This window comes from Pelobates fuscus, chromosome 1, assembly GCF_036172605.1.
Source record: "Pelobates fuscus isolate aPelFus1 chromosome 1, aPelFus1.pri, whole genome shotgun sequence".
NCBI classification, from domain to species: domain Eukaryota; kingdom Metazoa; phylum Chordata; class Amphibia; order Anura; family Pelobatidae; genus Pelobates; species Pelobates fuscus.
Window position 1 is genome coordinate 389,915,919 of NC_086317.1, and position 72,089 is coordinate 389,988,007.

Below are 72,089 nucleotides of genomic sequence, written 5' to 3' on the forward strand. Positions count from 1 at the left end.
ATCATTGGGACATTGCCATTCCACATGTCCCTGTTACCAAGTTAAAGACAAGATCATGGAATGATCTTGGGCCCATGGCAAAATTTTGGGCCACCATGAATGAATCACAGCTACAGGAAAAAGGCGTTGTCAAATACCCAGCAACTGACCATCTAGAGGCATGGCCACGCCACTTCCTGGAAAATGAATTTCAAGATCTGGTCATAGTAAATGACTATGACCCAGAGACACCTCATGACTGTTTTGAACAGATGAAAATGGAGACAACACATCTACCAACCGTGCATGAGGATCCACTAGTAGATCCTGATCTCACTCTGTTTGTGGATGGTTCAAGGTATGCTGATGAAGAAGGAAAATACCACACAGGATATGCCGTAACCACAACAGATGAAATTATCAAGTCATCATCTTTACCACCAACAATGTCTGCACAAGAAGCCGAATTGCAAGCCCTGACTTCAGCGTGCAAGATCTCTGAAGGAAAGCGTGCAAACATCTACACTGATTCAAGATATGCACTGGGCGTGGCACATGACTTCGGATTAATTTGGAAAACAAGAGGATTTCTTACCACTGCCGGTACGCCAGTCAAACACAGTTCTGCAATCAAAGAACTAATGGATGCCCTCCTACTCCCAGAAGAAGTGGCCATTTTGAAAGTGAAGGCACACGGGAAATTTGATACAGATGAAGCAAAGGGTAACCATTTAGCTGATCAGGCTGCTAAGCAAGCGGCAAGAGAATTGCAGGAAGTGGATGAAGGAGTGTCCGGACACAAAGAAATTCCTATTTTTACCTTGCAGACTCTTCCTACTGACCTAAGAATCCTACGGGAACAGCAAGCTGCAATTGCCCCTGAGGAAATACAGAAATGGAAGAAGAAAGGAGCAGTCCTAGAAGATGGAGTATACTACAACAATCTTAGATTTTGCCTCCCTAAGAATTTATACCCAGCAGTCGTCCAATGGGCACATGGACCTGCACATCTGTCAAAAGACCTAATGGCTGCTCTCATACAGAAGTATTATGAAGCACCTGGAATTACTACACTGGTCAACAACTTTTGCAAGGCCTGTGTTATTTGCGCAAAGTGCAACCCAGGAAAACCAACCAAAGTGCCCTTGAAACACCTGGCTAAGCCTATGTACCCATTCCAGAGAATTCAGATTGACCACATACAAATGCCAAAGAGTGGTCCCCATGAATATGCACTAGTGATAGTGGATATGTTTTCAGGCTGGCCAGAAGCCTACCCAGTAACCAATATCACTGCCAAAACAACAGCAAGACGTCTGCTCACAGATATTGTATGTAGATTTGGACTACCAGAAGTTATTGAGAGTGACCACGGCCCAGCTTTTACAGCAACAGTGACTAAAGAAATTTGGACCATGGTAGATCCCTCCTCCAAAGAATGACTTTGAGGAAGCCTGGAGGAGGTACACCCATAAAATTAATCCTAAACATAGAGCATCCCAGCCCAACGGATGCAGACCAGTATGTAATGGGAATGTATTGGAAGAAAGGTTCCTATAACAAATTGGGGCACTTCTACCTAAAAGATATGTGCCACTCTCCAGAGTGGCAAGGGGCTACCCACATGGTCCCAAACCCATTAAAACCACACATCCAGTCCTTTAAAGACATGATGGCCATTGCTAACCCCACCTTTGAAGATACTATGGCTGCTGAAACAGGTTTTAATGTTAATTTATGGTTGGAATGGATGAAATATAATGCCAACAAACATAACAGAACCGCATGCTATGTGTGTGGTGGTGCCCGGCCTCACCTCGGCACCGTACCCTTGACTCTGCCATTAGAAATAGAAAATTGCATCTTAAGTCTTTTTGCCTACCATTACAATTTTAACAGGTCCCTCTGCAAAGCATGGACAGTAGAGTATCCCCACCTAACCAAGGATGTCAAACCCCCAGATGGTGTTACGATCTATAAGGGAAACTACACCTGTTATGCCAATTATGACGGAATTGGTAAGTTCATGGGTAACTTTTCAGAAGGATATTGTGCCACCTACAGAACTGTCCCTATGTACCTATTACAATTCCATACCAGGTCATTAGGAGATATTTACTGGTTGTGTGGGGATTTACAGTTAAGATCCAGAATGGACAAGGAATGGTGGGGTGAGTGTACTCTGGCTAAAGCCATCATGCCCATACATATTATCTCTGACACACACCCTGGCATACATGAGTCCATACACACACCAGCCAAGGTTAAGCGTGAAGCCCCAGTAAGAGGCAGTTTGGACCCCCACATTTATATTGATGCCATTGGGGTGCCTAGGGGGGTACCTAATGAATTTAAAGCAAGAGATGAAGTTGCTGCGGGGTTTGAGTCACTTTTTACCATAGTTACTGCAAACAAGAATTTAAATTGGATTAATTACATTTATTACAACCAACAACGCTTTGTCAACTACACCAGAGATGCCCTCCAGGGTTTAGCCGAACAATTGCAGGCCACATCCCAAATGTCCTTCCAGAACAGAATGGCCCTAGATATGATTCTAGCTGAGAAGGGGGGCGTATGTAAAATATTGCCCGACACCATGACCTGTTGTACCTACATCCCAGAAAACACAGGTCCTAATGGAAAGTCACCATGGCCATAGAGAAATTAAATAAGCTCTCTGAAGAGTTAAAAAGGAATTCTGGGGTGAAAGATCCCTGGGAAAGGTGGTTTGGTTGGATGACAGGGTGGCAAAAAGCTTTAATTCACATTGGTATGGCATTACTAATTTTTCTTTTTATTCTCGCTCTTCTCGTTTGTTGTGTCCTCCCCTGTCTGAGAAAATTCCTACAGAAGACTGCAGACCAAGCGGCACCAACTTTTGCACATCTGACAGTTGATGACCAAGATTTCACTTCACCCTGTATACCACTGCAAACTATCCCTTTAACTGATAAAGTGCAAGAGTTTTAGGTAGGGAACCAGCTTAGGGACAGCGTCCGTCTCTATGGATAGACTGCCGTGCGGAGATGTGGTGGGCAAGCCACTGCGGGATACCAGCGGAGTGAAGAAAGTTCCTGACCGTATTGACGGATGAGCTGCAGCCTATTAGGGACAGGAAGGGACAGAATTGCACTTTGCAATAACACCTAGCTAGCGGTCATGGGGTTTCTGTGCCTTTGGGCTAACACGTCTTCTGGTATTAACAAATAAAGTTTATCTTTTTAGTGCCTAACATTTCCTAGGGGGGACTGTTATAGAATTATTAAAACCTTTATTAAATTTCCCCATTAACTCCATTATATGACAGATTTTCCTAACAGCATTTAGAATATTAGAAAGAGAATATATTTTCTAGAAGGATATGAGTAACACCGGAATTGTCAAGTTCCTGTAATATGAAACATTGTATGCCATAGTTAGATCATGAGAACTGTACTAATGAAATGTCCATTCACTAAAAAGCCTTGAACCTGACCTCACTAACTACTCAAAATGGCGCCTAAAGCTCCCTCCCATCGAGTAAAGCCTTGTGCTATCAAGATGGCGTCTGAGCCATCGTGTCCACACCCGTGTCCAAGATGACGCCACCTCTCGGTGGGAGGACATTTAGCCAGCCACTTAGTACTTAAGCCAATTAATAATATTGATGGGTGGGTATTGACATAGCCACTTAACACCTAACCCAATTAATGATGTTTATTTGTTGTTATCTTGATATTCTATGATGATGTAATATTGCTCTTATAAGGGTCTGCGAGCCTGCTTTTTAACCAGATGCCATTAAATTTTCTCGAAGTTCTTTTAACCTGAACTCCGTGTGTCAGTGTGAATTTACTTCTGCGTATACGCAATTTAATCATCTCAAATTTGGACAGGAACAGATAGACATTCAAACTTATTTGTTTGCTTAAAAGAATCTATATCAGTTACATAGCTGAAAAAAGACTTGCGTCCATCAAGTTCAGCCTTCCTCACATATGCTTTTGCTGTTGATCCAAAAGAAGGCAAAAAACCCAGTCTGAAGCGCTTCCAATTTTGCATCAAACTAGGAAAAAATTCCTTCTTGACCCCAAAATAGCAGTCAGATGTCTCCTTGGATCAAGCAGCTATTACCCCACTCATTAGAAATTATATCCCTGTATGTTATGTTTTTGCAAGTATTTATCCAATTGCCGTTTAAACATCTGTATAGACTCTGACAAAACCACCTCTTCAGGCAATGAATTCCATACCCTTATTGCTCTTACTGTAAAAAAAAACCTTTTCTTTGCCTTAGATGAAATCTCCTTACTTCAAGCCTAAATGTGTGACCTCGTGTCCTATGTATAGCCCTGTTTATGAATAGATTTCCAGATAATGGTTTGTACTGGCCCTGAATATATTTGTATAATGTTATCATATCCCCTCTCAGGCGCCGTTTTTCCAAACTGAAGAGATTTAAATTTTTTTAACCTTTCTTCATAACTAAAATGCTCCATTCCTTTTATCAATTTTGTAGCTCGTCTCTGCACTTTTTCTAGTGCCATGAGATCTTTCTTTAGAACAGGTGCCCAAAATTGCACAGCATATTCAAGGTGTGGTCTTACCAGCGATTTATAAAGAGGCAAAATTACATTTTCATCTCGAGAATTTATGCCCCTATTTATACATTACAAAACCTTACTGGCCTTAGCAACGGCAGATTGACATTACATATTGCTACCTAATTTGTTGTCTATAACAATTCCCAAATCCTTCTCGTGTGTGGTTATCCCTAGTTCACTACCATTTAGAGCAGTGTTTCCCAACCCAGTCCTCAAGGCACACCTACCAGTCCAGGATTTCAGGATTACCCAGTTTTGTCTACGGTGTTTTTAGAAAAAAAAAAAGAAAAAACACCTTAGACAAAACTGGGTAATCCTTAAATCCTGGACTGGTAGGTGTGCCTTGAGGACTGGGCTGGGAAACACTGATTTAGAGTGTAAATTGCTTGTGCATTCTTAACCCCGAAGTGCATAACTTTGCATTTTTCTACGTTAAATTTCATCTGCCATTTTAGTGCCCAGTCCCCCCAATCTATCCAAATCCCTCTGCAGCAAGGCAATATCCTGCTCACATTTTACTTTACAAAGTTTTGGGTCATCTGCAAACACTGATACATGGCTTTCAATGCCCATTTCAAGATCATTTATAAATATGTTAAATAGAAGCGGTCCCAAAACAGAACCCTGAGGGACACCACTTACCACTTTTGTCCAGCTTGAAAATGTACCATTTATGACAACTCGCTGTACTCTATCCTTAAACCAATGTTCTACCCAAGAACAAGAGTATTCATCTAGACCAATTTCTTTTAGTTTGAAGACTAACCTATTGTGAACCGTATCAAATGCCTTGGCAAAATCCAAGTAGATCACATCCACTGCAACACCCTGATCTATATTTCTACTTCTTCGTAGAATGCAATTAGGTTAGTTTGACATGACGTATGTTTCATAAAACCATGCTGATTATTGCTAATAACACAGTTCTTCCCAATGAATTCCTGAATATTATCCCTTAATAGCCGTTCAAATAATGTCCCAGTCACAGAAGTTAAGCTCACAGGTCTATAATTTCCAGGCAAGGATTTTGAACCCTTTTTAAATATAGGAACAACATCTGCCTTCCTCCAATCCTCCGGTACAATACCTGAAACAAAAGAATCTTGAAAAATTAAATACAGAGGTTCACTTATTTCCCCACTTAGCTCCTTAAGTACTCGTGGGTGGATACCGTCAGGCCCCAGAGCTTTATTTACATTAATTTTCTTTAATAGCTGTAACACCTTGTCTCGAGTTATCCAATCACAAGTTATCTGCAAGTTTGTTGCAGCAATCATATGCATATCTCTTGCCATAGGATCCTCATTAATATATACTGAAGAAAAATATAGTTATTTAAAATGTCTGCCTTTTCCTGGTCTTCATTGACTAACAGACCCATCTGTTTTCAGTGTACCTACACTTTAATTTTTTTTGGCTTTTTAGAACCAATGGTTGGTTTTGCATTCTTTGGCCATCAATTTCTCATTTTCTAGTTTAGCCACATTAATTGCCTTTTTGCAAGTATTATTGGCTTCCTTATATCTTATATAGGATGCCTCTGATTTGTCCGATTTAAATGCTTTAAAAGCCCTTTTCTTATTTTTAATCTCTTGTTTTACTTTTCTACTAAGCCACATTGGTTTTAATTTGTTTCTTTTATATTTATTACCCAATGGTACATACTGTGAATTGTACCTTTCTAATATTTGTTTTAATAGTTTCAATTTTTCCTCAGTGTTTTTATCACTAAGGAGTTTATGCCAGTCGATATGTTGTAGAGCTGCCCTAATCTTATTAAAATTGGCTTTTTTTAAATTATACATTTTAATATACCCCACATGCTTTTGCTTTTTTGAGTTTATTTCAAAAGTTACAAAATTGTGATCACTATTTCCCAAATGCACCCCTACTTGAATGTTGGTTAAAAGATCAACATTGTTTGTTATGACGAGATCCAGACAAGCATTCTGTCTAGTTGGTGCTTGTACCAGTTGTGACATAAAGGTGTCATTTAACACATTCAAAAAACTGATTCCCCTAGCTGCAAAGATGAATGACTAGGGCTGCATAAAGTGATATAATTCTCAAATGGCAGAGAATTGAGCAGTGAGACTGTACGATCTATACACCAAAACTGCTTCATTAAAGGACCACTAGAGGCACCCAGACCACTTCAGCTCAATAAAGTGGTCTGGGTGCCAGGTCCCTCTAGTTTTAACACTGCAGCTGAAAACATAGTTTCAGAGAAACTGCTGTTTCACTGAGGGTTAATCAAACCTCTAGTGGCAGTCTCAGACAGCCGCTAGAGGCGATTCTCACTGAAAATCACAATGAGAAGACGCTGGACGTCCATAGGAAAAAATTAAGTAATGCTTTCATATGGACTGTTTGAATGCACGCACAGGAACGCCGTTTCCGTTAGTAGTCCTGCAGGACAAATGCGGCTCTTTAATTAGGCGATTTAGGCAGTGTGAGACGTCGGGTCAGAGAGAGGGCATGTCCTTTATGCCACTGGGTGCGAGGCCCCTCCACATCGCCTGCCCTGGTGGAGAACCAGCCTCCTGTCTGCAGCTCGGCTGAGTGCAGACTGAGGTGTCTCGCGATCTCTAGCCAATAAGAGCGTTGCCATGTGTTACCAAGACAATGCTCTGACAAGAGATTGCGAGACTTGCCACGTAGTCTGCAGCTCTGCACTTGGCGGAGCTGCAGACCGGAGAACCAGACCACCAGGAAATTACAGAAAACTAGAAGTAGTTCACCTTTTCACAGCCACCCTACCCACCTCACAGCCACTCCCACACACCAACACCTCCTCCATACAGTATCACAATCCCCAATAACTTTCAGCCCCCACACACTGTCATCCCTTCACCCAGATATATATACACACACACACAATGTATTTTTTTGGGGGGGGGGGGGGGGGAGAGGCGGGAGGGGGGGGAATCTTGGGTGAGTTCCCACACTTCCCCCCAGGACTTGACCCCTGCCACCCGCCACATCAGAATGCTGTTGTAAGCTGGCACATGCTAGTCAACCCATGGTGCAAGGGATGCAGGCAGTCTGCACCCAGTAAATGCAGTGGTCCATGTTGGTTTTCTGCTGCCTTAGACTAGACATTCCTCTCATCTAAATGTGCCTCACCCCTTTCTGTATAGACCAATACACCCTCACTGATACATACACCTTTGGGAGAGCTGGAGTGGTTTCTTACAGTGAGGTTACCATGATCACCATTTAGTGACATCATACTCCTGCTCCTGACATAACTGCAGGGTATGCAAGGGAACAGAGCAAGAGTAGCACAGATGACAGCACTTGGGCATCACGAGACTTACAAGGCATCTTCTAAAATTGGGCAGTTTGAGGCTGAACATTTTTTTCTCCCTTTGCAACCCAAAGCAAATCCTTGTTAGCCTTGTGGTAAATGCAGTGCTGAGAATGGCATGTACTGAGCTATTGCTAGATGGCTTTACAATGCAGTCTTGCAAAACTTCTTGACTGGACCCTGGGTGCCAGCCAACTATTGAGGCATACCATTGCTGTGACTAGGTGGCAGAACTAGTGCAGTTAAGGCCCCGGTGCAAGAAATTTTGCCCCCGACATTAACTGCCAGCATTCCTCACAGTATCACCAGTACTGCAGGAGTCCAATCAGACTCTTACTGGGCCTTTGTTTTGTTGTAATACCCATCGGGTGGACCTTACTGCATGGGCACACCCAAGACATCCGGCCCCCGGTGCAGCTGCACTGGCAGTAGATCTGCCACTGAAGTGACTGACTCAGATAAACGAGAACACAGCCTGGGGCCAAATCCATTTGAACCAATCTAGCCAACACAAAGTAATGTCAGTAAGGTGACTGACTTCTACAGGAAATTTGGACGTTGGATAAATGACCTGTGAAAAAAAAAAAATCACTTTTAAAGCACCACTGCCTGGGAACTTTGCAGGTGACAAGTGGTGGTCCAAGGGCAGCAGGAAAAGCAAGATTCTTACCTGAACCTGTCCCAAGTGAGTGCTGCCATCTGCTTATGGGCATTCTTCTTGAGCTTCAGCAGCAGAAGTCACCACTAAGCACAGCATTGAGTTCTTTGGAGGATCCTAGAAGATCTCTCTCCTCTCCCCCCCCCCCTCCCCCTAAAATTTTCAGATAACTTACACACAAGAGGCTCCTGCAGGGTCTTGCAGCAGATAAATTATACATGAAATCTGAATTTGCAATAAAGGAGGTGTAAACTTTAGATGACTAAAGTCTATAGGAAGGCTGTGCAAGTCACATGCAGGGAGGTGTGACTAGGGCTGCATGAACAAAGTTATCCAACTCCTAAATGGCAGTGAATCTGCCGAGGCATAATCTATACTCCAAGAAGATTAAGTGCAAGTTTGTGACTATAGTGTCCCTATAATCATATATATATATATATATATATATTTGTGTACGGGATTATGGAAGGGGCGCACATTAAAACTGTGTGTAATTTTAATATATGAGAGTCGGTTGAGGTGTGCCGAAACCGACGTGAGGTTAGGCCTGCAAAAGAGGGCCCACCCAGGTATAAAGATATATGAAAAGGGTGTGGTGGGAGGGAATTTCCGAAATCGTCGCAGACAGGTGAGTGGGGGGGAACGCGGGTTTAAATAGGCATTAAATCCCTCCCACAATTTCAGGCATAACGCCTTCTATTTGTGTACGGGATTATGGAAGGGGCGCACATTAAAACTGTGTGTAATTTTAATATATGAGAGTCGGTTGAGGTGTGCCGAAACCGACGTGAGGTTAGGCCTGCAAAAGAGGGCCAAAAAATGTGTGACATTTATTAGACGTAACAAATCACTTAGACATATTATAGAAAGCGAGCCTGATTTCTTTCTGGATTTGGAATGAACCGGTTGTATGCCGAGGACTACCAGCGTCCCATCTTCTCTACAAGATGAGTTGGAACTGGATGACTTGAGGCTACTGAGGCGGGCCTAACACGGAATGAATGTACCGAGAAGGAACTTTGGATTGAGGCCAAGACTAACAAACAAGGAGCGAATGTATAGCATGAACTGTTTGAGAGATGTGCAAAATTTGTACGTGCAACCGTTATAATCGGAACGTATTTAGCATCTTGAAACCACATACAATACTTACACATATCGAAAGCCGTAGAGTACGTTTGCTTAGTATTAGTGGACAAATCTTACCTGCGTAGTCTAACTACAGGCATGATTGATACCTTTTTTGAGCTGCAGAGGAAATCTGGACTGCGTGTTCTTTTATCTCAACCGTTACGTTTAAGCAAGGTCCGACGTCAGGACTTCGGAAGTGGCTAAAGTGGAGGAAACTGCAGGGGAACTTGAGACGTCAGGGTTAGTGTTTATTAAAGATAATACGATACCTGGAGCTATTTCTTGTAGCGTGCTGTGAGGAGGAAGGAAATGTAATAGGTTTAAATTATGCAAAACTCAGAAGCTCATTGAGCTTTCTCGTGTAGTTGAGCTGCTAGGTAATGGGAACCAATAGGTGAAGATAAGGACTATCCCGTAAGAGTTGAGGCCGTGCCAGTAGCCCTGTGTTTGAGAGAAGTCCTACCTACGATTTAGGCCATGTGGACTTGTACCATCTAAGCGTGGCAGGGTATAACCTCTTGTGGAAAAGTGATTAACCTGACCGAACACGTGCGATTACCTGCATTAAACCATAGCGAAAAAGGACTATAACAGGCGCCTGAAGAAACTGCCGTGACGTGAAACGAAGCATAGAATGCCAAACCGTGACCCACCGTAGGGAAGTGTTTGCACAAGAGAGGAACCTGAAGAGGAGCTTTGACAAAATTTGAAGACGATATGTGTTCGTATAGCAAGTACCCTATAGCGGTTATTTGATAGGCATGAGAACGTAAAGGATTGAACTACAGGATGCATGAGGTGATACGCCTTGAATCTGAACATCCAGCATGACCGAAAGTAACTCCCGATGAGCTACTTAAGCTTACATAAAGAGAAGCGTGAACGACAACAAATGCGTGACGAATGAATTGTCAGTGCATGGAGGACCCCGTGAATGTCGGGCGTGCAGACAAGTCCCTAATTAGCAGATAAGGATTCGAATAATATTAGTTTGGCCAAAAATGGAGGCGGAGTGATGCCTCGGTGTACGATATGAAACAGGTGGGAATTCCGTTCACCTGGACCGAACAGATCGCTAAAGCTTGTCCTGCACAGCTCGTATAAGCGACGCCGACGTGAAAACTGGGTGATAGTATGAGTCGATAAACGGTAATTGAGAACACAGCGTACCAAAGTGCCGCCAAAACGTTGCGAATAAACGGTATATCCGTGATACCTGAGTCCAGAAGCGGTCACTGAACGTCACGTCAGCGCCTGGAGGACCCGACGATGGTCCGATACGAGGCCAAAACTGTGCGACGTGCAATGCGGAGGGCAACGTGAGACCCAACACACCAATTTGACGGAATATAAGCAAGAGATGCCCGAAACACGTTGTTGGAGGAACCGCTGGTCTTGGAGTCTCCAAGCTTGGACTGGGCACGTAGTGTACATGGTACCTAAGGATCGCCAGCGAGCGACAGGTTGGGGTAACATATATATGTATATATAAATATATACAACCATATATACATGGGTATCCTCGAACAGCTTAGCACTAAGCGTCTAGCAGACCCATTGCCCATAAGAGATAACGTATAGAAAGCACCGGAGTAGCCGAGTACGATAGTTCTTAAACACCGTTTTGCCTCAAAGTAGGAGTATGTAATGCACGATCGAATCAAAAGGCGGGAAATAAAGCGCCAGGATACCTGAAGCGGTTAAGGGGTCGAAAACATAGTGACTATGCTGGACAGGTCTGGGGATGTGCCGCCCCCCCCCCAGCTTACTAGGAGCGCGAGCGTGAGTGCGTGCGTGCTGGCTGACTAGCTAGTGCCGCGATGCAGCGAAACGATTACACTAGGTCGGTGACAGGTGAGGCCCTGCTAGTTGCCAAGCGGCATGAGAGGCTCTATCTATGCGTTGGCGTGAGGGGGCAGCGTGGCCACTGAATGAGGTGGCGGGGTGTCGGCCTCTCGGTGACAGTTAAACATAAGATAGAATGGGAGTGACGGATGAGGCCCTCTCTATGCCACAATGCGAGGCGACTAACTATGATTTGGCCCGAGGGGCATAGTACCTCCGAGTATGAGGATGGGTGTTGGCCTCGCGGGACCACTAACCTATGGCGAAGAAGCCAGGGGAAATAACAACTAGTGGACACCTAGGAACCTAACAGCCAGCAGTTGCTAACTAAGATGGAAGGTCGGGTAGTGAAAGAGGACATGCTACAGAGCGAGACGTGGGTAGCGATGAGGTAGGATCGCACGGTCTGAGCGAAACTGGAGTGCCCAGCGAGCATGTGGGGTCCGGATGGTCGGGACGTAAGAACTAGAATGCGTGTATGATCGTATGTATGGCCCTCGGGGCTCGTGGTGCCAGACCGTGGCCTTGAGTCGAAATGCAATGCGAATAAACGTGTATATCAGTTGTCGTAATACATATATGTTCGTAGTATCGTTAAAAGCGTACGTGCCTTAGCCGAGGCCCGCTCCCCAGAACTGCAATATGAAAGTAGACGCATTTGTCCAATAACGCAAGTGCTGGTCTGCGTAGGAGTACGCCGGGTTTTACACGTAACGCAAATCGCCGCGCTGACTGAGGATGAATTAGGGCTGGTAGAGACGACGCACCGCGTGCTGTGTACCCACATTGCTTAGAAGACCCTCACAACGATGAGCAGGCGAAAGAAAGTCAGAATAGCCAATTAACCAAAAATTTAGCCATAAGCAAACGAGCAGGCAAATGTCCGAAACCGCCAATGCGTGTCCCTGTATGTCCGTATGTCAGTGTGCGTATCTGCGTATGAATGCGTACGTGAATGTCCGGGATAATGTATTAATATAAACACGGAATCATGATATCATTATAGTTTTTTTTTTTTTTTTTTTTTTTTTTTTTTTAAAGCTATAGAAGCTGTGACCTACAATCATAGGGCATGCATTCTAAACGAACCAGAGCGTAAAACCACCCACAGCTGTGCTCAGTATACCGCCGGCGTGCTGGAGGTACCGCGGGAGTGCTAAGTGACGGCTCCCCTACTCCCTGAAAATTAACGGCTGCGGTCCATAGACACGTAAAAACAATGCCGGTGGTATAGATACATTCGAATAAGATGCAAGACAGGCACAGGAGATAGGGAAAGTTTAAAACACAACCATTATGACAGCGAGCTAATAATGAAGTGTTTAGGAGACAGAGGTTTAAATGGAGTCACAAATTACGAAGGGTCAGTTCACCACCCGCTGATAATCCACGTGCAAGACAAAGGGGGAAATGCCTACTTCAAATATTCACCCCCTTAGCTACCTGTCTGCGCTACTGAACTTCGAATTGAGCAAACAGCTTGTCACATCACTAAACTCACTACTTAGTTGATAAACCCCGTACGACTGCCTTCCGTAACACGATCCCCCCAAACAGTGATAAACTATAGCCCCCAGAAACCCTATCCGCAATGGTTGAGAGTAAAGGGAGTTGTAGATTGCATTAGGTGTGAGTAGAAATTAGCTGTGTTCGAGATAGCATAAAGTGAATATAAATAAAACAAACTACACAGCCGGTTAGCGCCAGCAAGCCTACCTCTCCCTAATTAACTCCGTAACATAAGAAACCTATTTATTTACATATTATGTAATTATTAAATGATTAGTGTGTACATATATAAATTTGTGTACGGGAGGCATGACCAGGTACAGGAAGGACCCCCCGCCGGCGAGACGGCCATCGGTTCCCATCGGAGAAACGCGACAAACAGCTGTGGCTGCGAGAAACGAGGAGGCCGACGGGGTGAATCTGGCAGGAAATACCGTGGGTCAGCGGAGCAGGTAAGTGAAACCATTCACTCCCCTACAAAGCCCTGCCCGAGGATAGTACGAAAAGCGGTTGTAGCAGCTAGCTAGAGAAACGTAGCGGGAAGCCATACAGAGCGTTTGGTGTAGTATGAAAGGCAATGCGAACGGAATGTATGCGTGAAGGAAGGTAATTTGAAATAGACTCACGGTTTGTACGAGATCGATGGATGGCTTCCGCGCGTGAAAAATACTCACGAAACCGGCGGGCAGTGTATGAGCGTCGCGGGAGACTGACGTCGGAGGTCTGTGAAAACGGAAACGAATTTCCGAAATCGTCGCAGACAGGTGAGTGGGGGGGAACGCGGGTTTAAATAGGCATTAAATCCCTCCCACAATTTCAGGCATAACGCCTTCTATATATATATATATATATATATATATATAGTCTTTGTCCTATAAAAACTGAAATCCTAGAAAAGGTCTAAGAAATCAGGACCAATAAGTGATTCTTTAAGATGGTGCTTTCCCCAGTTAGTGCACCCAAATCTAAAGTAACACGGGTGAAGAATGGAAAAAACCCACAAAGTTAAATCTCCATTTTCCACATGCGGTTTGCCTCTGAGCAGGCTGCTTACCCTGGTTCCTTTGCCAATTTTACAATAGGCGATACTACGAGAACTCAGTGGAGTCGCCATACTCATTCAGCCCATCAATAATTTGATCCAATCCTTTACTTACATGGCGATTATAAAAGAGAAAATAAAAATAGAAAGTATATAGTGATTACACTTGCCTCTTTCCCTCAACTCTGTTTTGCGGCCCCCTGCTCTCAGCTTGATATGGCCCTTGCACCAGCTTAATTTCTACCAAGGGTGCACAGGACTATGACCTTTTCTTCAACACGGATGGTGTGGCAGAGTCCAGTGTGCCGTGTAATTAAATATGTTAAGGAATAGTACAATATGTAAAAGTTCATATTGTTGAACTACATTAGTACAGCCAATAAGCAAGTGAGGAAAAGAAACCCCACTGCCATATTTTGCAGAGAATGCTAGACATTCACCCTTTATACACCCAAGATATTTCTAGGGCCCCCCACCCAAAAAAAAAAAAAAAATATATATATATATATATATATATATATACACACAAACACTCCTACAATCCACGTCATGTCCTTTAGCAATATTGTTTTTAATAGTGTTAACAAGGTTACTTGCCATCTCCAATCAATATGTGAAGGGTGGCCTTTACCATAAGCCCACATTATTTTAGTAATGGCTAAATGTAACAAACCAATCACCTACAGCCCAGATTGAGAAGTTTGCCAAATACATAGCCTGCAAAGTACTCTACAAAGCACATCCTTTCATTTAAGGAGGTTTTAACTTCTAGAAAGCTAGCCAGACAACTTGGTGGGTTTCAAAATTATGGGTTAAGTTGCAGAATTTCAGTTTCTATGAACAAAGTGATTCAACTCAGATACTGTTCCATCTTTTCTTTATTACACAACATGACCATTTAAGAGGGGACTACTCTCGCCATTTATGGAACGTCCAAGGGCATTTTGAAAGAAGAGGCGTAGAGATGAGCGGTCAGGGAACCAGTTGATTGAAGCATTCTCTGTACGTAGGGGCGTGTAAGACTTTGTACGTCTGGGGTGACCAGAGAAGGAAGAGAGGTTAAAAAACAAAGCCAAACACATTTTTACAAGTGTGCATGCATAGTAGGCTTTAGTCCATGACTTTGTTAGTGGTACCTGGTTCAAGTTACAGATTTTATAAATTAAATAAAAAAAAAAAAGTGGTGCAATTGGCAGGGGAAATATATCTCCATATTTGGTCTATTAGAGGTCCTCCTAAAGCTTCATGACTTACACTAGAGAATCTCTGCATGTGTCAAATCACTAATAGCATTTGACAGATTTGTAAATATATGCTCAGATTTTTACTAGGGAGTACCCCTACTAGAGAAGATTTTACCTGTATGTATACGCAACAGCAGCCACAGCCAGGGCAACCAGAAGAATGCCAACAGTTACGACTATACCGTTTGTTGAGGATACTGGACCTTAAATAGACAGAGGTCAGAACATTGTTATGAAGACAACCCCACCTTTCAAGAAATATTTGCAGTTCCACCTTCACATTTGAATTGTATGAGATCTTTCCATTTTACATAACTAACGGCATTACATTCCAATGAGTAGTCTTCTGAATGACTAATAATGGACAAGGGATGTCAATACTAACCTCCTGACACTGTTACTTGTGTACTAGCAACAGCCAAGCTAACGTTGTCCGTTAAGGACACATTGACACAGAAGGTACCGGTCCCGTTGAACACTTGCCGTAGAACCATCTGGCAGTCAGATGAGGGCTCCACTGGGTTACACAGTGTCTCTTGAGGAATTTGACAGTTTGAGTCAGATATGACTGTGCACACCTGGCTAGGAAGACTGGACAGACAAGACACAATCTTAGAAACCCATTTCAAGTATTAGATATACAGAGACTACATACTGCAAGATTGTTTAATTTCATATAGCTTCACTTACCCCCCTTGACAGGTTATAGTGAGATCCACAGCGTTCTCCACACCGACAGCCGCTATGGAGTCTACTTGCACAATCTCGACACTCTCAATTCCCTCTAGATTAAAGGAAATTAAGAGGTTTGTAGCAAGGTCACATTTGTAAATCAATGCAAGTGTTTTAAACACGACAAATCTGTATAGACTTACGAACAACATCCAGTTCAGTTGCAAATGTTCCATAACGATATAGGAGGCAGCCTACAAGAGGATCCTCGGGAGCCTGTCTCTTTGCAAGTAGTAACACATCTTCCTGTCCAGTGGCAGCCACAGTCTGAGCTGCTGATGCGACCTCAACTAGACAAGAGAATGTTAGCTTAGTTTTATTGGTTTTGAAGAGAATAGGTTAAGCTTCTCAAACTTCTCTAGCTTAACAGCATATACCCCTTCACCAATATACAGGAGGTGTGTCTTTAGCATACAAACCTTCTAATGCAACGGCAGCAGCCTCCCCCTCGACAGGGACAACCTCAGGAACGGCAGCAGCCTCCCCCTCGACAGGGACAACCTCAGGAACGGCAGCAGCCTCCCCCTCGACAGGGACAACCTCAGGAACGGCAGCAGCCTCCCCCTCGGCAGGGACAACCTCAGGAACGGCAGCAGCCTCCCCCTCGGCAGGGACAACCTCAGGAACGGCAGCAGCCTCCCCCTCGGCAGGGACAACCTCAGGAACGGCAGCAGCCTCCCCCTCGGCAGGGACAACCTCAGGAACGGCAGCAGCCTCCCCCTCGGCAGGGACAACCTCAGGAACGGCAGCAGCCTCCCCCTCGGCAGGGACAACCTCAGGAACGGCAGCAGCCTCCCCCTCGGCAGGGACAACCTCAGGAACGGCAGCAGCCTCCCCCTCGGCAGGGACAACCTCAGGAACGGCAGCAGCCTCCCCCTCGGCAGGGACAACCTCAGGAACGGCAGCAGCCTCCCCCTCGGCAGGGACAACCTCAGGAACGGCAGCAGCCTCCCCCTCGGCAGGGACAACCTCAGGAACGGCAGCAGCCTCCCCCTCGGCAGGGACAACCTCAGGAACGGCAGCAGCCTCCCCCTCGGCAGGGACAACCTCAGGAACGGCAGCAGCCTCCCCCTCGGCAGGGACAACCTCAGGAACGGCAGCAGCCTCCCCCTCGGCAGGGACAACCTCAGGAACGGCAGCAGCCTCCCCCTCGGCAGGGACAACCTCAGGAACGGCAGCAGCCTCCCCCTCGGCAGGGACAACCTCAGGAACGGCAGCAGCCTCCCCCTCGGCAGGGACAACCTCAGGAACGGCAGCAGGGACAACCTCAGGATCGACAGCAGCCTCCCCCTCAGCAGGGACAACCTCAGGATCGACAGCAGCCTCCCCCTCAGCAGGGACAACCTCAGGATCGACAGCAGCCTCCCCCTCAGCAGGGACAACCTCAGGATCGACAGCAGCCTCCCCCTCAGCATCGACAGCAGCCTCCCCCTCAGCATCGACAGCAGCCTCCCCCTCAGCAGGGACAACCTCAGCATCGGTAGCAGCCTCCCCCTCGGCAGGGACAACCTCAGGATCGACAGCAGCCTCCCCCTCGGCAGGGACAACCTCAGCATCGGTAGCAGCCTCCCCCTCGGCAGGGACAACCTCAGCATCGGTAGCAGCCTCCCCCTCGGCAGGGACAACCTCAGCATCGGTAGCAGCCTCCCCCTCAGCAGGGACAACCTCAGGATCGGTAGCAGCCTCCCCCTCAGCAGGGACAACCTCTGGCACAGTAACAACCTCCATGTTTAACTCGGATTCTGCAGTGATCAGCTCTGCTTCAACAGGCAAAGTGGTATTACTTGGAGATTCGGTTTCAGTGGGCAAAACTGAAATTTAAGAAACAATATTAGTGCATTCAAGGGGGTATACCCAACAGAGGACTGTATTGTGCTCCCCATTTAAATCTACCAGACTGGATTATATGGGGTTATGTTTATACACACTGAGAACATTTGCCTTTTAGTGTATATGTGAAGTGTTTTTCCTCATTTGAAATGTGCAGGGTACTATGAATACATATACAGCTTTACTAGGCAACATGACTGCATTTACTGTGATGGCCATTTGCTGCCAGAACCAACTCCACCTTTGGCAGAGTTATTAGCCAGCCCAGAACAAGCATTCCATGCTGGCCTATTCAGTTCTGTGCATATTGGATGACTGTCAAATCAGGACTTATTATGCTGCTGGGAGAACATTGCCACAGGACAGTTTGTTGTGTTACTTTAAGGGATGGAACAGGGGTGCAAGACCAAGACAATGTTGATTATGCCAACTCAGTGTTCCATTAAACATTTTTGGTAGGAGAAATCCTGTAAATAATGCTCTTTAAAGGATAGACGCAAAGTACCTGCTTGGCACGCCTGGTTTCCTATAAAGAGTTAAGCATTCCACGGATTAAAGGAACAATCTGTGCTCTATAAACAACTATTAAAATGATGGTGCCAGGTCTTTTGAGAATGGGTTAAACCAGCCAAAGGTTGCTCTCCAGTGCTGCACGTTACTTTCCCCAGAAGCATCCAGCCTCAACTGAGTTTCAGGAATTGTTTAGTGCCCCCACTGATTTGGCTAGAACAGTCATCTGATCAGCCAAGCCAGTTAGAACCCCATTCATATAAAAATTGAAACAAAAACCCAAATAGATCTTAAGCCACGCAGAGCAAGCCGCATGCATCCAAGACAAGGGTAATATGTTGAGCTACAAGTTAGACAGTCATTCTTCTAGAGATCGGTTTGACAGTAGCTTGTTACATTAGTCTAAAATGTGGCATTCCAGGCATAATTTTGGATATATCCGCAACAATGATTTTCTTGTTAAAGGTTATAGGATGGAAATGCAGTTTTAGAGCTATACCTGGAACACCTGTAGTAGAAGCCTCTGCTTCAGTTGTAGGCTCAGGAGGCACATTGGTGGTATCTGTCCCCTCTGTTATGGAGGCAGCAGTACTGCCACATGGAGATATAGGGATAGCAGCTTGCATGGTTAATTTTGGTCTGAACACGCCAGAAGAGATATATGTATGAGTGACATCTGTATTCCTTGTGATGAGTGTACCACTCTGATCACCAAAGTCCCAAGAGAAAGATATGTCTGCAGCCTGGAGGTAGTGGCTGGGATCATGGACTGCTACTGAGAAGGACACAGCTCTGTTCTGAATGAAACGCTGGTCTGCCTCGTTCAGATCCTGGAGTTGGGAAATTGATACAGAGACGGGAATCTGATCTGTGGGTAGAAAAGCCAAGTATTACTCCATATGTAAATTGTGATGGTTTCTACAATAAATTAAAGGCATCCTATAGTGCCAGGAAAACAAACCTGTTTTATAGGCTCTGAGTGTCCTGCTCCCTGAATGTGTGAATGCCCCTTCAGCCACTTGCCTCAATCCAGCGCTGTGAGGTCTCCTCCCCTGCCGACGTCAGCTTGTGAGTGGAGCTGAATGTGCATGCATTCAAACCTGCCCATATGAAAGCATTACTCAATGCTTTCCTATGTGAATCTTTTGATGCTGGAGGTCTGTGAGTATGTCCAATAAGTGCCATTTACTCAGTGTAATTAGCGGAAGTGCCTTTAGTGGCCGTCAGGGAGACAGCCACTAGAGGCTGGATTAACCTTGTAATGTTAACAGCAGTTTCTCTGAAACTGCTATGTTTACATTTGAAGGGTTAAAGCCAGGAAGACCTGGCACCCACACCACTTTATTGAGCTGAAGTGGTCTGATACAAAAGACAACTATAGGCTAAGCACAACACATTAGATTCAAGTTACATTTCATCTTCAGTTAGACTGGCTATTTTAGCCTCAATTTGAGGCTACAATTAGTTCAGTAAATAGCCCTGTGCTTTGGGATCAAGCAACAAAAAATATTTTACAGAATTTTTTAACATGACACTGTAGGCATCCAGACCACTTCAGCTCATTGAAGTGGTGTGGGTGCAAACTCCCATCACCCTTAACCCTAGAGTGGCAATTATTGCAGTTTTTTTTATAGACTGCAATAATTACCTGCTAGGGTTAATGCCTCCTCAAGTGGCTGTTTACCAGACAACCACTAGAGGGACTTCAGCATTTAGGCAACAAAGTCACCTTAAAGCTCGGGATGTCCTCACATGATGCATTAGGACTTTGTGTTACCAGAATCCCCATAGGAAAGCATTAAATAATGCTTTCCTGTGGGGAAATTCTAACAAGTGCAGCCATAGCAGGGAAGAAGCGTGGGCAAAGCTGAGCCAGTGCTGGGGGACACTGGTGCTGTACCCAGGAGAGTGACAGAAGGAGTTATTAACCCCTTCTGCACCATGATGTTGGGCTTGAAAAAAGGGGAAGCTATAGTGACAGGAAAATTAGCATTCCCTGGCAATATAGTTTCCATTTAAGTTTAAATATAAGGAAAGAGTTGTCAGCTACCAAAAAGATGGCACCAACCAGTATGTATTACTGTTATGCTTTAATTCAGAGGAGTTTTGCTAGAGATCTGTGATCAGTAAACTTCCTCCTAGATCAGCAACAATTGAGAGCTCGATGTTCAATTGTGATAGTTGCAGGCTTTACAGCTGCCCATTTCACAAGACTGCCACTTCTGACATTGAGCACCTTACCAGTTATGGCATATTGGGATGAGGTACTGCCAATAGGGATGAATTTCTGGCGTCCACGATAGTGGTATACGACAACTTCCATATTATACGAGCCAAGGGGTACGTCATCTGTGTCCACAGTCAGATTAGAGACAGGCCCATCCACCACTTGCCAATATTTTCCTATTAACAAACAAAGACAGACTTTAGTAGGTCTTTACTAGCCACACAGATTGTGAATAAATAGTGACACCACTAACCCCATGTCTGCCAAACGTAGACAAACTTGCTGCGTCTCTTCTCAGCACCAAGTGGGAAAGGGCGACCATCGGGAAAGGAACAGTCAGCTCCTTCAGTGGTTTCATCAGGATAAACTGGCTCTCCAGAAGATACCCAGGTACCTGCAAAATATCACCAGGTTAGCAAATGCCAAGTAGATTCAAGTTCCACCAAGCAGTGAGAATGTTAAATATATAAATAACTATTCTTTATTTGGGAATATCCAGGTTAAGGCTAAAATTTTAAAGTATAGAACATCCCACCATCAAGTGTCAGCTGTATGATTTGCATATCTGTATACAACTGGGGGACCCACACCCACCTAGAACTTTGACCATACATATAAAGTTGCATATTCCTCCAATACTCCAGTATTTGGTAATTTGAGCAGCACCTGTAGAGTGTCTGCCTACAGGGTCCATCATAAAGGCCTGTAATAACTCCTTTCCATGGGGATTGTTTTAGTAAACCCATAGCCAAGGTTAAGAAAGTAAAGCACTTTAACAAACCATTTTCAGTGCAGTTCTGGTTCCAGATGACCTGTCCATCAGGCAGCACAGTCTGATTTTTGGGAAAGTTGAGCTTGATAGAGAATGTAGTCTTTGCACCAGTCAATGTGGGCGAATCATTTACAATATCAAATGTCACTTCACCTCCTGCATAGAGAGATGTATTGGAATATATTCCATTTCATGGGAGTCAACTGTGATCTACTGATCACAAAACATTAAATGATTTCCACCTATGGACGGTGGTAGTGTGCACTTTTATTCAGAAGATCTGAGAGCAAGATGTACAGTGACAAAATATAGCTAGTCCAACCCAGTTCACAATGTTATTTTAACTCCGCTTCCTTTAGAGAAGGGGTTCCCAACCCAGTCCTCAAGTACCCCCTACTAGTCCAGGATTTAGGAATTACCCTGTTGTGTCTAAAGTTTTCCCTAAAAATACCTTAGACACAATTGGGTAATCACTAAATCCTGGACTGGTAGGGGGTACTTTAGTAGTGGGTTGGGAACCACCGCTTTAGAGGATTCCTGCCAACAAAACCAAGCCACTTTATCTTGCTCTAGTGATGTGTGAAGAATGATTTCACTTTACAAGAAGTGCAATACAAATTGGCACCATTAACCTGTCAGACCGATCCAGGTATTTCTTGGTTTGCTCAGTGGAGCTAAACACAAGATAGTCAATTGCAAACACTTCTCGTTGAGCTACGTTAGGAAGTTTATAATTCAAAATTCACTGGCTGCTTCTTTAATAATGCTTTACCCATATTTGTTATCTGCTGACTTATTAGGGGCCACAGGTGATACCAAGAGGTTAGAGGGGGGCTGTCTAAGCGCAATAAGGAAACTGAGGGCGAGGCCAGATCTAGGATCTGCACTGGCATCAAGCTACTTGCAGTCAAAAAAACCAAAAAAAAACCTAGTTTGCAAATATTGAGAGAATCAGCTATTGCACTCTGTGCATATTTCTATACATTCATTGGCAGAGTTGACATTAGCAGCCTGGATCTCTTGTTCAATTATGTTGCTAACCCAAGAGTAATTAAACCTTTGCAGTGATTAGGGCATGTCATATGGCTTTGTCTTTTTTTGCCGAGGACTAGCAAAAGACTAAGAACTGCAACAATATCTATTCTTTGCTACAAAAACCTGTTTAGAACAGAATCATGGCAAGCATCCCTCCACCTCGAGCCTTCCTCAGTTATGGTTTATGGAGTTTTATTGTACCTTTCCAGCAATCTCTCTTCTGGTCCTTTCCTCCATTCCAGATGGGATACATTTGGCTGTTCCATGATTTGAAAGGTCCACGTTTATTACTTTGTACTGGTTGCTTGCTCTGCTGCACTCTATTACGAGACCCTAAAGAAATTACAGGATATAAACTAAAGTATGCATTCTGAACCACAATTTATAGCAAGAGTGACGGGCATTCCACTCCAATTACATGTATTGCAAATATTACTTGCATCATAACCACGGTTGTAGTATAAACCCAGCTTGTTCTGTCTGCACTATTAATAGATTGTTATAGGGTTTGACAGCATCAACAAAACGCAGATCTAGATTTCAAGGTTGGACCTTCAAAAAGGTTATTTTACATAAACTGGATTAGGAGATAGCCTACCAGCCTTGTATGACAGCAGCCTATGGTGTCATGGTCCCCTTTCCCAGACATCCCCTGATAATGTAGGGTTATACATGGCTAAATTAGACCGCTTCATGTTAAAGTGGTCATACAGGTGGTAATTTCCTGTTGTGGGAGAGAGTTCAAGGCATGCAAAGGGGTACAGTAGGATAAAGATGCTCAGGAGGGCAGCCAAGGAATAGCATAGTACCATTTTTAGTGTCCAGAGGCTAAATATTGTATTTATATAGTTCAGCTTTCTCCAGATTGTGGAGCTGTGGTTTCTTATACAAGGGCAGAGTCAGACAGCCAGTCAACATGTAGCAGATTGCTGGGTAGCATGATAGACCATAGGTGTACCTCACTGCACGTTTCAGATAGGATAATCCAAGGGTGGAACATTCCACAAAGTCCGATAAACCAAAACTATTGCCCTGATACAAAGCATAGTAAGAGGATTAGCAAAAAAAGTCAATTTCTAGACAGAAATCTCAATGACCCCTGCCCTTCCAAGTTGGCTGCTTCACCAGAAACCCTTGGATCCAACATGTGATGTTCACAATGGAGTAGTGCGGAGCGGCTCCAGGCAAAGACTGTCACATGAGCCACCAATCCTTTTTGGAGTCCCCATGTGACTCAGCTGAGGTATGTCTGACCCGATAGCCTTTGAGAAGCAAAGTCGTACCACAGAGTCATTTACCATAAAAAAAAAAAAAAAAAAAAATATATCCCAAGAGACTGCTTACAGGAAAGAATGATAACTGCAGACATTTTAGAGTGAGCTTTAAACAGTGTTATTTACAATAAGTTAGGGTGTCTGGAATTCAAAGTGAATTACAAAGTTAAGGTGAGTACCTTGAGAAACGCGTCAAAATTTAAGACTAAAATTAAACAGCAGAATTCACCAAGGGAATGAGTTTTCTGGTTTCCATAGGATTGCCCATTTTGATAAATGCCCTATCAAGACTTACACAAAGCAGATCGCTAATGGAGACAGTTAAATACGAAAAATAAAAAAAAATTAAAGTGGCCATTAGACAGCCAATTGTCAAGGGGGTGATCATCAGAGTATTATGTTGGTAACTTTTGGAACGATGGGTACATTAATGGTAGTTACCATTGAAACCCCCAAATAATCACCTGGTATTCCACTGGCAATTACTGCGTTACAGGTTTGCACCACAATGTAAAATAAAAGTTTTATTCAAACAGCAGTCACTGGAGTTTCATGACTTGCTCACATTGAGAAGTGTTATTTCAGACTGGCTGATCACCCAAAATACACAAGTCTAGTTTATGAAAGCTACTTTAATTTTCAGTGCTTACTAGAGATGTATGGAACATGTACGGTGCGGATCATTAAATTGACTTCATTACAATGTCAAGTGTAAGTGAATTGTGATGTTGACACCATATGTACAGACACATGAGAGCTACATCCAGTCCATTACAGCCTTGAAATTGTTTTGGGGGAAGCGAACTGGAAAATGCAAGTGGTTTTCCCCGCTCAATAGTCTCAACCTATAATTTGCAGCCCTTATTACTTTGAAGACATTTAATAAGCAATTTTGTCATTTATACCTTAAATCATTGCTTACTCATGAAGCGCATCAGCAAGCCATCACTATAGCAGGTATCATTACAATTCAATTTATGGAAATACCCTGTACCAAATTAACTAGCCCTCGACTGCGTATGGTGAGAGTATACTCTGCGTCCGGCGAGTCGGTCTCCGGTGCTCTGTTGTTCTCGCTTGGTCCTTCCAGAAGGGAGGGCCTTTCGGGGGGTTGTGTGTCTTCTCCAGTCCCGGCAGGGGAGGCGAGCCATCGGTACCATGTGTCGTGGTAGCGCTGCATGCGACCCGCCGCCGAGAGGATCAGCTCTTCAATCTGTCTAATGTCTTCCACTCTGGCCAGCCATTCTCTTAGTGTCGGAGCCGTGGGTTTTTTTTCCCCAATGTGTTGGAATAAGACTACGTGCCGCATTTAGGAGATGCGGTATCACTCATCTTTTGAATCCGGTTATGGGGATTGAGGTTAGTTGGAGCAAGTAGGTTTCCGGTATGAGTTGTAGGTTCGCAGCCGTTATGGTCACTATTACTGCATGGATCACCGTCCAAAAGGGTTTGATGAGTGGGCAAGTCCACCAGATGTGAAAGAGGGATCCCAGCTCCCTCCCACACCTCCAGCATTCGGGTTTGCAAGTGGCTGTCATTACGGATAGCTTCTCAGGCGTCCTGTACCAGTGCGAGAGCATTTTATACCCAGTTTCCTGGAATTTGGTGGCTATGGATGCTTTGTGTACAAGCGTAAACACTGGTCGTGTGTCCTAGGACCCTTTCCCAGTATTTAGTGTAGTAGGGGAGAGGTGCGTCGGTGGGTGGCGTAATCTGCATGCGGTAGAGTAACGATATTGCGTGCGGTGGGCTTGGGGGTTCGTGCACACCGTCTCAAAGGTAGTGAGTGCACGGGCTGCTGAGTCCAGGTGTGGTCTTCAGAAACCTAGTCAGTTGATGGTATTTGAAGTGGAGTGGCCAGGTGTGCGGGTCAATCGGGACCAGGTCTCCCAGAGGTGTAATTGTGCCCTGTTTGAACAAGTCTTTCAACCTGCAAGGGGTTGGTAGTCCCAGCGCCGTAGTGTAGCGGGGGTCCTCCGCCAGGGGGAATCTTGGGTTGTGTGATACGGGACAGAGAGGTGAGAGCTCCAGGGCCATGTCCTTTTGTAGTGCCAGTCTCCTCCAGATGGTCATTGTGACATTCAGTGTTGGGTGTTGCTTCGGCAATTCGCCTGACATTGCTTTTGTTAGCCACGGGAGGAGAGAGGTGTCCGCGAAAAGCTCGCCTCTATCGGGATCCACAGTTTGTCTTTCGGTAGAGACACTTTCATACCCATTGTACAGTGCTACAGAGTTTGCTGGCGCTATATAACTATATTAAGCCACTAACTTCATTCTGGACATAGAAACCAGTTTGAGAGAAATAAATCTAAGAAAGTTCTTAGCTAGTTGATCTCCATCTAGGAAGCTGTGGTCATGGAGTATAGCTTTACTTACCGTTTTGAGCCTCTATTTCTGCAAAGAGCACACAGAGAACAGCCAGAGCCCAGATTCCTTGCATCCTGGATCCACTTCTGTCCCTTTCCAATCAGAAGTCGGTTACAAGTAAAAGATAACAGCTCTATAAAGGAGAGAGCAGAGTTATTAGCAAAGCCACACCTTCTAGCATGACACTGGGAGGATTAATACATTCCTATGTGCATCACAGGTTAAAGCTTGGGGGAAGAAATGCCCGAACTGCATCTCATGTGACTTTTAATGCTCTTTTAGTGAGATGCAAGGTTATAGTCTTTCACTCCAATATGAAAATAAAGCCATGTTAATGGTAGGTACACGTAGAATCCCTGAATCCTTTGTAGGGCTCTTGAGCCATTATATAGCTCATAAACAGATACCAAAGTAATATGCAGTTAGATTTCTCACCAGTAGTGAGAAAACACTCATCCAGTATATATGAAGGATGCCATTATAGAACAAATTTGAACACCATTATTGGAGAACTTTCATTTAGGATGCCAGGTCATTGAAATACTGAAAAATGCAGGTGTAACAATTATGAGGAGTTTTGACAGTGACACCTGGCTATTCTTTGTAGGGACATAGATATATAATTTAACCCCTTAAGGACACATGACATGTCATGATTCCCTTTTATTCCAGAAGTTTGGTCCTTAAGGGGTTAAAAAACAAAAAATATAAAGAAAAAAAACCCACTAGTCACAAGAACCACAACAACTTAAAGGGACACTAGGCACTCAGACCATTTCAGCTCATTGAAGTGGTCTGGGTGCAATGTCCCAGTCCCACAATGGCAATTTTTACCAAGTTGCAATTAACTTTGTGGAGTTACTTTACCTATATTGGCTGTCTGACAGCACCTAGCCAACTATTGTTTGCCTGAATGTCATTGGACATCCTTATAGGAAAGGACTGAATAATGCGCATTAGGTCTCCCATGCCAGCATGGTGGAGCCAAGAGACCCGAGCCAGCACCAAGGGACATCAGCACTGGACTGAGTTAATTGACAGAAGGGATTTAGCCCCTTGCGCACCATGGTTGCTATAGTCCCAGGAAAACATTTGTTTCCCAGTACTATAGTTCACCTTTAATGTAGTGCTTCTGGTGTCTACAGCATGTCCCAGCAGCCTTAGCACTGTAAACACTGACTTTTCAGAGAAAGCCACTAGAGGTATAACTAGCCAGCAATTTAGTCACTCAGATTTCCACCAATTGTGCTTGCTGGGCCAGTGCTTCACAACTGCATAGTACTGGCATTCAGCATCTTCACATTGTGCATGGAGATGCTGAATGTTCCCGATTGAGATGCATTGAATCAATGCATCTCAATTAGAAGATACAGATTGACAGCAGTGAGTTTTGCTGTGCATGTGCAATAGCCTCCTAATGCTTTCATTGTATTGCAGCCATAGAGGCAGAGCCACTTGTAGCAAGAGGAGAGGGATCAAAGAGCCACTCCAGGGCTATAGTGTCAGGAATAGCTTTGCATTCCTGATCTACAGTGTTCATTAAGACTAATTACATCTTGCCGACTGCTATAACAGACCATTAAACAAAAAAGACTCAGCCGTCAGAATATCTATTAACGTGATAAACATTTGGATAGCAAGTGGAAGATCCTACCAGTTTGATAAGCATGCAATATTAGCAATAAAGCACCAACATTGCGCAGCACTATACAGTTGGGGGAAGAGTACATACAGCATAAAGGTAAGCAAATCTAGCACAGTTTTCCAGCTCTGCTATAGTTAAATGTTTTCAGTTCTCTACGTTTTACCAAATAAGCCATCACATGGACAATTTAGACCTCATGAAGTGGTGTACAGCAGGCAGACAACCAGGAACAAGGTTTGGAGTGAAAAAATAAAATATAGTTTCTCCCAGCCGTGGCCAAGTTAGGCATCACGGCCCCTTAATATGCATCTGAAGATTACCTTCTAATCTGGGAACAGAAATCTGTTGCTACTTTGATTAGTGAAGCTCTACAGAACAAGCCAAGTATTTTCTACAGTGAACATCATTGATAGATTTTGACAGATCCAGTCACCTGATAGCCATGTTAGATTTTCATTACATGTGTCAAAACAGCACCTCCAGGAAGTTAAATGTTTCATTCATGACTCCTTACAGCCCTGGTAATTACCGATAGGATACATTTGTCATTCCAGGGTTACTTCAACTCCTTTTTTACATCAGTAAGGCCCTATTGGTATTACCCAGAACCAGGCAACATCTCAGCCTCAAATGCTTCGCACAGTAGAGCGATAGGGAGGCATATGAAATTGGAAAGGAACATTCAGGCTTCCGTAAGCTGTGCACAGAATTGATATTTAGCAGTCCAGAACAGAGTTCTAAGCTGCCCAAGTCAGATGTTCTACAGGTATAACTAGCCCCTGGCATACAAGTGCCAATATCTCTAGGGAAACAGAAACACTGCACATACAGGCTCTTACCACCATTACCACTTCTAAAACCAGGAGTAACCCATTAGAGGCAGGTGCCCCTTTTACCCTGGATTATATGGTACATTGACATACCACAAGACTGCAGCACTGGAAATAGCTGTTACATTAAATGACAGTCACTAGAATACTGTTGAGCAAGTTTGTATGTTTGCAGCAATTACCTTCAAAAAGTTGACATTTTATAAAAGTGACACAGAAGAACCCCACAGTAGATGAGCAGTTGCACACAGCACGCATTACAGCTGCATTGCGCTCACCATTTGAATGCCTGTAGTTTTACAGCACTCAAATGACTGCCATCAATGCAATCAGATTATTAAAGCACCCATGCAGGGTTACACTAAACTCCAGCTTGTAAGGAGTAGAAACAAGGCAGTGAGGACAGACAAAATGGGTTTGAGAAGTCTGTGCAGGTTAGGCCAAAGACACAGAAGCTTTGAAAGTGCAATGGCTGCCCATTTAAAAAGTTCATACATAAGACAAGTGTGACACACACACACACACACACACACACAAACAAAAACCAACACCAGCTAGCATTGACCATATAGGCAGAGTGAATTTTAACAATAGCAATTGAAGTAGGAATCTATAGAGAAATCTATTTGATTTCAGGATAGAGCGCTCTGATGGTAACAACAAGAGTGGGGGTAGACAACTCTTACATTGTGTTAAGAGTATGAAAAGAAAAAAAAAATAAGCTATGCACATACAATTATACACATTTAAAAACAAAATTCTAGGCAATCAAAAGCAATCTATTAAGCCTTGACCCAGCATACTAACAAAAACTCACCAATCAGTCTTGAACTACAATCATTAATGCTGTCACAGCTCAATTTATATCATCCACCCCCCCCCCCCCCCCCCCCCAAAAAAAAAGCCTCACCTGAGGATTCACATCTCATTACACCAAATTGACAATCAAAGACTCCTTTAACATAATATAACATCATATGACCCTTTGGTGTCTTTGCATTGTAACAACAACAATTGAATGAACTTTGCATGCTGTTTCCCTTTAATGTGTTTTTTTTTTATTATTATTTTGTTCGTTATTCACTAAATACAGGGTTATTCACCAAATTGAGAATTGAAGGATAATTAGAATTTTAAAATTAAGGCCAAAATGGAACCTGTCATAGAATTTTTCTAAATCTGCTATATTAGCCTCAGTTTTTCCATTTCAATTTATTTATTTTGCAATAATTTAGTCTATTGTGATTAATCTTGCAATAATTAGTTATCTTTCTGAAAAATGTCAGAAAAAAATATGTAAAAAGTAATTAGCGTGATTATAGTTCACATTTTGCTAGGAGTGTGGGAAATAGCCAGGTTGTAACTGAGGGTGTGATGGAGAATATTTCTAAATCAGCTACTTTTGTCCAGTTTTCCAATCTGTTTTTAATTTGTGAAAATACGTTTCTAATAACCCTGTAAATTTGAGCAGCTTTGTTTTAGAGGGTTTACGTCTGTACGACAAATGCTATTTACAAAAAAAAAAATAGGTGTTTTGTGAATAAAAAGTTATCAAAATACAATCAAAATAATTTTGGGGTTTACTCACTAAAGTCCAAATGCACACAGTTTAGATTTGCAAAAAAAAAAGATCATAAAAAATCAATTTTTGGGAATTCAGATTTCAAAATACAGACATTGATCATACTATTTAACAATGCTAAGATTTGCAACTCAATCTACAAAAGAGGATTAATCTCACCTGTATTTCAACCTCTCGGCACCGAAAGGCTGAAATTCCTGATCCCAATTATTAAAATACAGACGCATATTGTTACATCTGGACCCGTATTTTAAAATTCCTAACTTTTTGCCCTATGGCAGCTCTATTAGCCAGCACGAAAATAGATAAAATGCCCTCAGCAGTGCAAGTGTTAACTATGTGGCAACTGGCCAGCTGTTGCTAGCCCGCCACCACTGTATGAATTTAAAATGAAATAAACATTGAAAATGCAGATTATTATTAATATTGATAAAGCGCCAACAAATTCCGCAGCGCTGTACAATGGGTGCACATAGGGTCAATAAATAACAGATTTTATTCTTATTACCGCCGGACATGTCATGGTGTATAAGATTACCAGTTATACCAGGTTTTCCTACATAAAGGGGTTTATGTATAAAAAGTGGCGTGAAGAAGAGTGGTGCAAACATGAAAAGGGGTGGAGTCACAATGCAATGTGCCTGTTTCGTTTCGTTTCTAAAATATAATTGTCTCTGCTAAATATTGGAGTAACATTTTATTTTTGGGGGGTTTTGGCACACAAACTTATAACAAAGAACTTCTCATGTGTATTTTGTAAAGTTGGTGTGTGCTATTCCTGTACAAAGTTTTATTTTGTGTTCAGTTACTTCTGCTGAGTACAACGATAGCCCCATTGTATGTCTTTGGAACTATTTCGTGAAGCTACAGTGCCATATAGGAGACCTGTCCGTTTCAACATTTACAGTAGAATTTTGAGAGGCGGATTTAATGAGCCAATGCTTCAATTTGGGGTATTATAGCAGTTTGACTGTTCAAAAAAACCCACAATGGCCTACCATTTATAAAAGTAGACACTCCAGGGTATCTCATATGGTGCATATTGTGCCTTAACATGCCCCCATTTTTTCACCAATATATGCCAAAGTATGTGGTAAAAAATATTTTGGGGCATTTTTTACATACGGATTACATTTTTGCTGAGCATTTTGTACATTTCATATGTGCCACTAAGTTCAAACCCCCCAAATTATGCTCAGCTAAGCCTTCTGAGTAAAACAATATGCCAAATGTATGACCTAGACACTATTTTGTGAAGTTACACTGCTGTAAAAGAGACGTAACAAGTTAAGGTTTTTAAGTGTGAATTTTCATGGAGGGTTTTGATGCGTCCGTGTCCACTTTGGAGCACTTGAGCAGGCTACATATTACAACTACACCATAAAGGCATACCATTTCTTAAAGAAGACATCCCAGGGTTATTCAAAAGGCATATTTTGAACCTTAGCGTGGGATCATTTTTTCATTGCTTGTACCAAGTGTAGTGGTAATAAGCATTTTTTCTGCCTTTTTGACACACAAAGTGAGTTTGCGCAGTATATTTTGCAAACCTTATGTGTACTACGACTGTATACTACTTCATATGTTGCTCAGCTATGTCGGCTGACTACAGCAATACCCCCGTATGTACCTTTGCCAGGTATATGTGGATATTGAAGGGGCACATTTGAGACACAGCCATTCCAGTTTTTTCCAAACTTTGAATTTTTACGCTGTGTCCATGTCCCATTTTAGAGTATTATACAAGGCTATATAATCCAATTACACCATAAAGGCATACCATTTCTTAAAAAACACATCCCAAAGTAATTCAAAAGGCATATTTTGAACCTTGGCGTGGGATCATTTTTCCGCTAGCTTGTACCAAGTGTAGTGGTAATAAGCATTTTTTCTGCCTTTTTGACACACAAAGTGAGTTTGCGCAGTATATTTTGCAAACTCTATGTGTACTACAACTGTATACTACTTCCAGGGCCGGCCTTAGGGGTGTGCGAGCTGTGCGGCCGCACAGGGCGCCATGGAGCAGGGGGCGCCCTGCGGCCGCATAGCTCACACGGCAGGGGCGTATTAGCCGCGAGGCAAACAAGACATTTGCCTTGGGCGGCATTTTCCAGGGGGCGGCAAAAAAAGCCGCCCCCAAATGCCCAAGGCAAATGTCTTGTTAGCCTTGCGGCTAACAGACATGCTAGGCGGTCGGGCAGCGCTGGCGGGCGGCTGGCAAAGGAGCACTTCCTCTGAGCTGTCTGCTCAGCTCCCTCGCGCGCCGCAGAGTGGGGCTGGGAGCCGGAATATGACGTCATATTCCGGCTCCCAGCCTCACTCGGAGGCGCGCGAGGGAGCTGAGCAGACAGCTCAGAAGAAGTGCTCCCTCGCCAGACGCCTGCCCGCCAGCCAGTACCGCTCGCCCAGCAGCCACTGGACCACCAGGGAGGAAGAGACATCCCCCCCCAGCATTCCCAAAGGTAAGGAGGCTGGGGGGGGGGGTGTTTAAATAAATGTTTTAAAAATGTGTTAATGTGGGTGAGTGTGTGTGTGTCTGTGTCTGTTAGTGTGTGCGTCTGTGTCTGTTAGTGTGTGTCTGTTAGTGTGTGTCTGTTAGTGTGTGTGTCTGTTAGTGTGTGTCTGTGTCAGGGTACCTGTAGTCTCTACCTCTGATAAGAGGAGAGACTTAGACGTTTTCCCGTTCAGAAGGGCTGTTTCCTCCGTTCCTCGCGGTTCCTCCGGTCGGTTACACGCCGGCCGCGAGGGATCCACGCCCTTTTATGACGTGACGCTCAGTAGCCGTCGTCATGACGCCAAGCCTGCTCGACCTGTCACTCAAACCCTGAACACGAACCAGGGGGTGTGATTACCTCCTAGAACCGGGGTATTTAATAGAGCTTCCCGCATTTGCTCATTGCCCTGTCGTGGTTCTAGCCAGTCTAGTCACTCAGTGCTCTTGTATGTCTATTGTCTCTTTGGTTCTGACCCGGCTTGTTTGTATTACTCTGCTTATCTCTGTTATCCTTGACCCGGCTTGTCTCTCGTTTACCTGTCTTCTCGTTCCCTCGACCTCGGCTTGTCTCTGACCATTCTCTACTTACTCCTTACGTTAAGTCCGGCCATTCTAAGGTCCGGTATACGTACCTACTACACTTTGTACTCTGCGTGTTGGATCCCTGTCCCGATCCTGACAGTCTGTTAGTGTGTGTGTGTGTCTGTTAGTGTGTGTGTCTGTTAGTGTGTTTCTGTTAGTGTGTTTGTCTGTTAGTGAGTGTGTGTGTGTGTGTCTGTGTCTGTTAGTGTCTGTGTCTGTTAGTGTGTGTATGTTAGTGTGTGTCTGTTAGTGTGTTTCTGTTAGTGTGTTTGTCTGTTAGTGAGTGTGTGTGTGTGTGTGTCTGACTGTGTGTGTGTGGCTGTCTGCCTATGTGTGTGTGTGTGACTGTCTGCCAGTGTGTGTTTGACTGTTTGTCTGTGTGTGTGACTGTCTGTGTGTGTGTGACTGTCTGTGTGTGTGTGGCTGTTTGCCTCTCTGTGTTTGGCTGTGGCCTGTGTGTTTGTGTGTGGCTGTCTGTGTGTGACTGCCAGCCTGTGTGTGTGGCTGTCTGCCTGTGTGTGTTTGTGTGTGTGTGTGGCTGTCTGCCTGTGTGTGTGTGTGTTTGTGTGTGTGACTGCCTATGTGTGACTGTCTGGGCAGACTAGATGGGCCGAATGGTTCTTATCTGTCGTCACATTCTATGTCTGTGTGTGTGTGTGTGTGTTTGTGTGTGGCTGTCTGTGTATGACTGCCTGAGTGTGTTTGTGTGTGTGTGTGTATGGCTGTCTGCCTGTGTGTGTGTGACAGGGTGTGTGGGAAGGGGGAAGGAGTGGGGGAGGGTGGGACGGGAAGGGGGGGCACTGTGAAGATTTTTCGCACAAGGCGCCCAAATGCCTAAGGCCGGCCCTGACTACATCATATGTTGCTCAGGTTTGTCGGCTGAGTACAGCAATACCCCCGTATGTACCTTTGCCAGGTACATGTGGACATTGAAGGGGCACATTTGAGACACAGCCATTCCAGTTTTTCCAAACTTTGAATTTTTACGCTGTGTCCATGTCCCATTTTAGAGTATTTTACAAGGCTATATAATCCAATTACACCATAAAGGCATACCATGTCTTAAAGAAGACATCCCAGTGTAATTCAAAATGCATATTTTGAACCTTAGCATGGGATCATTTTTCCGCTAGCTTGTACCAAGTGTAGTGGTAATGAGCATTTTTAGGTCTTCCAGTAGCTTAGGGATATTTGTTTCCTCAGCTTGCAGTGCCGTGGTCCTCGATATGGAGGTGATATCACTCCGGCCAGACTCACTGCGTTCCGATTCAGAGTGTGGGGAGCGTTCTCTGCCGGCGCCATCTTGGGAGCGCTTATTTGGCGGGGAGAAGGCCGCGATTTGCAGAAAGGGCGTTTTACCCTTAGATTTGCGAGCGTTTTTGCTCGCCATGTGGGCTCGAGGGTGCAGACAGTCGGTAAGTGTTGTTTGCTGTTTGTAGCCGTTGCTACCTATGTGGATTCAGGCTGAGTTGCCGTTTGGCTAGCGGAGCTCTGCACTTATGCGTCCGTTTTCATCCCGGTCGTAGCCACGCCCCCTCAGTAATGAGCATTTTTAAATGTATTTTTTTTTTACTTTGTAAAACTTTTTTTTACTTTGTAAAACACGTTTTTAAACTTTTTTTTTACTTCTTAAATGTTTTACACTATCTTAACTTTTTTTCCACTTTTAATTTTTTTTTTAACTTTTCTTTTACTGTTAACCCCTAACTAGCGGTAAGCAGCACTAACCATAAATTCCCCATTTTCCCATAACTCCCACCCACCACAGCTAGCAAAATATATAATTATACAATATTTAAATTAATTAATTAAATAAATTGAACCCCTGAGGGTTAAAAAAATAAATAAAAGTTAATCCTCAGGGGTTAAAAAAAATTAGATCACACCAAATTCCCCAATTCCCCACTAACTTCCACCCATCCCAGCTAACTAAATATAGAATTTTAAAATATTTAAATTAATTAATAAAATAAATTTAACCCCTGAGGGTTAAAAAAAATAATAATTAACCCTCAGGGGTTAAAAAAAATAATCAGATGACATTAAAATGTATACCCTGCCAATTGATCACTGTAGTCAGTGATCAATTGGCAGGGAAGGGGTTAATTTTATTAAAACAGGGGAAAGGGGGGGTGGGATTTAACTTTCATTTTTTTTTTTTTTACACAGGGATGCAGATCAGCACTGATCTGTCTCCCTGCACTTCACACAGAACCCGGAAGTGCAGGGAGGCGCAAGGTGAGTATTTGGAGCAGATGTGCTCGCTCTGACATGCTGTCAGAGCGAGCACCGGTGCTGGAGCAGCCCGATCGGGTGCTCCCGGTCTGCCTCTAATATAGATTGCGGCGATCTGGGGTTAACTTTAGTAAATGACGGAAATTTTCCGTCAACGGTCTTTAACTGAAGGACAAGGTTGACGGAAAATTTCCATCCGCGGTCGGGAAGGGGTTAAATCTGAAATTCACTTTGAATTCTCCCTTTGCTGACTTACCCCGTAAATATAAAGAAAAAAACATGCAAACGTATGTGATATATGTAGATACAAAACCCCACTAATTCTCCAATTCAGATTTTTTTTCTGGAGGTCTTCCCAAGACTCGGTAATGTTACATCTATCGCATTCCTTTCCAAAAGTCAGACTAATTTAGTTAACCAAACAGAAAGCTTTGCTTCTGTGCGCACAAGATACAGTTCTCACCCACTTTAATGATTTTGCATATTTGCACAGTAACAGTCAGTTCATATAAGAATTTTTTTTAAACGTGATACAACATGACATCTAGTTTTAATGGTTTTGGTGCTAATTTCATCCATTAGGAGAGAGCATACTCATGCAGTCCCTAGGTGCTGTCTTTCCATTCAGTGTTAAACCAAACAAACAGCCCTACCCCTACTGAAGGTATGCCTGAGAGATTACACACATATTTCTAGCCATACCAAGTCATACCAGCAATGGGAGCTGTGATATACTAAAAACGGTTATTTGACGCTCTCAGCCACTTACAGTCGCCCATTGCTGCGCAGGTTAATACTTTCTCTTTAGCCCAAGCAGCACAGAGGGGATGGGCTCCTGGGGATTCTCGTTTAGCTTTAAAACATTAAATACAGTTTAACACTGAATGGAAGGATGGCGCCACGGGAATCCAGACACTATAACCACTTAAATGAGATGAAGCAGCTACAGAACCTATAGTGTCCTATTAAGATGATGGAAGTGATGATGGAACTAATTACTTTTTTACCTAGCGAGGGTGAAGTGCATAATACTCTATCGTGATTCCCATGAGATCAAGTCCTAGAACAGGGGTTCCCGAAAAGATAGATCCCCAGATGTTTCAAAACTACAGCTTTCCTTATGCTTTGTCATTCTAAAGGCAAGCAAAGCATTATAGGAGTTGTAGTTCTACAACATCTGTCAATCTACCTTTCAGGCACCCCTGTCCTAGAACATTCAACTTTACGCTCTGTGGATATGTGACCTACACCAAGTACTACTGCTGATATATTTTGCCTTTTCTTTGCTTATTTACCAAAACGTTATATAATGCTCCAATATTTTCCTTTGTTTCTTTTAACCACCATTTCCCTTGGAGTAAACTGAAATTACATGTTTTCAATTCTGCTTCTCTTTTATCTGTCCTTTTATTTTCTCTCTCTCATTTCGTTATTCTCATATTTCCTTTATTTGTTCTCTCCCATTATTGTTTCTATTGCATTTTATTGCCTCATATTTATTTATTTATTTATTTATAAAATGTTTTACCAGGATGGATACATTGAGATTTCTCTCATTTTCAAGTATGTCTTGGGTCTTTGTCCACAAAACATTACATTGTTACAATAGGATACAATGTTACAAAAATACAATATACAAACTATATATATACACACATATATAAATGCAACACATAACAGGTAATAAATATATTCAACCATGGCAGGTGCGTTCTGTGCTGAGGTATATTGCCATAGATCTCTTAAAAGATTTTAGATTGAATGAAGATTTGACTGTGTCCCTGAGGTTACTCCATAATTGCAGTGCTCTATAGGAAAAGAAGGATCGAGCCACTTTATTTTTGTATTGCGGTATGCTAAATATCGTGCTGGTACTGGATCGGAGGTTATAGGAGGTGGGCACAGCTGGGGAGATCATTCTACTCAGGTAGGGTGGGAGCTTCCCAGAAATGCGTTTATGCACAAGGCTGGAAAGATGAAGAGTGCGTTGGGATTCCAGCGACAGCCAGTTTAACTCTTTCAACATGTCACAGTGGTGGGTAAAGTAATTGCATTCTAGTACAAAGCGGCAGAATGAATTATATACCGTATTAAGTTTATTAAGGTGGGTTTGCGGTGCAGGTGCATACACTACATCCCCATAATCAATGACCGGCATTAGCAAGTGTGGCACTGTTTCCTTACTGTAGGGCTTAGGCAGAATTTGTTTCTGTACAGGGCACCTAGTTTTGGGTAAAGTTTTGAAGATATTTTTTCAATGTAAAGGCCAAAGGATAGATTGGGGTCTAGCAACATACCTAGATATTTGAAAGAGCAGACTGCTGTCAGTGTGCTATTTAAATTTGCTCTGAAACACAATTGTTGATTTTGTTGTTTACGTAGTTTAGGTACAGTTCCAAACATCATTGTAGCAGTTTTGTCAGTGTTTAGGAAGCGTTCTTTATCTGCTATCTACTTTTGTGAATTGGTTTTGGATAACAGCCTCAAGCTGCGGTAGCTTAGCGTTACTAGCGTAGATTACAGTGTCGTCTGCATACATGTGTACAGTTGAGGATTTGCAAATCATTTATAAATAATGTGACTAGCAGGGGGCCGAGTATGGAGCCTTGGGAAACACCACACGTGACTGGAAGAGGGAGGGAAGCGCTATCAGAAATGGTCACATATTGCAACCGGTCTGAAACATACGATCGAAACCAGGTAAGTGGATGATCACCAATGCCTGAATTTTTACGTTTTTGCAAAAGAATGCCATGGTCTACTGTGTCAAATGCCTTGGCAAAATCAAGTAAAATAGCTCCAGTTAAGTCTCCTTGTTCCATGCCAATTTGGAGGTCATTGCAAATTTTTAAGAGGGCAGTCGAAGTTGAGTGATACTGGCTCCATGAACAATCACTGTACTTACAGACATTGGTGAAATGCATGCACAAAATCAGAGACTAGTTACATGAACTTTGTGACTATTTTTTACTGCCTTTTCATACATTATTTTCACTTGTCTCACTGAAATTACATGTTTATTGACTCTGTGTGATCATTTAAATTAAGGTTTACCAAGGCATTATAAAAATGAATTTTCTTTAAAATAAAATATTTCAATAATTACCGTATATACTCGAGTATAAGCAGAGTTTTTAGCACATTTTTTGTGCTAAAAAACCCCAACTCGGCTTATACTCGAGTCAATAGTCTGTATTATGGCAATTTGCATTGCCATAATACAGATTGGGGGAGAGGGGGGCTGGCAGAGCTGTACTTACCTTTCCTGCAGCTCCTGTCAGCTCTCTCCTCCTCCGAGCCGTCCGTTCAGCACCTCGGTCAGCTCCCAGTGTAAGTCTCGCGAGAGCCGCGGCTCTCGCGAGACTTACACTGGGAGCTGACAGAGGGAGCTGCACGGACGGCGCGGAGGAGGAGAGAGCTGACAGGAGCTGCAGGAAAGGTAAGTACAGCTCTGCCAGCCCCCCTCTTCCCCCACTGAACTGCCAATGCTGGACCACCAGCAGGGAGGGGGGACGAAAAAAAAAAAATTAATAATAATAAAAAAAAATAATAATAATTAAATAATAAATAATAATACTAAAATAATAATAATTAAATTAAATAAAAAATTATAAATAATAATACTAAAATAATAATAATAAAAAAAAAATAATAAATAATAATTAAAAAAAAATAATAAAAAAAAATAAAAAAACATTGCCCACCCCCCACCAAGGCTCTGCAACACACACACACACACACTGCATTCATACACACACACTGCACTCATAAGCACACTGCACTCATACACACACACTGCACTCATACACACAATGCACTCATACACACACACTGCACTCATACACACACACTGCACTCATACACACACACTGCACTCATACACACAATGCACTCATACACACACACACTGCACTCATACACACACACTGCACTCATACACACAATGCACTCATACACACACTGCACTCATACACACACACTGCACTCATACACACACACTGCACTCATACACACACACTGCACTCATACACACACTGCACTCATACACACACACTGCACTCATACACACACTGCACTCATACACACACACACTGCATTCATACACACACACTGCATTCATACACACACACTGCACTCATACACACGCTGCACTCATACACACACGCTGCACTCATACACACACACTGCATTCATTATACACACACTGTAAATAAATATTCAATTAATATATTTTTTTTAGGATCTAATTTTATTTAGAAATTTACCAGTAGCTGCTGCATTTCTCACCCTAGTCTTATACTCGAGTCAATAAGTTTTCCCAGTTTTTTGGGGTAAAATTAGGGGCCTCGGCTTATATTCGGGTCGGCTTATACTCGAGTATATACGGTATCTTAGCATGCAAATGCCATATATCATCCCACTGAAACATACAAACATTAAAATGAAAAATAACTCTTCAAAGTACATTATTTCTTTAATCTTTATTTTAGACAGATTCAACAATGTTATAGAAATTCATACTGCACATTTATGGAGTCATACAAGATATTTTTTAATACAACTGTAAGTGAGGGGACCAATCAAAATTACCACAATGTAATGAGTTCACTGTAATAATCCAAATGTAAATAACACATTCTCTTAATTGTCCTGGCACGAGAAAGATGGCAGGGTCAAATATTGTTGCTTATCATTATCCTTAGAACCTCCAGTATAGAAATGTAGTTAATTTTTCTTTTTTTGTCCCCCCAAAAAATTGTCTTCATCTTTAAGAATGAATATTTGCACTGAGAATTGGTGCTCTAGACAACCACTTTGATTTGTAGGTAGTTAGTGCTGTGAGTTGTTAGTGAGCATACTATGGGCATTTTGTTATCCTTCATGGCCATGCATGGTGCCATCATGATGCTTTTTATTGTTGAAACTATGACTACTCAATTTTGTGAAGCCTACAGCTGAGGATTAAAAATCTTGACCGCTTACCACCCTAAATCAAATAGTCAGACATAAAGACAAATTATACACTTGAACAGTATCTAAGATGCTGCAATAATTAACACTAGTATAATTTGCATTCAATAATAAGAGTCATAGATCTATGGAAATGTTTCCTTTTCATGTTAACCATCCAGTAATGCAACTTGGATCCCAAATTTTGAGTCCAATTCCTAAGACCAATACCCATATAGAAATATGTTAAACCTGTTTAACCCCTTAAGGACCAAACTTCTGGAATAAAAGGGAATCATGACATGTCACACATGTCATGTGTCCTTAAGGGGTTAAACAAATGTGTATAATTCTCAGTGAGGTTCAAGCTTGATGTAAACATTTCCCTGATAAAAACTGAAGTCATGATCCTGAATACAAACCTAGAGATAAGGTTTAGTTGTATACCTTCTTACGTCTAGATTGTCTTTTAAAAAAAACAACTGGATCCTTGCTATTTATGTAATTCCTGGTAGATATAGTGATTTTAGTCTTCCAGTTGCCAGAATCATTTAAAATACATCCTGTCTTCCATGTCTCTCTATTAAAGCCAACATTACCTGCTGTGTTCTCTAAGAAGACACCTACTGATTTTTGGTCACTGGCTCTTTTGGATCAAAATCCATGCTCTGGGTTAATAAAAAAAAAAAAGCTGAGTTTAAAACAGTGTTAGTTGCTAAGAGTACCTGCAAAAATGCTTGGAGTCTGAGACACACTTGGAATTATTCACTAAACACCAGATTTTGCCTGGATGAACAAACTCTAACCACATTAGCAATTCACAGATTTACTACAGCCAACTACGGTAAGAGTTAAGTCTCTCTGAGTGAATCTGCAGCAATCGTCGGAATGCATTTGTTGTCCAGACTAAAATCCATGCGACTAAAAACCACACATCTACACAATGAACTTCCTCCCCTTGCTGAACACACTGCAAAATGATATGCAGCGCTGGAAAGGACTATATATCTCGTGGTTTGGAAGCATAAACGCGGTAAAAATTAACATCCTGCCGCGACTCATATCACTTCCAAGCGCTGCCCGTGATAGTGCCAAGAGCCTTTTTTGTGTTGAAAAGGTAAAGCCACACGAATACGACACACCCAACTGACACTCCCAAAGCATTCAGGTGGGGTGGGTTTCCCATCCATACTCATGTACTACCAGGCCACACATCTGCAGAGGATGGTGGACTGGCACGTCAGAACCCCAACAAAGCTCTGGGTCACAATGGAGGATTAGTACTCAGGAGACATCATACCAGCAAAGCTTTGGCTCAGCGGGGCAACTCAATGATAGATGCCACACTAAGGGTATGGTGCTCAGTTAGATACACACGACGACTGACTACATCCCCTCTGATACACAACCCATACCTGGCAGATGGGCTGAAACTCGCAGATCTGGCAGGGTTCCAGGGCACAAACTGGATGTACATGCGCCAATGGTGCACGGACATACGACTCAAAACCCTTGCGTTCCTCGACCGACAACCGAACACAATGTAGAGGTTCTGATATCACCAGATACCAGGGCTGCCATCAGAAATTTTGGGGCCCTGACAAAGCACAAAGTCTGCCCCCCCCCGCCCGTTACCTCCCGGGCCCGCCCACGCCCTTCCTAGTCCGCTGACAATGATGCAGGACTGAATGTGGTGTGTATAGTGGAAGTGAATTAGAATGTGTGTAATGGATGTAGTGTTTGTGTGTATTAGATACTGTTTGTGCAGTGAATGTGTGTTTATGTAGCGGATGCAGTGTGTATAGTGAACGCAGAGTGTGTTTGAGTAGTGGATGTAGTGTGTGTACAGTGATGTAGTGTGTGTTTGTGTAGTGGATGTAGTGTTTGTTTGTACTAGATGAAATGTGTTTAGTGGATGCAGTGTCTGTAGTGTGTGTGTATTAGACGCAGTGTCTGTGTATAGTGAATGCAGAGTGTTTCAATTTGTGGTGGATGTAGTGTGTGTACTGTGAATACAGGATGTTTGTGTAGTGGATGCTGTGTGTACAGTTAATGCAGAGTGTGTGTCAGTATAGTGAATCCAGAATGTGTGCATAGTTTAGTGAATGCAGAGTGTGTGTTAGTGTGTAATGAATGCAGAGTGTGTGTTAGTGTGTAGAGAATGCAGAGTGTGTCAGTGTAATGAATGTAGTGTGTGTGTTAGTGCAGTGAATGCAGAGTGTGTGTAAATGTGTAGTGAATGCAGAGTGTGTGTTAATGTGTAGTGAATGCAGAGAGTGTGTTAGTGTGTAGTGGATGCAGAGTGTGTGTTAGTGTAGTGAATGCAGAGTGTTAATGTGTAGTGAATGCAGAGAGTGTTTGAGTAGTGGATGCAGTGTGTGTACAGTGATGTAGTGTGTGTTTGTGTATTGGATGTAGTGTTTGTATGTACTAGATAAAATGTGTTTAGCGGATGCAGTGTCTGTAGTAGATGCAGTGTGTGTATTAGACGCAGTGTCTGTGTATAGTGAATGCAAAGTGTTTCAATTTGTGGTGGATGCAGTGTGTGTACTGTGAATACAGGATGTTTGTGTAGTGGATGCTGTGTGTACAGTTAATGCAGAGTGTATGTTAGTGTAGTGAATGCAGAGTGTGTGTGTCAGTATAGTGAATCCAGAGTGTGTGCATAGTTTAATGAATGCAGAGTGTGTGTTAGTGTGTAATAAATGCAGAGTGTGTGTTAGGGTGTAGTGAATGCAGAGTGTGTCAGTGTAATGAATGTAGTGTGTGTGTAAATTTGTAGTGAATGCAGGGTGTGTGTTAATGTGTAGTGAATGCAGAGAGTGTGTTAGTGTGTAGCGGATGCAGAGTGTGTGTTAGTGTAGTGAATGCAGAGTGTTAATGTTTAGTGAATGCAGAGAGTGTGTTAGTGTGTAGCGGATGCAGAGTGTGTGTTAGTGTAGTGAATGCAGAGTGTGTTAATGTGTAGCGAATGTCAGTATAGTGGATGCAGTGAGTGTGTTAGTGTGTAGTGTATGCAGAGTGCATGTTGTATTAGTGAATGCAGTGTGTGTATTTTACTAGTGTATTCGTGTATACAGTGTGTGTGTTAGTGTATGCAGTGTGTGTTGTGTTGGTGTATGCAGAGTGTGTTGTGTTAGTATATGGAGAGTGTGTGTTGTGTTAGTGTATGCAGTGTGTGTTGTGTTAGTGTATGCAGAGTGTGTTGTGTTAGTATATGGAGAGTGTGTGTTGTGTTAATGTATGCAGTGTGTGTTGTGTTGGTGTATGCAGAGTGTGTTGTGTTAGTATATGGATAGTGTGTGTTGTGTTAGTGTATGCAGTGTGTGTTGTGTTGGTGTATGCAGAGTGTGTTGTGTTGGTGTATGCAGAGTGCGTGTTGTGTTAGTGTATGCAGTGTGTGTTGTGTTAGTGTATGCAGAGTGTGTGTTGTGTTAGTGTATGCAGTGCGTGTTGTGTTAGTGTATGCAGTGTGTGTGTTGTGTTAGTGTATGCAGAGTATGTGTTGTGTTAGTGTATGCAGTGAGTGTTGTGTCAGTGTATGCAGAGTGTGTGTTGTGTTAGTGTATGCAGTGTGTGTTGTGTCAGTGTATGCAGAGTGTGTGTTTTGTTAGTGTATGCAGTGTGTTGTGTTAGTGTATGCAGTGTGTGTTGTGTCAGTGTATGCAGAGTGTGTGTTGTGTCAGTGTATGCAGTGTGTGTTGTGTTAGTGTATGCAGTGTGTGCTGTGTCAGTGTATGCAGTGTGTGTTGTTACTGTATGCAGTGTGTGTTGTGTCAGTGTATGCAGAGTGTGTGTTGTGTTAGTGTATGCAGTGTGTGTTGTGTTTGTGTATGCAGTCTGTGTGTTGTGTCAGTGTATGTAGTGTGTGTGTGTTGTGTCAGTATATGCAGAGTGTGTGTTGTGTTAGTGTATGCAGTGTGTGTTGTGTCAGTGTATGCAGAGTGTGTGTTTTGTTAGTGTATGCAGTGTGTTGTGTTAGTGTATGCAGTGTGTGTTGTGTCAGTGTATGCAGAGTGTGTGTTGTGTCAGTGTATGCAGTGTGTGTTGTGTTAGTGTATGCAGTGTGTGCTGTGTCAGTGTATGCAGTGTGTGTTGTTAGTGTATGCAGTGTGTGTTGTGTCAGTGTATGCAGAGTGTGTGTTGTGTTAGTGTATGCAGTGTGTGTTGTGTTTGTGTATGCAGTCTGTGTGTTGTGTCAGTGTATGTAGTGTGTGTGTGTTGTGTCAGTATATGCAGAGTGTGTGTTGTGTTAGTGTATGCAGTGTGTTGTGTTAGTGTATGCAGTGTGTGTTGTGTTAGTGTATGCAGAGTGTGTGTTGAGTTAGTGTATGCAGTGCGTGTTGTGTTAGTGTATGCAGTGTGTGTGTTGTGTTAGTGTATGCAGAGTATGTGTTGTGTTAGTGTATGCAGTGAGTGTTGTGTCAGTGTATGCAGAGTGTGTGTTGTGTTAGTGTATGCAGTGTGTGTGTTGTGTCAGTGTATGCAGAGTGTGTGTTTTGTTAGTGTATGCAGTGTGTTGTGTTAGTGTATGCAGTGTGTGTTGTGTCAGTGTATGCAGAGTGTGTGTTGTGTCAGTGTATGCCGTGTGTGTTGTGTTAGTGTATGCAGTGTGTGCTGTGTCAGTGTATGCAGTGCGTGTTGTTAGTGTATGCAGTGTGTGTTGTGTCAGTGTATGCAGAGTGTGTGTTGTGTTAGTGTATGCAGTGTGTGTTGTGTTTGTGTATGCAGTCTGTGTGTTGTGTCAGTGTATGTAGTGTGTGTGTGTTGTGTCAGTATATGCAGAGTGTGTGTTGTGTTAGTGTATGCAGTGTGTGTTGTGCTAGTGTATGCAGTGTGTGTTGTGTCAGTGTATGCAGTGTGTGTTGTGTCAGTGTATGCAGTGTGTGTGTTGTGTTAGTATATGCAGTGTGTGTTGTGTTAGTGTATGCAGAGTGTGTGTTGTGTCAGTGTATGCAGAGTGTGTGTTGTGTCAGTGTATGCAGAGTGTGGGTTGTGTTAGTGTATGCAGTGTGTGTGTGTTGTGTCAGTGTATGCAGTGTGTGTTGTGTTAGTGTATGCATTGTGTTTTGTGTCAGTGTATGCAGTGTGTGTTGTGTTAGTGTATGCAGTGTGTGTTGTGTCAGTGTATGCAGAGTGTGTGTTGTTAGTGTATGCAGTGTGTGTTGTGTTGGTGTATGCAGTGTGTGTTGTGTTGGTGTATGCAGTGTGTGTTGTGTAAGTGTATGCAGTGTGTGTTGTGTTAGTGTATGCAGTGTGTGTTGTGTCAGTGTATGCAGAGTGTGTGTTGTTAGTGTATGCAGTGTGTGTTGTGTTAGTGTGTGCAGAGTGTGTGTTGTGTTCGTGTATGCAGTGTGTGTGTGTTGTGTCAGTGTATGCAGTGTGTGTTGTGTTAGTGTATGCAGTGTGTGTTGTGTCAGTGTATGCAGTGCGTGTTGTTAGTGTATGCAGTGTGTGTTGTGTCAGTGTATGCAGAGTGTGTGTTGTGTTAGTGTATGCAGTGTGTGTTGTGTTTGTGTATGCAGTCTGTGTGTTGTGTCAGTGTATGTAGTGTGTGTGTGTTGTGTCAGTATATGCAGAGTGTGTGTTGTGTTAGTGTATGCAGTGTGTGTTGTGCTAGTGTATGCAGTGTGTGTTGTGTCAGTGTATGCAGTGTGTGTTGTGTCAGTGTATGCAGTGTGTGTGTGTTGTGTTAGTATATGCAGTGTGTGTTGTGTTAGTGTATGCAGAGTGTGTGTTGTGTCAGTGTATGCAGAGTGTGTGTTGTGTCAGTGTATGCAGAGTGTGGGTTGTTAGTGTATGCAGTGTGTGTGTGTTGTGTCAGTGTATGCAGTGTGTGTTGTGTTAGTGTATGCATTGTGTTTTGTGTCAGTGTATGCAGTGTGTGTTGTGTTAGTGTATGCAGTGTGTGTTGTGTCAGTGTATGCAGAGTGTGTGTTGTTAGTGTATGCAGTGTGTGTTGTGTTGGTGTATGCAGTGTGTGTTGTGTTGGTGTATGCAGTGTGTGTTGTGTAAGTGTATGCAGTGTGTGTTGTGTTAGTGTATGCAGTGTGTGTTGTGTCAGTGTATGCAGAGTGTGTGTTGTTAGTGTATGCAGTGTGTGTTGTGTTAGTGTGTGCAGAGTGTGTGTTGTGTTCGTGTATGCAGTGTGTGTGTGTTGTGTCAGTGTATGCAGTGTGTGTTGTGTTAGTGTATGCAGTGTGTGTTGTGTCAGTGTATGCAGTGCGTGTTGTGTTAGTGTATGCAGTGTGTGTTGTGTCAGTGTATGCAGTGTGTGTTGTGTTAGTGTATGCAGTGTGTGTTGTGTCAGTGTATGCAGTGTGTGTTGTGTTAGTGTATGCGGTGTGTGTTGTATCAGCGTATGCAGAGTGTGTTTTATTAGTGTATGCAGTGTGTGTTGTGTTGGTGTATGCAGTGTGTGTTGTGTTAGTGTATGCAGAGTGTGTGTTGTGTTGGTGTATGTAGTGTGTGTGTTGTGTCAGTGTATGTGTGTTGTGTCAGTGTATGTAGTGTGTGTCTGTGTAAATGTGCAATCTGGGGGGGGAGGGGCATTTTCACATAAAAAATAATAATAATTTAATTAAATGTTATTCCCCCCCCCCCCTGCTTACCTGGTCCAGGGAGGGGGAGATTCCATCCCTGGTGGTCCGGTGGGGGGCCCCCCGGCTCCCTGTTACCACAGAGAGGGCCCAGCACACTGCCTGTTCTCCTCTCTTCTCTCTTCCAATAACTCTTGCGAGACCCGCGGAGCGTTGCCATGGTAACTGGGTCTCGCGAGAGTTATTAGAAGAGAGAAGAGAAGAGTAGAGGCAGTGGACTGGGCCCTCTCTGCGGTAACAGGGAGCCGGGGGCCCGCAGCTGCACACATAGATAGCGATATTCGCTATCTATGTGTGCAGAGAGGGAAAGTGGGGCCCAGGACTGCAAGAGCAGTCCGGTCCACCCAGGGCCGCCGGGCCCGGGACAACTGTCATGGTTGTTACCCCCTGATGGCGGCCCTGCATCAGTGCATCTCTATGGTGAACAGTCAGAGTCTCCATGCAGAGCGTGAAGAAGCTGAACATCAGTGCTGCACTGACCTGGAAGCACCCCTAGTGGTCGTATGAGTGATTGCCACTACAGGTGCTACTAGGCACTAATGTAGAAATTGCCTTTTGTCTGAAAAGGCACCATTTACACTGAAAATATCAACAAGCTACAGAAACTAGAACATAAAGCTGTAGTGGTTATGGTGTCTATAGTCCTTTTAAGGCCAAAGTAGATTAACATGAAACATAGCTGACCAGGGGATTTTTCTAATTTAGATATATATAATTTTGAAATTCACCTTGAATTCCCAACAATTCTCACTTTAGTGAATAACTTTGTTCATGTTGCAGCTGCGTGTGTAATCCCACCATCATGGACTATTCTTTGTTTACAAACAGCAACAACTAGAATCCACACTTAAAGGGACACTGTAGGCACCCAGACCACTTCAGCTCATTGAAGTGGTCTGGGTGCAATATCCCATGTCCCTTAACCCTACAGTAGTAATTATTGCAGTTTCTGAGAAACTGCAATAATTACCTCTGAGGGTAAAGTTTACCTCTAGTGGCTGTCTACCAGACAGCCACTAGAGGGACTTCCGGAATCAAAACGGACCTTTGGTCTATTATCTGACACTGGATGTCTTCACACTCTGCATGAGGACCTCCAGCGTTAGATTTTTTTCCATATAGGATTGAATAATGCTTTCCTATGGGGAAATCCTAATGCATTAGGTCTCCCCCACCATCTTACTTCGGTGGGGACAACTAGTGCCAACATCGCCGTTGGATTCAGGTAAGTGACCGAAGGGTTTTTAACCCCTTCAGCACCGCAGGAGGGGGGCTCAAGGGAGGGGTGCACTGTAGGGACCTATAGTTCCAGAAAAACGGGTTTGTTTTACTGGCACTATAGAATCCCTTTAGGAAAGAGTCCAGGTTCTGACACAAAACCTTTAATTTGAGCTATGGGTTTGTTCCACAGTAATTTAAGTGTTTGTATTGTGCCACATGCCCAAATAATATTATATATTGTTTGTAAAGTACAGAAAGGGCTTTTAAGTAATATCATCTATGTACAGTATCTCACAAAAGTGAGTACACCCCTCACATTTTTGTAAATATTTTATGTCTTTTCATGTGACAACACTGAAGAAATGACACTCTGCTAAAATGCAAAGTAGTAAGTGTACAGCCTAATAACAGTGTAAATTTGCTGTCCCCTCAAAATAACTCATCACACAGCCATTAATGTCTAAACCGTTGGCAACAAAAGTGAGTACATGGGCGTCCTTCCCACCTTCTGCTATTTTTCGTGTGAGAATGAAAATACAGTGCAATACCGGCGCCGGACAGTAAGTGGCGCTGTGTGTGGAGAGAGACAGGGATATGAAGCTAAATCTTATCCTTGCTTCTCTCTCCTGACTGAATCCGCAGGGGAGCAGCACAGAGTGCAGTCTGCAACTCCCAGCCTGCAGAGACAGCCTACAGATCAGGTAAGTGAGGGATGGGGGGGGAGGGGGTGCAGCCTACACATCAGGTAAGTGAAATATGGAGAGGATCCACCTACAGATCAGATAAGTTAGAAATGAGGGGATCCACCTACAGATCAGTTAAGTGAGGGATCGGGGGGAGACAGCCTATAGATCAGGTAAGTGAGGGATGTGGTGGGGAGGCAGCCTATAGATCAGGTAAGTGAGGGATAGACAGCCTAAAGGTCAGGTAGGTGAGGGATGGGGGAGACAGCCTACAGGAAGGATCAGCAAGGAACAGAAAGGAGAAGGAACAGAAATGAGCAGGAAGGGACATCAAGGAGCAGAAAGAGGCAGCAAGCCTAAACAGTGCATTGCCGAAAACAGTTCCAGGCACTCGACGACCAAGTCCCGCAGGCAGCGTTCGGGAGACTAGATGGCCTCTACCCATTGTTCTCACCACATGTATTCGTATGCACGAAATGGCAGCCACCTAGGAGCATTCAATTAGTCTGCCGTTTTCGTATAGATACATGGCGTTCTTAGTTCTAATTAGTCTCTGGGGAGGTCTCGGTTCGGGAAACTAGCAAATTAACGAATGGAACAGCAAAAGAAACAAATAACTGGGGAAGGCTGATAGAAGGGAGTACATGTGACTGAATGTTGATGGGGTTATCCCTTCACAAACAGGAACTGCACATGGCTCGCAGAGTGTCGGGAGTGAAAGGTGTGCCGCACTAGATCTCCATCCTCCGGCCCCTGCAGCCTCTCTACGTGGGTTGCGGAGTGGGGGGGTGTGCTATGCTTTTCCTCCAGTCTGTCTCCCATCCACTCAGTATGGAGGCCTACCTGATGTTCCCCATACTGCTCTAGTTTCTCACATGTCAGAACCCTGGGGAACCGACCTAAGACCAGAGGGGAGCAGATTGTAGAGCAACAGTATAAGATAGAAATCCAGCATGGCATGTCAGTCACAATGGGGGCATGGACACCTGCAAACTAAAGGAAGCCATTCACATATATAGGCCCCTAGACCCCGCCCCACAGGATGGTTTCCCCATTCTATCCCTTATTTATTTGTAGTACATTGATTGGCCCCTTTTAAACCTTGGCCTCCTTTTTTTTTTTGGACAAAGTGATTCGACTAAACTAAAAAATTTCTGCCGTGCATAAGTCTAGTTACTCTAATCTCCATGCACTTTGTAGTAATGCAAAGTGTAATGGCGCTTAGACTGATCCTTCAAATAGCAAAGTGTGCTTTCAGATGTTAGCCATTTTCAGTAAGGTTGGACCTTAACAGTGAAATAAGCAGGATAAAAAGGCCAAGCATTATTGTCTGGGCACATTCAGCACATACCTATGTCTAGAACGTGTCACAATAGACTTTGGCATGTCTGATATGGGGCAGGAGAGGCCAATGGGTAGGGTATGACCAGGGGTGGTTGTGTCTGTGAAGAAATAAGCATTATGAACAATGTGTCCTCCCACAAAGGGTGACAGCTCGTGTTTGGGCCTAAATGCTATGAATTTTATCACACGTGCAGCGTAAGTGTAAATGATTAGGTGCTCGCACTATAGGTCCCAGAATCGAGTGAAGCGAAAATGTGAAATAGACAGGTCTGCACACATACTCTATTTATGAATATATTTCCATGTACATTCAATTATATTTTGGAGAAGCATATTAAGTTAAAATATGTAAAAATGTTAATATTAACAGAATATACTAACAAAAAAACCAAACACATAAAGAACACATTTGCGTATACTTCCTCAAACCTATTAAAATATGACTATCGTTATCAGTATCATGGCTCAAAATCAGCCAGTTTTACTTGAGCCATAATGTATTTCAATATGTATTTTCGTAGTCATAAAAAATATGTGTAACAGAAAATACAGAAGTAGAGCTATAGTAATATAATTATTCTAAAATATATATTACTGTAATCAAAAGACAATCATTACAAATTAATGGGTAGTTATATGCAAATCATTGTTCCACATTTAAATAAAAAGAAATTAGAAATAAATTAAAGAAGTGTAAGGATTGCAAAAGTCCCCTCCCTCACTATGTTCGGGCAATTTTCCCCTAAACATAGATATGAGACATTCCCTGCTCTAGTGAGCTGTCTATGTTCTGGGAAATCCCCCAAACATAGACCTGCTCTCTAGCGCATACTCGCTTACCGACAAATTTGTTTTACGACGTAAGGATGGAACCCGGTCGGCAATTGAGAATCATCTGTTTTTTAATTGAAGATTACCTTCAGTTATGAACTATATCAAAAACATTAGTGTATGGCTGCCTAATAGATTATCAGGATTATTCATTAAAGTGAATTTCAAATCGAAGGCCAAAGTTGCCAAACTGAAAGCATCACTGACTGGGAGAATTTAGACCTAAAATGGGAAATTTGGATAGGATTCTCTGGCGTTCAGACAAGGCATGGCTTCACATTCTATCTCTCATTAGAACCGATTTAAAGATACTAGCTAAAAGGATTGCATTACTTTATTTTTGTAATAATTTAATTTTCAAAGCAAAATCAAATACTTTTACATTTCATTTTGATGTCACAATCTGATTTTTTTCCCCCCTTTAATTTCATCTGGAAAATGTAAATGGTCAAATTCATGGTCAGTTTAGCGTTCACCTCATTAGTAAATTACATTTTCGCCCCATTAGGAAATGAAAGCTTAGGAAATAAAAAACAGCTTGAGTAAAGCTTAGATAGATGAGATGGACTTTGAAGATAAAACGCAGTCAGCGTTATTTACTAAACCATGAATATTGTGGAGAATTCAGTAGCAGATTGCAAACATTAAACAAAAAAAGGCAAATTTAAAATACAGTGGAGTTTGAAAATGTTTCTAAATCAGCTATATTTATCCATAATAGTGCCGGTACTAGACTATTTTACTGCCTAGGCAAGACCAGCTACTTGCACACCCCATTCCCAAAAAAAAGAAAATTGACATCTACGATATTTAAAACCAGATTTGTAGAAAAAATAAAAATCATAAAAACTTAAAACAAATAAATTTCATGACATAAGATCACTTCCCCTCAGCGCTGCCACAGAGGATAAAAGAGGGAATGCATAGAAAAAGTGGAGGTGGGAGGGTGAATTGTTACAGTGTTCTTTTAGAATGGCACTTTTTAAAAATGATTTCAACATTGTGTAAGAATAATAAAAAAATTCCCTTATTAAAAAAACAAAAATGTATTTCCATGACATCCACACTTTGGGATACATAGACACCATTACAAGTTGAAAATGCACAATAATTTCCAAGTGGCAATGATCTAATAACATGAGCAGACGTAGGGCTCCTTCTCACCTCTTTGGCTGGCTGGCTGCCTGAATCATGTTCATGGATTGGCTGAAGTTCACGGGATACGGCATCAAGCAGACTGAGCGAGGTGAACGCGGCTGTCAGCTGGCAGGAGATCTTAACGCTGCCTGCAAGATGCACTGTAGTTGTGCGCAGGCCGTGTTAAGATTCCCTGTCACACTGACCTCGCTAGGTCAGCTTCATTCCATCTCTGTGGGGATATTCATGGGATAATAATAGTAAACAGTTGAGAATTGCCCACTATTTCAATTCTCAGATCCCAAAGATCGTTATCATGTAAGTGAAATGTATTCCATATAAATAAAATCACAATTTGTTATAAAAATAGATACAATTTATTGTGACAAATTAAATAATAATAATAATAATAAGTAACATGCGTGATAATAATCAATGAATATTCAGTATAACATGAGTATGCAATACAATGGCAATACACATTCCAATGGTTAACAGTCAATTGTCAAGACAAGATTTATGATACTACTTCAGAGAAAGAAATTGAAAGTTTCACACAGCATGCAGCGTAAGGCCATAAAACTTTAGCTAACAGTTAGAATAACCCTTTCAATGCTGGCTAGACCTCCTAGGTAAATAAGACCTATTTTCATGTAATTTTAAATAAAATAACATTTAACCCAGCTCATTAGTCACTTCCTGGAACCATCCAATAAGAGTAATCTACCATGTTCTATAAGCAGAATTTTAACTTGCCTAAACAGATATTTTATCTTATTTTAGAGCAAATCAGTACACCTGGATAAATATCACGATATGCTAACATGTGATATGTCACATTAATACATAATTATTCTAATTCCATCTGCAGAATGGAATGGTTATAACTATATATTTCTTAGTTAACTAAGATTTCTAAATATCGAAATCTGACCGTGATTTATCCAGTCATATATCATGCTATTAGAACTTTTTAAATTAGATTATATTAATTAAATGAAAAGGCATATTTACCAGTTAAGTAGACATTCTCATCAGATGATTAGGTAGTCTCAGGAACTGAATGGATGTGTGATTTGTGTGTGAGAAATTCTGAGTGCCTTGGAGTGGATATCTGTCATGGATTTCTCTGCATGGCCGAATCTGAAACCCAAACTCCAACTCACTTCAACTCCGACTCTTTGACTTCGCCCCTCTCTTCCCTTTGTCTTAACTTTTTAAAGGTAAAAATTCTCTGTTCGTCACTAGGTGATAGACCAATAGAAAACTGGAGGTGTGGTTACCTTCCAGATAGCAATTTAAGTATTTGGTCTATAGAGGGCAGTCTCGTCCCACTAAACATTCCTATCCAGGAAAGAGTTAACTTTTCCTGGTGGCTATTCTGACGTTATTTTGGCTTATCTATATGACTACCTATAACTTAAGTTACTTGTCAGTTCAAAGAATTTCTTCAGACAGTGTGTCTCCAATTCCTGCTGTAATTTCTAAAATGACAGTTAGAAACTTAGTCTCACCTTTCACTTATAATGGGAATCTTATAAAATTTATAAAGTAAATTTAATTACTAATCTTCTCTGTCACTAATGTCTGGGTTTAGAATTATTTCTATTCCATTAGCATCTAGACAGAGAATCCATCCCCCGTTCTCATTTCTTATCACTTGGTTTGTATATACAAACATTCCTAAGCTCCCAGCTCAGTAGTTAGCATTACAGAAAGGATAGAAATCTTTGTCTTTTGTTAGCTTGAATATAATAAAATGGAGTCTGCTCTGTTCAGAGTGATTCAGGCAATATACACTAAATAGGGGCATAAATTCTCGAGATGAAAATATAATTTTGCCTCTTTATAAATCGCTGGTAAGACCACACCTTGAATATGCTGTGCAATTTTGGGCACCTGTTCTAAAGAAGGATATCATGGCACTAGAAAAAGTGCAGAGACGAGCTACAAAATTGATAAAAGGAATGGAGCATTTTAGTTATGAAGAAAGGTTAAAAAATTTAAATCTCTTCAGTTTGTAAAAACGGCGCCTTAGAGGGGATATGATAACATTATACAAATATATTCGGGGCCAGTACAAACCATTATCTGGAAATCTATTCATAAACACGGCTATACATAGGACACGAGGTCACACATTTAGGCTTGAAGAAAGGAGATTTCATCTAAGGCAAAGAAAAGGTTTTTTTACAGTAAGAGCAATAAGGATATGGAATTCATTGCCGGAAGAGGTGGTTTTGTCAGAGTCTATACAGATGTTTAAATTGCAATTGGATAAATACTTGCAAAAACATAACATACAGGAATACAATTTCTAATTAGTGGGATAATAATTGCTTGATCCAATGAGACATCTGACTGCTATTTTGGGGTCAAGAAGGAATTTTTTCCTAGTTTGTTGCAAAATTGGAAGCGCTTCAGACTGGGTTTTTTGCCTTCTTTTGGATCAACAGCAAAAGCATATGTGAGGAAGGCTAAACTTGATGGACGCAAGTCTCTTTTCAGCTATGTAACTATGTAACTATGTAACTATGTAATTTCTATCATAGCACAAAATGTCTGCCGATATAAATATCCTGACATCTCCCGCAAACTTCAGCCAAGCTGAAGTCTGCTTGCGCAGCGCACAACAGTGCATCTTGGGAGCAGTGTGGTTTATGGGTAAACTGACGCAGCAGAGAGGCTGCACCCATAATCATAACTAGGAATCACAGGGCCCTAGTGCAAGAATTAAAGAATGCTCTCACTGGTACACATACACTGACATACAGTCAGTGACAGTCATGCGCCATCTTAATAGCATTATGGGCCCCCTGGAAAGCAGTGCACTGGGGCCCTGCCTACACAACAACTCACAGGAATAAAAATTAAAATTATCAATAAAATTAAGCTGATATGTATTGGTACCTTCAACAAATGCAATACATACATACCGACTGCCAAATACACTCACACACACAGACTGCTGAATACACACACTGACTAACTGCAGAATGCACACACACAAATTGCTGGATACATACACTGACTGACTGCTGAGTACATAGGGACAGACTGACAAGTACACACATGCTGCTAAATACAGTACATAGAGACAGACTGACAAGTACACACAGGCTGCTAAATACACACACACATACCCCCAAAGGAGCAGAAAGGGGCAGCAAGGAGCAGGAAGGGACAGAAGGAGCAGAAAGGTAAAGGAGCAGAAAGGAATCAGAAGGAGCACAAACATAAAATAGGAGATGGATCAGAAAGAGGTGGCAAGGAGCTGGATGGGGCAGCAAGAACGCAAAGGTAAAGTAGGAGAAGGAGCAGGAAGGGACAGCAAGGAGCAGAAAGGGAAGACAAGGGCATCAAGGAGAAAAAAGGTAAAGTAGGAGAATGAGCAGAAAGGGTCTGCAAGGAGCAGAAAGGGATCAGAAAGAGAAAGGAGCAGAAGGGCACAAAATAAGCAGAAAGTAGCAAAAAGGTAAAGGAGCAGAAGGAGCCAAGGAGGAGAGAAGACAGTGTCAGAAGAAAAAGAAGACTGTGTCAAATTAAGGAGAAGAAAAGGAGATTGGAGCAGGAAGGACAAGTGAATTGAACCCTCCACTTTATTCTGGACACCACATCATAAGGCTCTGGTACCTGGGCCTGGCAGGGAAACTTTGGACCTTCTCATCTCCCCAGGTAAAAAAATATATCAGTGTTAATGTGTTCACTTTTATTTACTGAGTGTCAGAAAGCACAGAGTGCTGCTTGGTAGGGGTGCCGCTGATTGGCTAAAGCGGTCAGCTGGCACTCTAAGCCAATCAGTAGCTCGCCATTCATAAAAAAGTTAAACATTTTTATGAACCGGGAACTAGTGATTGGCTTAGAGCGTCAACTGACCACTCTAGCCAATCTGCGGCACCAATGCCTGACGTCAATCTGCACTTCCTGACACTCCGTTTCAGAAGCAGAATACCACTGAGTGAGTGAGGGCGGGATGACGTGACGTGAGTATGCCACGTCTGAGGGGGGGCGGAGTTCGTGGAGCGAGAGGTAGCGGGAAAAGTTTGAAGCCGGCTCATAGCCGGCGGGTATTGAAAGCGGTGAACGGCGAGCGGTGAGCAGCAACTAAATGCAGCGGTGACTACTCGCGGCATAAAGAGACAGACACTGAGAGAGCTACTTAGAGCTATATAGAATCCAGACCCGAAGACCGGCAAAGATAATGACAAACGCCAGGCACCTGTCTAACATCAAGACGACGAGACACGAGGTTTACTTTCTCCGTTTGGGGAATAGTACCCTCCAACTCACGCAAGTAGCAAAACACTCAGCAAATAATCTGTAACAATTAGTACAAAATCAGAATAAGGGCAGATTATAGTGGCTTTGTGTCCATTTTAGTACTTTTTGCACTTTTTTTTTTACTCCTGATTTGTTTCATTTGCTGCATTTGTTACATCTGATTCATTGATACATTGTTTAACCCCTTAAGGACACATGACATGTGTGACATGTCATGATTCCCTTTTATTCCAGAAGTTTGGTCCTTAAGGGGTTAATGGGATTGAGTACTAAAACTGAAAATTGATATCGATACACTGAATACTGAATATTGATGACTGAATACTGAAAAAATTTATCATTGTATAACTTTATTGTTTATTGTTATTAGTAGCAATATTGCTACAAAAGTGCATTGGATAATTGTAGCTGATAGCTGATTTGCATAATAGTTGCTCCTTGCTGCCTTTTTTTTTCAAGCAATGGTCAGTTATTAGTCTATTAGTTAGCTATCAATTGGCTTAATTGTGCTACTTTAACTACTGCGATACATTAGGCTGCTAGACTAGTGCTGGACTAGTGCCGAACGATACTTAGTGATCTCCTGAAGATTATCTAAAGTATAAGGAACATTTACTAGACCTGCAAAACAGGGATTTCAGTAATACTCAACAAGGTGTGAAATTTATAGCTTGAAGAAGCCTTAATAAATAGCCCTAAGATACCCCTTAAGTATAGCCGGAGCTACTACTTTGGTAGTGTAAGGTCTGGGGAAGACGGCTAACCTAGACCTATTTGAGAAATAATGGGACCTAAAAAAAAACGTCAGACAGCGACAACTGCTGTAGGTCTTAAATCTGCTATACTAAACTCATCGCCACAAAGATTATGTACAGACCGAATAGGCCAGGAACATGATCACATTGAGAAAGGGGCATTTCCAGTTTATGAACCTTTGAGTTCACCAGTTAACCCTACAATGTTTGAGAGCTTAACAGAAGGCGCAGATATCAGAACAATCCTGGCACAACTACCCTCTAAAGCGGACTTGATGGATATGTTTTAAAAAATGGAAGATAGTTTTTGTGAAAAATTAAAGAAATACATCACTTAGGAGATAGGGTTTGTGCACTGGAAGATAATCAAGAAACAAACGAAAATCAGTGAACTGAATGTTGAAAATTCCAAAGATCGCAGACTGAAGCTATCTTGTCCTTACAAAGGAAATTAGACGATATTGATAATCGGGGAAGACTAAATAATCTACGGATAAGAGGGGTCCCTGAAACCATGCAGGATGAACTAGAAGACCCTACAAAGATTCTTAATCACATTTTCAATCAGATTTTAGGAAGATCTCTGGACACTAAGATTAAGCTTGATAGAGCACGTAGAGTAGGAAGACCAAGGAATCCACCACAAGAAAATCCTCGAGATTTAATCTGCTGTATTCATGACTTTTTAATAAAAGAAGAGATAGTACAGAAAGCCTGATTGATGAAGGAAATTAAATATGAGGAGTATTCTATTGCAATTTTCCAAGATCTTTCACCTTCTACCTTCCAATGGCACGTAAGGCTTTGAGACCGATCACTCTTCTATTAGGACAGAAACAAATAAAATACCGGTGGAATACCGGTGGAACTATCCATTTGCTCTAATGGTTTTGCAGCACTCCAAAACATATACGATAAAGACTCCAGCAGACATATCAGATTTTTTACAAGCTCTGGGGCTCCCTCATATAGAGATCGAAGACTGGACAGGTCTTTCAAGCATCTCTCCATTACAAGAGAAACAAAAACCTAAATGGCAAAGCAAAATAAAAATAAAAAAATAGCTGAGGCCATTAGGGAATGATTGCCTTAACAACATTAGAGGCCTTGCGAAGGAGGATAACACGAGATGACGTATTATGGCAATGTAGAATATCTATGAAGGTCTCCTGGAAAATTAGCCTATAATTTTGTTCCCACCTACCTTTCTCTACCTCTCCCCTCCCCCCTTAGGAAGATGCCGATATGTCTTGTGGACACAAATGGGTCTCCCACGGGGGTGGCATCTTATCCTATTTTGGAGATAGCATTTATATTATGACTATATATTTCGTTTTTCTTTCTTCTGTTTTTTCTCTTTTTTCTTTTTTCTGTTCTGCCTTCTGCATAAAAATGGGAGTAGTGGTAAGTGGCTTGAGTTCAGTATCCGTAGAAATTGAATTTTTCTACTGCTTCTATGGTACAGATTAGTTGTATGTCTTTGAACGTTAATGGTCTGAATTCCCCAAGGAAACGCTCTATCCTGGTACAGGAGTTAGAAAGGCAAAAAAAAAAGATATTGTATTTATTCAAGAAACTCACTATAAAAACTATTTTCAGCCTAGACTTAGTACGAATAAATTCAACCAGACTTTCTATAGCAACTTTTTGAAAAGCAAGTCTAGAGGAGTGGCAATTCTCTTAAATTCTGATTTGAATTTTGCCCAATCAGATAGTAAAATGGATCGAGGAGGTAGATATATTTTACTAAAAGGGAAGCTCAATGACCAAATGATCATGCTTGCAAATATATATGTGCCTAACGCTAGCCAAGCATCTTTCTTGAAAACATGTCTAAGGAAACTGGAAGATTTCAAGGAAGGAGTTTTGATAATTGGTGGGGATTATAATATGGTTTAAGACTATGCAGTGGATAGCTCTTCAAGTACGAGAGAAACACAAAAGAGTCAGAGGTCATTAGTCCTAAGAAATTTGCACTCCCACCAACTGATTGATTGCTGGCGTATTCTTCATCAGTATGAAAGGGACTATACTTTTTATTCATCAGCTGTTTTTTGTAAATCATAGGTATCTACATTTGGTAAAGGGAGCAAAAATAGGAAATATTACGTGGTCTGACCACGCCCCCATTTTCCTGGATATTGAACTGCAGGGTGTTGGGAAGGGTAATAACATATGGAGATTAAATGAGTCTCTTCTTGACGACCCAAGGGTCTCTAAGGACATATCAGAAAAGCTCTCAATATTTTCTAGATAATTGTACAGATGATATTAATTAATCATGGATATGGGAAGCGCATAAGAGTGTGATCGGGGGGGGGGGTTCTTAACCAAATGGGGTGCTAGATGTAAAAAGGAACGAGCTGAAGAAATACAAAGGCTAGTAAAAAAAATGGGATATACTGGAGTCTATGCATAAGCAAACTCCAACCGAAGAAAATTTTAAATGTTTATCGGCAAACAGATCTAATCTGAGGTCATTATTGACATATGAGGCCCAAAGAGCGGTCCAGCTGACACAAAGTACAATCTACACACATGGGGATAAAAGCGGGAAATTCTTAGCTAAAGCCTTAAAAGTTACAAAAAACATATATACCCAAAATGAAATACACACAAGGGAAAATTTGTAATACTACTGAGGAAATAGCAAACACTTTTAGGAATTATTACAAAGACCGTTACAACTTAAAACCCCTTGAGAAGACCCCATATGAAAGAGAACAATATCTATCTAAAAATATTCCATTAAAAATTTCTAAAGATACATCAGCCCAATTGGAGGAATTGTTCTCCCTTCAGGAGCTTTCGGCAGTGATAAAAGCAATGCCTCTTAATAAAAGCCCTGGGCCGGATGGTCTCTCTGCACGCTATTATAAACAGCTCTTGAGCCACATTTTCTAAGAACTTTTAATGGTCTATCTCCAACTATGGACATTCCGCCATCAATGTTGAGAGCAGTAATTGCTGTGATACATAAAGATCCAGAAATATGCAGTAGTTATAGACCGATTTCTCTTATTAACGTTGATTTAAAAATATTTGCAAAACTCTTGGCAAATAGGCTTAAGCCCCTTATGCCTGGACTGATCCACCCTTATCAAGCTGGCTTTGTCTCTGGCCGTGAAGCCAGAGACAATACCACTAAAATTTTGAATGTAATACATGGAGCTATAATAAATAAAAGTCCTACAGCTTTGTTAACTATAGATGCCGAGAAGGCCTTTGACAGGGTGGAGCGGTCCTATCTGTTTGCTACTTTAGAGGCATGGGGGCTTGGCCCGAGATTTTGCAATTGGGTACAGACCTTGTATAGAGGCGCCTCTGCTAATGTCCGTGTTAATGGTCAACTTTCCAACTCTTTTATTATTAGTAACGGCACCCGTCAAGGCTGCCCATTGTCCCCTCTTCTTTTTGTTTTAGCATTTGAACCTTTTTTAGAAGCCATACGAAAGAACATAGACATTAACGGATATAAGTATACGGGAGGAGAGGTTAAAGTAACTGCTTTTGCCGATTACGTTTTACTTACGCTTACAGAACCCTGATATACATTTCCTTATGTTCATGAGGAATTGGAGAAATTCGGTGGCTTATCTAATTTTAAAGTAAATTCAGATAAGTCTGAAATATTGGGAGTGGGGATAAATATAGGAATTAAAGAGGAATTACAAAAGCTTTATAAATATAAGTGGACAGACACTAGTATAACATATCTAGGGACACAACTGACGATACATCTAAAAGATTTATTCAAATTGAACTATGGGAAACTATTGAGAAAGATTGAAGAAGACCTAAAAAAATGGAATCAGGCCTCTTTCACATTGATCGGGAGAGTTAATATTATAAAAATCATGATTTTACCTAAGATATTATACTTTTTTCAGACTTTGCAGGTCTTTCTGCCGAGAGACTTCTTTAGAAAATTGCCTTTCATTTATATGGAACCACAAAACTCCACGTATTGCGTATAATACATTGACACTACCTATCGAGAGAGGTGGCTTGGGCCTTCCGCATATCTATAGATACTATGTTGCGGTATTATGTGCGCGAATTAGAGAATGGACGGCTATAGACAAGGGGAAGCTATGGTATAGGATAGAACAGGATTTTATAAAGGGGAAGTTGGAGACCCTTGGCAGAATTGTAAATTAAAATTACTATCACCATCTAAACACCCAATTATAAACCACACCATACAGATTTGGAGAAGGCTTAAAGATAGATGGGGCTATCCCCGGGACTATCGGTATTCTTCCCAATAGCATCTAATTTGGATTTCCAGTTTGGGCCGGGTCATAAACTATTGGAAAAGTTAACTGGAGATGCAGACCCTTTAGTAACAAGTTTAATAACAGATGAAATACCCAACAGATTAAGAGAGTTCCCTTTATGGGACAATATGACAGTGCTTATAGATAGAATGGGTATCAGGTATTTAAAGTTTTTTATAAACTAAAAAGTGCTACCATATTGGCAGACGAGAGATAGAACAGAGTTTGAGTCACTTTGTGGTCCTGGAGTAGAGAAAAAGCGTTACTTGTCCAGTATATATAGTTTAATTCAGAAAGGTGCTATGGAGAAGACAGTCCCTTCGTTCCAATTGAAATGGATGCAAGGTTTGAATATTCAAATGGACAGCAACGATTGGTCATTTGAGTTCAAATTGGGGATGAACGCACAGGTGAGCACTTCTAGGAATTTTTTTTTTTTTTAAAGAGTTACTAGATGGTACAATACCCCGGACCGACTTAAAAAATACGGAGCACTGGCTTCGGATGGCTGTTGGAGATGTGGCGAGAGGGGGGCGAATATGGAACACATATGGTGGGAGTGCAAAATTATTGGGAGCTATTGGTTACAGGTATTGAGTGTTATTTATAAAAAATTTCCAATGTTTGATCAATTATCCCCATCCAAGATCTTGTTGGGTTGGCCAGCTTCCTTCAAGGAGAATAACAAACAGATATTGTTGAGTTATTTATTGAATGAGGCAAATGCTCTGATCCCGTTGTATTGGCTTAAATCTAGTATCCCGACTAAAGAACAATGGAAGCTTAGAGTGGAAGCTAAGGGAACTTGAAGAAGCTCATTGGGCCACTCAGGGGAAGAGAGACCATTATGATAGGACATGGGAACTATGGCGAATGCATTGGGCAGAAACACCATAGCAAGACAATACCATAGCAACAGGAAAGTAATAACAAATAAACCGTGCTATGTAGGTGCTCAAAATATAATATAGTGAAGAACCTGATTACACTAAGCAGCTCAACACACGTTAAGGTACCTCCAAACCTAAACACAATAACGTGCAAAAAAGTGGGGTGATGAAAGTGGGCAGAAAGGTCACAACAAACAAAACTACGTTAAGACATACTTTTTTCTCTCTTTCTGTCTTTTTTCCTTTTTTTTTTTTCCTTTCTTTTTTGGATTGTTTTAAGCATATGATGATATGGGATTTTGATAATGTTATTTGGCAATGACATAAAGCGGTCCCAATATCTGACGCAAATATAAAAAAAAAAAATGAATACCACTGAGAGACCTGGAGATCTGGAAGTGGAGGAAGCCTTTGGGGTTAAACCATTTGAGAGCGGTTTAACCCCTTAAAGGAAAGAGAGCACCCAGGGGCTTCCTGGCATCATAGCATTTTTTATTTAGATGAAGTTGTTATGGTGACCAGAATGTTCCATTAATTTGCTTAAAAGGACACTAAAGTGTCAGGAATACAAACAAGAGGGGGGTGCTTTTTTTTTTATACTGTACTTTTCAGAATAAACCTATGTTTCTATGAAAATGTACATTTTTGTTCGGGCCCACATAAACTAAAACCTTGTTTATTTGGCTCGTGCTAGCCTTTAAGTTTGACGTTTGTCATACACACAGGGCCGGACTGGCCGCAGCACTTGGGGCCGGTGAGAGACTGGAGAGCCCTTTGCAGTGAGGGAGCTTTCTGGCACTCAAGCTCTTCCTCCGGTTGCAAGCTGGAGACCTCAGGCAAGAAGAGGCCAGGAAATGGAGTCCTCACCTCCCAGGGCTTCCACAGCAGCAGCCTGCAGTGCCAGGCAGGCTTCGAATACACTGCAGCTTGTGAGTGAGAGTGATCTATTGTGTGTGTGTGTGCCTGCTGTTGTGAGCATGTGTGTTTTAGTGAGCTTGTCTGCAGTGAGCATGTATGTGTGTGTCAGCGAGCATGTCTGTAGTGAGCATGTGTGTGTCAGTGAGCATGTCTGTAGTAAGCATGTATGTGTGTCAGTGAGTACATCTGTAGTAACCATGTATGTGTGTCAGTGAGCACGTCTGTGGTAAGCATGTATGTGTGTGTCAGTGAGCACGTCTGTAGTAAGCATGTATGTGTGTCAATGAGCATGTTGTAGTAAGCATGTATGTGTGTCAGTGAGCATGTCTGTAGTAAGCATGTGTGTCAGTGAGCATGTCTGTAGTAAGCATGTATGTAGTAAGCCCGGTGGGCCGCAGTGGCCATGTGCCGTGGCTGGCAGGGGAGGTCCCAGGATCTCCCCTGCCAGTCTATGCAGGGCCGGCACTATCTGAGCGCCGGCCCCGCTGTTTTCCATGAAGGGCCGGTGGGGAGATCAAAGATCTCCCTCACCGGCCCACCTAAATAGACCTGCGGCTGGGGAGGGAGGGAGAGGACCCGGCGGAGCTCTATCTTGCAGCTCCGCCGGATTCCTCTCGCAAGATCCGGAGCGTTGCCATGGCAACGACCGGATCTCGCGAGAGTGAACTCTAGCTCGCAGGCTAGAGTTTACTCATCCACTGGACCACCAGGGATAGTGCCTGATCCCCCCTCCCAGGTACCACCATGCCGGCTGGACCGGAGAGAGTGTGTACACCTGGGGTAAGCCAATTATTCCATGATTGTATCCCCTATATATTTTGTTTGTTTGTTTATATGGCTAGTGTTCCTGATGAAAGTCCTAGAAGAGGACTGAAACGCCGAGCTGCCATTTTTAACCATGTTTAACCCCTTAAGACCGCAGGACGTACTATGCCGTCCTTATTTTGGTGGCTCTAAACGCCGCAGGACGGCATAGTACGTCCTGGGCGGTCTTCAGCCCCACGTGGCCGGCGGAACATGGCCGCTGCAGATCGCGGTCGGGGGGCATGCCTGGCCCCCCAGGCAGCCCCCCTGTGCCTGGGGACCGCGGTCTGCAGCTTCCGATCGCAGTGACAGGCTGTCACTGCGATCGGTATTTACCATGTGTCAGCCGATTTTAAAATCGGCTGACACATGGAGCCGGCGGAATTCTCTGCAGCAGATCGCGGTCGGGGGACATGCCTGGCCCCCCAGGCAGTCCCCCTGCGGTCAGTGACCGCGATCTGCAGAGTATGATCGCAGGGAGAGGCTGTCTCTGCGATCTGAATGCAGAGACAGCCTCTCCCTGCGATCTGATCGCAGTGACAGCCTGTCACTGCAATCAGAGGTTACTATGTGTCAGCCTATTGGCTGACACATAGTAACTGCAGGCAGGATCCCCCTGCAGATCGCGGTGGGGGGCATGCCTGGCCACCCAGGCACTCCCCCTGTGGCCAATTACCGCGATCTGCAGGAGGTGATCACAGTGACAGCCTGTCACTGTGATCACTGATCCTGTGTGTCAGCCAGTGATGTAAAATCACTGGCTGACACTGTCTCTGCCCCTCTCCTCCCCTATTAACCCCTTAATGTAAAAAAATAAATAAATTAGAGTTAAAAATAAAATACACTTACATCATTTATATATATATATTATATATATGATCTATATATAATATATATATATACGCACACATTTACACATACACTAAGTGTATTTTAATATTTATATATATAATTATATATATATATATATTAATATCAAAATACACGTAGAAGGATATTGATTAAATATATACATAATTATATATATATATTATAATAAAAAAATATGTAAATACGTAAAAAAAATTAAAATAAAAAAATAAATAATTAAAAATATATATGTGTGTAATTTCGTTCTAACTGTATTTTGATAATATATATATATATATCTATCTATATATATATATATATATATATATAGATATATATATATATATATAGATATCAAAATACACGTAGAACGAAATAATATACCCAAGTATATACGTATACATCACTATATGTATACCTATATATAAATAAAAATAATAGTAAAAAAATTATATACATATATATACATATATATATACACACACGTGTATATATAATAATTTTACATATATATTTATGTAATAATTTTACATAATTAGGTATCCTAATTAATTACAATTAGCGGGACCTGCCTAACAACCCAGGCCGAAAGTATAGGGAATTTAATTTGCTAGCACTATATTTAACCCTATAACTTTCCAAGACACTATAAAACCTGTACATGGGGGGTACTGTTTTACTCGGGAGACATCGCTGAATACAAATATTTGTGTTTTAAAACCGTAAAATTTATTACAACAATGATATCGTCAGGGAAAGTGAAATTTATTGCCTTTTTCGCACACAAACGGCACTTACACTGACGATATTTTTGCTGTCATACTTTTTACTGTTTTGAAACACAAATATTTGTGTTCAGCAAAGTCTCCTGAGTATAACAGTACCCCTCATGTACAGGTTTTATGGTGTTTTCAAAAGTTACAGAGTCAAATATAAGGCTTGCGTTTCAGTTTTTTCACAATGAAATTCGCCAGATTGGTTACGTTGGCTTTGAGACCGTATAGTAGCCCAGAAATAAGAATTACCTCCATAATGGCATACCATTTGCAAAAGTAGACAACCCAAGGTATTGCAAATGGGGTATGTTCAGTCTTTTTTAGTAGCCACTTAGTCACAAACACTGGCCAAAATTGGCTTTCAAATTAGTTTTTTGCATTTTTCACACACAAACAAATATTAACGTTAACTTTGGCTAGTGTTTGTGACCAAGTGGCTACTAAAAAAGACTGGACATACCCCATTTGCAATACCTTGGGTTGTCTACTTTTGCAAATGGTATGCCATCATGGGGGTAATTCTCATTCCTGGGCTACCATACAGTCTCAACGGCAACGTAACCAAACTGGCAAATTTCAATGTGAAAAAACTGAAAAGTGTAACATGCTATATTTGACCCTGTAACTTCCCAAAACACCATAAAACCTGTACATAGGGGGTACTGTTTTACACGTGAGACATCGCTGAATACAAATATGTGTATTTTATTGCAGTAAAAGCAAACAGTATTATGACATTCACAGTTAGAATGTCACATAGAACTAAGAAAATTTAAAAAAAATCATATTTTCTCTCATTTTTTTATATTTTATTCATATTACGTTATGTTCCATACCTAAATATTGGATGTTAAATGAAAGCCCTGTTTCCCCTGAACAAAATGATATATAATAAGTGTGGGTGCATTTAATATGAAAGAGGTAAATTATTGTTGAACAGACATATAGTCAAAATCTGTGGTTTGTTTACATTTTTTTTGGTTCACAACTTGTACATTTGGCTGCGGTCTTAAGGGGTTAAATAAAGTCTATACTTTTTATCTACTCTACACAAACCGTGAGTGCTGGTCATACTGTACATCTTTGATATTTAAACCTGCCCTGGATTTCAAGCACCCGGATTTTAAAGCTACAGTCAGGGCCGGCGCGTCCATAAGGCGGCACAGGCGGCCGCCTTAGGGCGCCAGAGGAGGGGGGGCGCAAAAATCCGAATCCCCTGCCTCTGGCTGGAGACTCGGATTTTTAATCTCACCTCTCTCCCTGCAGCCAGCACACAGGAGCAGGGCAGTGAAGTCAGCCGTCCTCCTCTGATGATGTCAGAAGGGGGCGGGACTTCTACTGCTCCCAGACTCCCCAGCGGTCCTGACTGCAGCTCCAGCCTCCAGTGTAGCCGTCCCAGCCGACCAGCAGGGGTAAGGCTCTCCCTCCCCGGCCCAAGGTAAGTCTCTGGGAGGGGAAGGGGGTGGGGGAATAACTTTTAGCTTTTTTTTTTTCTTTTTAAATCAAAACCTTTTTTTTTCAGCCCCTTTCTACAGCCCCTGCCCCCACCATACTTCCCCTGCCCCCACCATACTCCCCCTGCCCCCACCATACTCCCCCTGCCCCCACCATACTTCCCCTGCCCCCACCATACTTCCCCTGCCCCCACCATACTCCCCCTGCCCCCACCATACTCCCCCTGCCCCCACCATACTCCCCCTGCCCCCACCATACTCCCCCTGCCCCCACCATACTCCTCCTGCCCCCCCATACTCCTCCTGCCCCCCCCATACTCCTCCTGCCCCCCCATACTCCTCCTGCCCCCACCATACTCCTCCTGCCCCACCATACTCCTCCTGCCCCCACCATACTCCTCCTGCCCCCACCATACTCCTCCTGCCCCCACCATACTCCACCTGCCCCCACTATACAGCCCCTGCCCCCACTATACGGCCCCTGCCCCCACCATACTATCCCTGCCCCCACCATACTCCCCCTGCCCCCACCATACTCCCCCTGCCCCCACCATACGGCGCCTGCCCCCACCATACGGCCCCTGCCCCCACCATACGGCCCCTGCCCTCACCATACGGCCCCTGCCCTCACCATACGGCCCCTGCCCTCACCATACGGCCCCTGCCCTCACCATACGGCCCCTGCCCTCACCATACGGCCCCTGCCCCCACTATACGGCCCCTGCCCCCACTATACGGCCCCTGCCCCCACTATACGGCCCCTGCCCCCACCATACGGCCCCTGCCCCCACCATACGGCCCCTGCCCCCACCATACGGCCCCTGCCCCCACCATATGGCCCCTGCCCCCACCATATGGCCCCTGCCCCCACCATACGGCCCCTGCCCCCACCATACTATCCCTGCCCCCACCATACTCCCCCTGCCCCCACCATACTCCCCCTGCCCCCACCATACTCCCCCTGCCCCCACCATACTCCCCCTGCCCCCACCATACTCCCCTGCCACCTCTATAGCCCCTGCCCCCTCTACAGCCCCTGCCCCACCATAGTGCCCCTGCCCCCTCTACTGCCCCATGTGCCCCTCTACAGCACTTCTATTTCCCTCTATAGCCCCTGCCCCACCATACTGCCCCTACCCCCTCTACAGCACCTCTATGCTCCTGCCCCACTATACTGCCCCTGCCCCCTCTATAGCCCCTACCCCACCATACTACCCCTGCCCCCTCTACAGCCCCTTCCCCACCAAACAGCCCCTCTATAGCCCCTGCCCCTTAACAGCCCCTATATAGCCCCTGTCCCCACTCTACTGCCCCATGTGCCCCTCTCCAGCACTTCTATTTCCCTCTATAGACCCTGCCCCACCATACTGCCCATGTCCCCTCTACGTCCCTCTATAGCCCCTGCCCCACCATACTGCCCCATGTGCCCCTCTATAGCCCCTGCCCCCACCATACTGACCCTGTCCTCCTCTACTGCCCCCTGTGCCACTCTACAGCACCTCTATTTCCCTCCATAACCCCTGCCCCACCATACTGCCCCTCTACAGCTCCTCTATTTCCCTCTACAGCCCCTGCCCTGTCTACAGCCCCTCTTTCCCTCTAAAGCCTCTGCCCCACCATACTGCCTTTGTGCCCCCTATACAGCCCATGCCCCCCTCTACAGCCCCTGTCCCCACTATACTGCCCATGCACCCCCTATTGCTTTTGTGCCCCCCTCTTTATCCCCTGTGCCTCCTCTATTTCCCTCTACAGCCCCTGCCCCCTGCCTCTGCCCCCCTTTCACACGCCTCTACTGCCCCTGTCTCCCCCCCCTCTACTTCCTCTACCCGCCTCAACAGCCCCTGTCCCCCCTCTACTTCCCATTTATCCCCTACCATACTGTCCCTGTGACACCACTTTATTGCCTCAGTGTCCCTCGTTACAGCCTGTGCCCACGCCATACTGCCCCTGTGTCCTCCTCTACTGCCCCTGTTTCCCACCATACTGCCCGTTTCCAACCATATTGCCCCTTTACTCCCTTCTACAGCCTCTAACTCCCTTACTTCACATCCCTTCCACTCCCTTTTACCCCATAACTCCAGTACAGCCCCTATTCCCTTACTGCAGTCCTTACCCCCACGACAGCCCCTCTCCCCCAATTGCTGCCCATATCCCCCAAACTACAGCCCCTGTTCCCACTTGCAGCCATCAACCTACTTCAGTCCCTAACCCCCTACTACAGCCCCAATTCCCCACTACATTTCCTAAGCCCCCAATTACAGCCCCTAACTCTCAACTACAGCCCCTGTCCCCCTACTACAGCCCTTAACTCCTTAATTAGAACCCCTATTACCCCACTAAAACTCACTACCACCCCCCCACCCCCCCACCCAAGATTAGGTTCTGGATCTGCCCCTGCTCTGTATGACTATGTCTGTCTGTGTATGAAAGTGTATGTATGTCTGTGTCTGTATGTCTCTATATGACTGTGTCCGTGTGTTTCTGAATGTCACTGTATGCCTGTCTCTGTATGTCTCTGTATGACCGTATCCATATGTCTCTGTATGCCTTGTTCTGTATATCTTTGTGTGACTGTCTTTGTATATATGTCCCTGCATGCCTGTGTAAGTATGTCTCTGCATGCCTGTATGCCTTGTTCTGTATGTCTCTGTATGCCTGCATCTTCATGTCTCTGTATGTCTGTGTTTGTATAACTGTGTCTTTATTTATCTATATGCCAGTGTCTGCATGTCTCTGTGTGTGTGTCTGTATGACTGTATGTCTGTGTACCTGTATGTGTTGATTGTATGACTGTGTGCCTGTATGGCTGTGTTTGTTTGATTGTGTGCCTGCATATTTCTGTGACTATGTGCCTGTATGTGTGTGTAGCTATATATCTATGTCTATATGGCTTGGGAGGGAAAAGTTACACAAAGGAGCCTGAGGGGAAGAGGGACACACAAAAAACAGGCTGAGGGGAGAGACCCACAGAAAAGGGCTGTGGGAAAGAAAGACACACAAAGGGGCTGGGGGGAAAGGATATACAAGGGGGTGTAAGACACACTAAAGGGGGGTACAATACACTACATGGGGATTTCAAAAGGCTGGATATGAGACACCGCTAAAGATACATCTTATTCGTGGGGGGGGCGGCAAAATTCCTCTTCGCCTGTGTAGCCAAAAATCCTTGCACCGGCCCTGGCTACAGTCAGTGTGCAAGGAACTTGGATTATTCCCAGGCCAGCCCTGCATACACATGGGCATGGACACTGTTTAATACTGTTTAAACAACACACTTTCACTGACTGACACACACACTCACTGACAAACATACACTGTCAGATACACATTCACTGACATACACACATACTCACACACAGTTACTGACAGACACACACTGACATGCACACATACTCACAGTCACTGACGGACACACTCGGGATACTCAGAGCGAAATGTTGCATAAACAGACTGCAGATTTGAATTAACCCTTTAATTTTATTTTTCATACCTCACAAAAGCATATTTCGTGACTACAGGGGATAAGTGACAGGGAAGTGAATGCTTTGCAAAAGGTTGACTCCAAAATACCTGACCCCAAAATATTTCTCTGCAGATTTATAAATTGTCCCTTGACAAGTATTATCATTAACAAAGAAGGCCATCACTAGAAGACTAGCTTCCGAATCTGTTACAATGTACATGAATACGTCACCTTGCCTTTTTGACTACAAAATGCGCCAGTCACCTTCCATAACATCATTAACAATATCATATACCTGTCACTGACTCGCTGTGATAATCATGTAATGAAGGCACAATGAGGCTGTGATTGCTCAGAGTGTGCACTGTGCATCTAAGCCCTGAGTATTATTTTATGAATATTTTAATATATTTGAGAAACTGCGATATAACATTTGAAGGATAATGGAGCTTCTCAACTATACGTGTAAGCAACAAAATAAACAATAGCAGCTACTTTATTTTTTTCCTTACATACCTTCCTATTTAACTTGGTAATGAAATTCTTCCCGGAACATGAATGGTAAATTCTGGGAAAAATGCTTTAACCTGAAAATTGGAAAATAATGTATGCAGCTGGAGAAAGGAAAATCTGTGAAGTGTTCCCTATAGTGGGTGTGATGATTGCATGCATATCTGAATGAAACAGATACTAGGAGGAGAAGGGTAGAATGCCAATTTTTTATTTATACCATAATAATAGAATTGAAAATTTAAAGGAATGGATGTATCAAAAAAATATAATTATATTGTAAATCACCAACCACTATTCTTCTGCCTGTTTGATATAAGTTGTAAAGACAGTGCAATATCTACATGAAAAGAGGAAAAGACTGTGTCAAAATTAGTTATATAGTATATATAATATATTATTCTTTCCTGTAGTACACTGAGAAATATATTTATACATTATAATGTAAGAATTGTGTAGATTTTATAATTAACTGGTTAACTTTTATAATAAATTTTAAAAAGCCTATAGCTCGCTCATTCACTGTTTGAAAGATGGGCTCAAGACCTGTACGCAATTTCCCAGATGAGGTTTATCTAGGGCATACGAACCCTACTACTTCTGATACTAATACTGGCACTAATGCAACAAAACATTCATTGTTTATCAAATTTCAATTAATCTGAAATAATTTCCGTGTTGCTTTCTCCTTTTATTACCATGGGTGAAGCACCATTATGGCCGATGACCTGGCAATAAGTATCTATGTCGTGGAGGTGGGTTGCCATGCTCGAGGATGCATTTCTCAGCAGGGAAAATCTGATTACAAGAAGGATGGGATTAAAAAAGGACCTGGGATTGGGGTCACAATGCTGTATCATCCACAGAGTTGCAGAGATGGCTGCCTTGTTGGAGTTGAGGTGGGTTTTCAACTAACTCTCTTAAA

At 42.9% G+C, this 72,089-nt stretch overlaps 1 protein-coding gene across 1 annotated transcript; it reads right to left on the reverse strand.

Moving 5' to 3' along the window:
* Positions 1–14,920: 14,920 nt before the first annotated feature.
* Positions 14,921–26,182, reverse strand: LOC134600891 (melanocyte protein PMEL-like). The gene is made up of 13 exons (XM_063445269.1): positions 26,061–26,182; positions 22,612–22,743; positions 21,385–21,531; positions 20,857–20,997; positions 20,618–20,779; positions 18,876–19,244; positions 17,507–17,847; positions 16,456–17,278; positions 16,180–16,326; positions 15,995–16,088; positions 15,690–15,895; positions 15,420–15,507; positions 14,921–15,092 (listed from the first exon to the last, which is right to left on the reverse strand). Exons 1-13 carry the CDS (start codon positions 26,122–26,124, stop codon positions 14,942–14,944), a joined length of 2,865 nt encoding a protein of 954 aa, XP_063301339.1. The 5' UTR covers positions 26,125–26,182; the 3' UTR covers positions 14,921–14,941.
* Between the last annotated feature and the right edge of the window lie 45,907 nt (positions 26,183–72,089).

Excerpts from the sequence above, each read along its gene's own strand:
- LOC134600891 (XM_063445269.1), bottom strand. The coding sequence starts at position 26,124 with ATGCAAGGAATCTGGGCTCTGGCTGTTCTCTGTGTGCTCTTTGCAGAA. Across the intron at positions 15,896-15,994 it reads ACTATAACCTGTCAAGGGGG|TCTTCCTAGCCAGGTGTGCA; the intron begins GTAAGTGAAGCT and ends TTGTCTGTCCAG. Across the intron at positions 15,093-15,419 it reads GCTGTTGCGTATACATACAG|ACGTACAAAGTCTTACACGC; the intron begins GTAAAATCTTCT and ends TGGTCACCCCAG.